Below are 72,089 nucleotides of genomic sequence, written 5' to 3' on the forward strand. Positions count from 1 at the left end.
ACTAAAAGTTCTATTATTGTGTATGTTGCCACCAACGTTCAGTGTTAGTGTCTCACTATGTTTTGCAGATGTAACGGAGGGATGTTTTAATATAACACTCTTACTAGTCTCTCGTGTATGATACTAAATTACATGATCTAAGCACAGCTTGAGTACCCTCTTGTAATTTTATGGTTGAATTGGTCTGTAGATTCGGAAGCTTGCCGTTACTCTATATACATTGGCACTGAATTTCTTGATATTAACTTTATTATTGTGTCCTCAGTGGCTGACCAAAGTCTCTGGTCCCTTAAGCGGGCCTGTCTGCTTTGAGGACCTTAAGATTCAACGAAAAAAAAAATAAAATGAGGTATCCAGAGTATCATGTCATGTTGGTTTGATATGTGTTGGTGTTCCCATATGATTTACTGTATTTAATCGGTTTCTGTTTATTCCTACTTGTCATATGTAAAATGTTTCTTTTCCGTCATGACTGTATTGTGAAAACCACTTCTTTACCTCAATAAAAACTTTAAAATATATAAAAAAAAACAAAAAAAAAAAAAACAGGCCCCAGAACTGACCCCTGAGGAACACCACTAGTAACAGCCCCCTCTGCTGAATGAACTCCATTTACTAAGACACTTTGTTTTCTGTCCTTAAGCCAGCATTCCACCCAGTTCACAATTTTTGAATCTAGACCAAGGAGATATAGTTTGTGAATAAGTTTATTGTGTGGGACGCATTAGTATTGTATTACAAGTGGTAATGAGACTTCCTTGTTTACATGAAAAGTATATGTTTGTGTGTATGTATATATATATATATATATATATATATATATATATATATATATATATATATATATATATATATATATATATATATATATATATATATATTAGGGCTGCATGATTAATTGCATGAAGCAATTTCAAATTGCGGGAGTATGCGATTTTTGATATAAAAAAAATCCTTTAGATGTGTCTGTACTGCTTTGATTTGTATGTGATTTTCTTGCAAACCAACTCCATCTAGAGCAGAGCCCATGCAGATAGATATAATGAAAATGATTATCATAATAGATCTGGACATCAATATAATGATTATCCAAATGAAGATTACCAGTATAACAAATATATGTATAATAATCAACAAACAAATGCATATCAACCATATAGGCAGACTGACCATAGAGACAATAGATATACAGAGAGAGATAATGATATCTGGCATCTCGACACCAGGAACAGGTTTTTGCCCCTAGAATCACATATAAGGGATCTCAGTAATGAAGAAAGCTCTTTTTTAGCCAACAGCCCTCTTCAGGAGGGCACATCGAAAGATCTAATAGGAGCAGAAAGGAAGGCAGGCAATGGAAGAAAAAGAGTTTTCGAGGAAAGAGAGGAGGAAGAACTAGGGCAAGAACCAAAGAGACACAAATAGAAGTTGGAAAATCAGGAGTGTTTAATATTAGCAGTGTCCCTTTGAGCAAGGAAGAAATTAAAGTGTTAGATCTAGTTTTGACTTTTGCCCCTACATCAAGGCTTAATAAATTTGAAACGCATATTATTGTTAAACAATTTGTCAGAAAACTCACATTAAAGAGGTACTTTTTAAAGAATCCCATCGAACGTAATATTTATTCTACTCCCAATACTTCCGATACTGTAAGAATTTTTTAAACATATAGACTTATAACCGAAATCAAAATTTTACCCAACTCAAGACAAGGGTGGCAATCTAGAGACCTTTGAGAGGGCAGTATTGAAAGACATTAGGAAAGCGAAAAAAAATAATAAGAGAATTCAACACAATATGAATAAGGAAGAAAGAGAAACCTTAAAAAGATTGAAAAATAATGATGATTATCATAAAACCCGCAGATAAGGGTGGGGGAATTGTGGTGATGGATAGAGATAAATATGTCCAAGAAGCAAACAGGCTTCTAAGAGCAGTTAGGGCTTATAGAAAATTAGAACTTGACCCAACTAAGACCTTCACCACAAAACTAGCAAAATTACTCAATAAAGGTAAATATAACAATATCTTGAACAGCAAAGAATTTGCCTTTTTATATCCAGAGTACCCCAAAATACCCATCTTCTATTTTTTGCCCAAAATTCATAAAGATGTCAATAACCCACCCGGAAGGCCTATCATCTCCGGTGTTAATTCTATTACTTCGAACCTGTCGCAATATGTTGACAGGTTCCTCCAAAAAATATGTACAAAACCTTGATTCAAATATCAAGGACTTTACGCATGTTTTAAAAATACTGAAAGCTATTCCAATACATTAGAATATGATTTTAGCATCATGTGATGTTTCTTCTCTCTACACTACTATTGAACATAAATTTGGCATTGAGGCAGTGAGTAGTTTTTTGGATTCTGATATCCATCAACTTCAAAAAGAATTTATTCTGGATAGTATTCTGTTCATTTTAGAACATAACTACTTCTCATTTAACGGGAAATATTTTCTTCAAATGGAAGGGACTGCCATGGGGACAAGATTCGCACTGAGCTACGCAAATTTATTTATGGGACATTGGGAACAACAATTTATCCCCAGGGCTGGGCTCAGTGCGAATCTCGTCCTCTTCAAGAGATACATAGATGATATTCTCATCGTATGGCAAGGTAGAGAATTGGGACTATTAAATGTGTTCAAAGATATGCATAGTAACAACAGGGGTCTTAAATTCACTTATTAACACAGTAAGGATAAAATAAAATTTTTAGATCTAGAAATTTATAATGAAAAAGATAAATTTGAAACCAAAACTTTTTTTCAAATCAGTTGATTCTAATAATTATATCCATGGTAAAAGTTGTCATTTTAAAAAATGGATAGACAACATACCATATGGTCAATTTCTCAGAATCAGAAAAAAATGCTCCAAAAATAGTGACTTCCAAATAGACATTCTTGAAAAAAGATTTCAAGAAAGGAGCTATGATCAAACAAATATAGATAAGGCTAAAAATAGAACTGATGCAAAAGATAGAGAGTCCCTAATTGCATATAAAAAAAACAAAGATTTAGCCAATCCGAATATTATTGATGTGCCATTTATTACCCAATACAACACTGATCACCACTCTATAAGAAAAATTATTAATAAGCATTGGCATCTTATAAAATCAGACCCCATTATTGGAGATGCTGTCACTCCTTTTCCAAAAATTATCTATAAAAGGGCCAATAATTTAAAATCTAAATTGTCACTGAGTGAATTTAAAATGAAACAAGGTGAAATGAGAGATGTTGACTTAAATTGTTTAGATTTGAAAGGATTTTACCCTTGCTTCACCTGCAGAGCATGCAGATACAGTTCAAAATTAAAAAGGTTCATAGTACCAAATACAGGGAAAGAATTTATCATAAGGGATATCATCAGATGCACCCAGAAGGGAATAGTTTACATGTTACAATGCTCCTGTAATCTGATCTATTTAGACGAGACCACTAGAAGTCTCAGAGATAGAATACGAGAACATCTCTGTTGCATAGAAAAGGGTAATCTGGATAATCATTTATATAGCCACTTTAGAGAAGTTCACAGTAACAACTTAAGAGACCTTAGATATTGGGGGATATGTAAAGTACGTGCTGAGTGGAGAGGTGGCAATTATGTCCAGAAACTATTAAAAAAAGAGGCTACGCTAATCTACTATATGGATACTCTTTACCCTAATGGTCGTAACTCATATTTAGACATTTCTCCTTTTCCATAAGCCTGACAGTCAGATATACTATATAATCTGATTTATGTATAAGCCTCCTAATTGGAGGGCTGATATTTTAGAGCCAATCTGATGTTAACATCACTTACTATTTTTATTATACATAACCCCTGTAAGGCATAGATACAGATGCTTCTCTATAGACAGAAGTTAATATTTTCTCTTACACAAAAGGATCTAACTATCATATGCTAGGCACTAATTTGTGTCAAATATATATCCCATACACAGATACTAAATATCTGGAGTACATAACATCTTGTTCTCTGATTCTGTTTTTATTGTTTTTAATGTTAATGTATAATGGATTTCTCTATTAGACATTTCTCTAATGTCATATTAAGGTTTATATTCAAATGCAGAAAATCCATAATTACATATATATGTAATCATTATGCCACATAAATACCACCTTATATGCTGATTCAAGAATAGGGTAACAATCAAGAAGGTCCGTTACCAAAATAAGTGTCCTAAAGAATTAAGTCACAATGCAGAAGTATTGTTACCAAATATACCTTCTTAAAAAACAAAGGAAATGGGATTTTCACTTTCAACACACCCTCTTTGAAGGGGACCAATCAGCTAATAGCAACAAGTATATATGAATCAACCACAACAACTGGGTACCTTATCTTGAAAAAGTCTGTTGTCAGGGTGAAATGCATTGAAGCGAACCAGCTTGTTGATTTTAAAACTACTCACCACTATCAGTTTGGCCAAATTGTTTTTTACCTGTTCTCATCTGAGCACTCTTACCCGTCTACTAATAGGGCGGCTCCAGGCTATTTGGAATCACCTGCTTGCTTGTAAATCATGCAGCCCTAATATATATATATATATATATATATATATATATATATATATATATATATATATATATATATATATATATATATAATATGTATATATGTATGTAGATGTGTGTGTGTATATATATATATATATATATGTTACGGGTAAAGTCAGAAATCCGGGTCATCCTAGGATAACCCGGGTAAAGCTGACATTATCCAAGCAGCTCTGGGTAAAGCTCGAAGTAATGTCATTCAACATCTACACTTTTTTTTGCCTCTGCCTAGGGAGTTGAAGGAAGGTGCCCCGCCAATCCTCTGATATCCACCCCAAGTGAACCTTGTGGAATAGGAATCGAACCCCCCCAGGCAGTGAAGGTGTTTGAATTACAGTGCATTGTTTATATGTTTAATACAGTGACTCAATGCACTCTGAGGAGATTTATCATGTTACATCGGCCTTTACCAAGAGCCGCTTGGGTAATGTCAGCTTTGCTCAGGTAATGCTAGGATTACCCAGTTTCAAACTTTACTCGTAACATATATATATATCTATATCTATATATATATATATATACAGTATACAGTATATATATATATATATATATATATATATATATATACACACACAACAATTGCAGGAATCCAGTTCAGGTTCCCCCACAAACTAACGCCTAGATTTAGAGTTCTGCGGCCAAAGGGGTGCGTAGCTAACGCTGGCTTTTTTCTGGCCGCACCTTTTAAATACCGCTGGTATTGAGAGTTCACAGAATGGCTGCGTTAGGCTCCAAAAAAGGAGCGTAGAGCATATTTAACGCAACTTCAACTCTCGATACCAGCGGTGCTTACGGACGCGGCCAGCTTCAAAAACGTGCTCGTGCACGATTCCCCCATAGGAAACAATGGGGCTGTTTGAGCTGAAAAAAAAACCTAACACCTGCAAAAAAGCTGCGTTCAGCTCCTAACGCAGCCCCATTGTTTGCTATGGGGAAACACTTCCTACGTCTGCACCTAACACTCTAACATGTACCCCGAGTCTAAACACCCCTAACATTACACTTATTAACCCCTATTCTGCCGCCCCCGCTATCGATGACCCCTGCATATTTTTATTAACCCCTAATCTGCCGCTCCGTAAACCGCCGCTACTTACATTATCCCTATGTACCCCTAATCTGCTGCCCCTAATCTGCTGCCCCTAACACCGCCGACCCCTATATTATATTTATTAACCCCTAATCTGCCCCCCACAACGTCGCCTCCACCTGCCTACACTTATTAACCCCTAATCTGCCGAGCGGACCGCACCGCTATTATAATAAAGTTATTAACCCCTAATCTGCCTCACTCCCGCCTCAATAACCCTATAATAAATAGTATTAACCCCTAATCTGCCCTCCCTAACATCGCCGACACCTAACTTCAATTATTAACCCCTAATCTGCCGAGCGGAACGCACCGCTATTATAATAAAGTTATTAACCCCTAATCCGCCTCACTCCTGCCTCAATAACCCTATAATAAATAGTATTAACCCCTAATCTGCCCTCCCTAACATCGCCGACACCTAACTTCAATTATTAACCCCTAATCTGCCGACTGGAGCTCACCGCTATTCTAATAAATGTATTAACCCCTAAAGCTAAGTCTAACCCTAACACCCCCCTAAGTTAAATATAATTTAAATCTAACTAAATAAATTGACTCTTATTAAATAAATTATTCCTATTTAAAGCTAAATACTTACCTGTAAAATAAATCCTAATATAGCTACAATATAAATTATAATTATATTATAGCTATTTTAGGATTTATATTTATTTTACAGGTAACTTTGTATTTATTTTAACCAGGTACAATAGCTATTAAATAGTTAAGAACTATTTAATAGCTAAAATAGCTAAAATAATTACAAAATTACCTGTAAAATAAATCCTAACCTAAGTTACAATTAAACCTAACACTACACTATCAATAAATAAATTAAATAAAATACCTACAATTACCTACAATTAATCCTAACACTACACTATCAATAAATGAATTAAATACAATACCTACAAAAAACTACAATTAAATAAACTAACTAAAGTACAAAAAATAAAAAAAGAACTAAGTTACAAAAAATAAAAAAATATTTACAAACATTAGAAAAATATTACAACAATTTTAAACTAATTACACCTACTCTAAGCCCCCTAATAAAATAACAAAGCCCCCCAAAATAAAAAAAATGCCCTACCCTATTCTAAATTAAAAAAGTTCAAAGCTCTTTTACCTTACCAGCTCTGAACATGGCCCTTTGCGGGGCATGCCCCAAAGAATTCAGCTCTTTTGCCTGTAAAAAAAACACATACAATACCCCCCCCCAACATTACAACCCACCACCCACATACCCCTAATCTAACCCAAACCCCCCTTAAATAAACCTAACACTAAGCCCCTGAAGATCTTCCTACCTTATCTTCACCATACCAGGTTTACCGATCGGTCCTCGGAAGTGTTGATCCAAGCCCAAGCGGGGGGCTGAAGAGTGACGTCCATCCTCGGGCTGAAGTCTGGATCCAAGCGGTGGCTGAAGAAATCCATCATCGGGCCGAAGTCGGAAGTCCATCATTGGGATGAAGTCTTCTATCAAGCCGCATCTTCAATCTTCTTTCTTCTGGAGCGGAGCCGAGCCATCTTCTTCCAAGCCGACGCGGAACATCCTCTTCAACCGACGCCTACTAGCCGAATGACGGTTCCTTTAAATGACATCATCCAAGATGGCATCCCTCGAATTCCGATTGGCTGATAGGATTCTATCAGCCAATCGGAATTAAGGTAGGAATATTCGGAACAGCCAATAGAATGCGAGCTCAATCTGATTGGCTGATCGGATCAGCCAATCGGATTGAACTTGATTCTGATTGGCTGATTCCATCAGCCAATCAGAATATTCCTACCTTAATTCCGATTGGCTGATAGAATCTATCAGCCAATCGGAATTCGAGGGACGCCATCTTGGATGACGTCATTTAAAGGAACCGTCATTCGGCTAGTAGGCGTCGGTTGAAGAGGATGTTCCGCGTCGGCTTGGAAGAAGATGGCTCCGCTCCGCTCCAGAAGAAAGAAGATTGAAGATGCGGCTTGATAGAAGACTTCATCCCGATGATGGACTTCCGACTTCGGCCCGATGATGGATTTCTTCAGCCGCCGCTTGGATCCAGACTTCAGCCCGAGGATGGACGTCACTCTTCAGCCCCCCACTTGGGCTTGGATCAACACTTCCGAGGACCGATCGGTGAACCTGGTATGGTGAAGATAAGGTAGGAAGATCTTCAGGGGCTTAGTGTTAGGTTTATTTAAGGGGGGTTTGGGTTAGTTTAGGGGTATGTGGGTGGTGGGTTGTAATGTTGGGGGGGTATTGTATGTGTTTTTTTTACAGGCAAAAGAGCTGAATTCTTTGGGGCATGCCCCGCAAAGGGCCCTGTTCAGGGCTGGTAAGGTAAAAGAGCTTTGAACTTTTTTAATTTAGAATAGGGTAGGGCATTTTTTTATTTTGGGGGGCTTTGTTATTTTATTAGGGGGCTTAGAGTAGGTGTAATTAGTTTAAAATTGTTGTAATATTTTTCTAATGTTTGTAAATATTTTTTATTTTTTGTAACTTAGTTCTTTTTTATTTTTTGTACTTTAGTTAGTTTATTTAATTGTAGTTTTTTGTAGGTATTGTATTTAATTCATTTATTGATAGTGTAGTGTTAGGTTTAATTGTAGGTAATTGAAGGTATTTTATTTAATTTATTTATTGATAGTGTAGTGTTAGGTTTAATTGTAGATAATTGTAGATATTGTATTTAATTAATTTATTGATAGTGTAGTGTTAGGTTTAATTGTAACTTAGGTTAGGATTTATTTTACAGGTAATTTTGTAATTATTTTAACTATTTTAGCTATTAAATAGTTCTTAACTATTTAATAGCTATTGTACCTGGTTAAAATAAATACAAAGTTGCCTGTAAAATAAATATTAATCCTAAAATAGCTATAATATAATTATAATTTATATTGTAGCTATATTAGGATTTATTTTACAGGTAAGTATTTAGATTTAAATAGGAATAATTTATTTAATAAGAGTTAATTTATTTCGTTAGAATAAAATTATATTTAATTTAGGGGGGTGTTAGGGTTAGGGTTAAAATTAGCTTTAGGGGTTAAAAAATGTATTAGAGTAGCGGTGAGCTCCGATCGGCAGATTAGGGGTTAATACTTGAAGTTAGGTGTCGGCGATGTTAGGGAGGGCAGATTAGGGGTTAATACTATTTATTATAGGGTTATTGAGGATGGAGTGAGGCGGATTAGGGGTTAATAACTTTATTATAGTAGCGGTGAGATCCGCTCGGCAGATTAGGGGTTAATAAGTGTAGGCAGGTGGAAGCGACGTTGAGGGGGGCAGATTATGGGTTAATAAATATAATATAGGGGTCGGCGGTGTTAGGGGCAGCAGATTAGGGGTACATAGCTATAATGTAGCTGGCGGCGCTTTGCGGTCGGCAGATTAGGGGTTAATTATTGTAGGTAGCTGGCGGCGACGTTGTAGGGGGCAGGTTAGGGGTTAATAAATATAATATAGGGGTCGGCGGTGTTAGGGGCAGCAGATTAGGGGTACATAAGTATAACGTAGGTGGCGGTCGGCAGATTAGGGGTTAAAAAAATTTAATCGAGTGGCGGCGATGTGGGGGGACCTCGGTTTAGGGGTACATAGGTAGTTTATGGGTGTTAGTGTACTTTAGAGCACAGTAGTTAAGAGCTTTATAAACCGGCGTTAGCCCAGAAAGCTCTTAACTACTGACTTTTTTCTGCAGCTGGAGTTTTTTCGTTAGAATTCTAACGCTCACTTCAGACACGACTCTAAATACCGGAGTTAGAAAGATCCCATTGAAAAGATAGGATACGCAATTGACGTAAGGGGATCTGCGGTATGGAAAAGTTGCGGCTGGAAAGTGAGCGTTAGACCCTTTCCTGACTCACTCCAAATACCGGCGGTAGCCTAAAACCAGCGTTAGGAGCCTCTAACGCTGGTTTTGACGGCTACCGCCAAACTCTAAATCTAGGCCTAAGGTTTTCTCATCTGCAGCTAATTATGATCAATTAACCCCTATTAAATAGTGTGTGCTGAGGCTGCTAGATAGAACCTGTATGTGAAAGACAGAGGATATGGAGTTGTGCTGCTGTCTAGAAGTTCTAGACCTGGGAGCTGTGAAATCTGTTTTAGAATTTTGCAGGTGTGTGGAAAAGCCACACAACTTTAGTTATAGATACTTTATTCTGTTTAGTAAGCACCATTGTGCAAGGTTTTTGTTTTGTTCTTTTGATTAGGTTAAAACTGTATTCCTGCAAATCATCTGTGAATAAACAGGCAAAGGCTTTTCATCTAATCCAGTGTGTTTGAAGTGTTTCTCTTTTGTGTAGTTTGTGGGGCCGATTTATCATATGTTGGGAGGACATAATACGCTGAGCAGATCATGTCAGCTCAACAACATCGCTGAATACCGACAGCATACACTGTCGGCATTTAGCATTGTACAAGCAGTTCTGGTGAACTGCTTGTGCAATGCCGCCCCCTGCAGATTCGCAGCCAATCGCCCGCTAGCAGGGTGTGTCAATCAACCCAATCGTATTTTATCGGGCTGATTGCTGTTCGCCGCCTCAGAGATGGCGGACCAGTTAAGGAGTAGCGGTCTTTAAGACCGCTGCTTCTTAACTGCTGTTTCTGGCGAGCTTAAAGGCTCATGTGGAAACAGCTGCATTGGGGCCGATTGAGCACTTGGTAAATCGGCTCCTGTGTGTCAAAGCTGTTCCCAGGACAAAATACCCAAGAAGGAGAGGGGTATCTTTGTCACAATATGTATATACTGTATATATATATATATATATATATATATAATTATATATATATATATATATATATATATATATATATATATTCCAAAAGAAATGGTCGCACTCTCAGGTCTTTTTTAGTGAAAAATCGTGGTAAATTTTAATGAAACGTTTTCGGGGTATTCTTCCCCATCATCAGCATAAACATACAGTGCATCAAACAAACTTAAATAGAAGCCTATTGCTCGTTAAACATAAATCAAAAATACCTGTGTGTGAAGATTTCTCAGTGTGGTGGCGCCAAACAGTGTGTGTGTGGAACGCATGTTTGCGTTCCACTATGTGAACCGGAAGTGTTAAGTGCAATATTGTATCCGGTATCCTCATTTCTATACAAAGCTTGTAATGTTATAATATCGATACAAATTTACTGTGTTAATAAATTAAATTGCTAAAGTATGTAATAGTGTTTCAAACTCTGTGCCATTATTGACAGTGTATCTTATTCTACATATTGTTACAATTGCGTGAATTTATTTAGCCGGTGCCTTCTGCACTACTCATAGGCTCATATATATGCATGTGCATTGTTCCCTATTATCTAAATTACATCTCCCTTACTGGAGTGTTACTATAGTTCATTATGATGATCTCTGTGACAGGTTCTATAGAGTTCGCTGTCATCTTATAGTTGTCATAGGAACCATTTGTTCTGCCGGTTCTACTTGGGCGGATGGATCTATTGATTTACCTAGTTCAGATTTACCACTATTCTATGGCCAGTATGTATTACCTTCATGTCTCACTATTACCATGATTTTTTTGGACTTCAATCATTTACGTATCACTTGTACTTGTCCTGGAATGTGCTTGTTAAAGGGGCTAAAAGTATTCTCTGGCACTTAGTGTATGTAGTATATGTATATCATCTTAAGTCTCGTATATGTTTTCCTAGGCTATATTTATAGATTATGTGATTGATCCCCTCCTATAGACCTGAATACCAGTAAAGGAGAATAAAATCCTCTAACCATTTAGCATGGGTAAAAATACAAAATTATTAGTAAAAAATAAGAAATATATAGAAACAAAAAATAGAAAATAGCAACCTAACTGCTGTTGCTACATTACACACTTAGCTCTAGTAATGTATAATTGGTATTGATTTTGTTCTAAATTATATCTATCTCTCTTGTGCCTGTATACACATTACGTGTATTATATACATCTTAGCTCTCTTATTGTGTATTAGAGAAAGCTATTGTTGCTCTGTTAGTCCATATAGTTGCTCCGTGTCAAATTTCTATATAGTGATGTCCATCCTTAATTGAATCTTTGAGTTCATCATAGTTGGACAGTCCTAGTACAGTGTCCCTATTTTTTGATGTTGGCACAACCTGACCCTTGGACGTATGGGATGTCTTCCTCAATTGGATGGTTGATGTCCTCTCTGTCATGGTTATGTACCCATGGTTCCTAGACCTGTGTCTTTTCTGATGTTCCTGTCGGTTGTTCTCTGCACATTAAGATTGTCGCCTTAGACTAGTGCAGATGGATCATCTCTGTGTAGTTGCCATGGATTTAAAGGAAGCTCCGTCTTTTAAGTCTGCATGAGAACTTGTTGGCAATTGGCATTAATATACCGAGTGATGTTGCATTGGAGGCATCATTACCATGACTCCCCCAACGCCAGGTAGTGCACCCTGCGCTGTATGGTCTACCCCCCTAGAGGCCTGACCCTCAGTGCATTGTCACATAGTACTCAAGGTGTATTTGCCATGCCCCAGTATGTGTCTCAGCTTAAATGAGCGCTTTAAAATCCGGAGGTGAGTTTAACCCTCCTGGGGCTACCGTGCCCAATCTATATATCCATTCAGCTTCTCTTCTAAGCAGGGCCTTATTTCTGTCACCACCCCTATCAAGGGGGGGGATATGATCAATTAGGATATATCTGATAGTGGACACCTGGTGTCTCATGTCGGCACAGTGTCTGGCCACCGGTTGGTCCGATCCTCCTTGTTCTAATGCCAGCCGTATTGCCCGTCTGTGGTTAGCCATCCTATCGCGGAGTGTTCCGCTCGTCTTACCCACATAGAACCGGGCACATGGACAGAATAAAAGGTAAACTACAAATGTTGTAGTGCAGGATATTGAGTGCTTGATCTTGAATACTTTATTCGTGTGAGGATGGTGAAAGTTCTTAGTTGTTATGAGACCATTACATGTTGTGCACCCTAGGCACCTGTATGAACCTTTGATGTTAGTGTGGGCAGTATCCATGTAGCTTGATTTAGGGTCTGTGCGTACCAAGCTGTCCTTAAGGTTAGTTCCCCTCCGGTATGCTACCATTGGTGTCAGGTTGTGCGTGAAGGTCAATTTAGGGTCAGACTGCACTATTGGCCAGTGTTCTCTTAGTATGTTACCAGCTTGTGTGGTGTTAGGTGAAAACGTTGTTGCCATTATCAATTTGTTCAGCTTCTCTGTCAGATTCCCCTTATGTATCAGGCTGTCCTGTGTGTGTGGAAGGACTTGTTTTAGGGTACTGTCAAGCATCTGTTGCTTGTATCCCCGCTGTAAGAATTTGTCTCGCATGAGCTGTAGCTGTGAGACCCCTGTGGCTCTGTTTGAATTATTCCGCACTACTCTTGTCATCTGTGATTTGACTATCCCTTTTAATAGGGCTGGGGGGTGACAGCTTGTTGCACTTAAAATGGAATTTTTATCAGTAGGCTTGCTGTAGAGTGTGGTACCTAAGGAATTACCATCTATGTAGATAGTGAGGTCTAGGAATTGTATCTCTTTATGGTGGTGCGTGATCTTGAATCTCACTGGTGTAGGGGTATTGTTCCATTTCATAAACCACTCTGACAGCGCCTGTTGTCCGCCACGCCACACCATGAACACATCATCGATGTATCTTGCGTAGTACACAACCTGCGATGTGTCAGTGCTCCATAGGAATTGGTTTTCAAATTGAGACATATATATATTGGCATACGATGGGGCCATGTTAGACCCCATCGCAGTGCCTGTAAGTTGCAAATAAAAAGATGTCTCAAAGCGAAAGTAGTTCCTAGTGAGACAGTATTCCATTAGTGTCAAAAAATAGTCAATGGGGGGTCCCTCATACAGTGTACTGTCTATGAGGTGATGTTTGGTAGCCATGAGTCCTGTGTCGTGAGGGATGATAGTGTAGAGACTGTTGACATCCAGGGTGACCAGGATGTCTCCAGTCTCCACATGCACATCCCTCATCTTCCTAATAAGGTCATTAGTGTCTGAAATGAATGATCTGACAGTCTTGACAATGGGTTGGAGGAAAATATCTATTACTTGTGCCACTGGCTGTGTGAGTGATTGTACTGCAGAGACTATGGGTCGCCCTGGTGGGTGGTGTAGGGTTTTGTGTATCTTTGGGGTGGTGTATAATATTGGGATTCTTGGATGTGTTGTAGTGCAGTATTCAAAGAGTTGTTCCGTTAGGTATCCTTGTTCAAATCCTACTTTAAGGATACCATCCAGTTCTTTCTTGTATTTGACCGTAGGGTCACCTGGTAACTTGCTATAAGTGTTGTTGTCAGTCAATTGCTTAAGTATGTCTTCTTTGTAATCCTCATAGTCCATCAGGACTATTGCCCCACCTTTATCCGCAGGGCGAATGACCAGAGCATGGTCATTTTGTAAGGTTTTAATAGCTGCTCTTTCAGTGTTTGTGAGGTTGTGTCTCCATTTGTTGGACTTATTATGTGTTTCCATATCTTGTGCCACTAGCCTCATAAATGTCTTAGTGCTGGCACTACTGTTTGTTGGCTCGAATGTACTGGGTTTTTTGCACTTATGGACAGGATTAGTAAGTTCTGGTGTTATTGGAGCGTGCTGAAAATATTCTTTAATTTTCATTGTGCGATTCAATTTATACAAGTCCAATTTAAGGTCCATTTCATTAGTTTTATGACTTGGTATAAACGATAGACCTTTATTGAGCATGGAGCTCTCTGCTGCTGTAAGAGCATGCCTACTAAGATTGATCACTATATCCTCCGTCTGTTGCGGCGTGTGGGTCTGTGTCTGTCCCCTTGCCCTCCTGATGTGTGGTCTAGAGTGCCTCCCCCTCCTCTGCGTGACCTCGTGGTAACCCCTAAAAAATGATGATCAGGGGTGGATTGTCCCCTATGTATATATGGGGGATGGTATGGGGGTTGCGTCTGATATGTATTTGGTGATGTGGGTGTGTGTCTAGTGATGCTAGTGTCTGTTTCTGATGAATCAGCACCACTGGTGTCAACTGTTGTAAATTGTACTCTCCTAGGTCGAAAAGGTCTCCTAGGTCTACCCTCTGATGTACCAGTTAGCCACTTGTAGACTCTACCATTAGTGTAGTCTGCTTTCACAGATTCAAGTTTCCTGTTTTTAAATACTGCTAATTCAGTTTTATATTTATCAACCTGTTGCTGTAATTTGGTGAGCCAGTTTTCCTGCTGATCTGCTGCAAGTGTTTCATTATGTATTTGTTCAAATGCTACTATCTCGTTTTTGACCTTGTTAAGTATTGTAGTGACCTCCTCTATTACTAGTAAGATAAGATCTAGGGAGCACTTATTTAATATGTGGCACCACTTCTTTCTAAATTCAGGATTGTCACGACCTATTGTAGGGATATTTTTTACCCTGAAACCCCTAGGGATATGGTTTAACCTGTGATATTCTGAAAGATAGCTACCGTGTAATGTTAGGTCTGTTTCTCGCTTTTTGAGTTTCAATAAGTTATGGTATATATTAACAGGGGTCTCACCAGCCGTCGCTCTGCTGATAGGGGCGAACAGGATTCTTGGCGCATCGTCTGGGGTGTATGTGACTGTGCCAATCTGGGCCCCACGGGCTTGTGCTCCTACATCAGGATCTTGTTCCATGGTAGTTGTCCCAATGGGAGGGAGGGTCAAAGACGTAAGAGGAACTGGTTCCATAACTGCGCTTGCTGTAAGTTGTAGAAATGTTCAGCGTGGATCCCAATGTATTGTAATGTAAGCACTGGAGAAATTCAATACCAAATCCAAAACTATAGTTCACTGAGTGAAAAAATCAGGCTGAGGGGGTACACTTGTATAGAAATATCAAAACCCATCAGTTGTACAGTGTTACCCTCCAATGGTCATCTGCCCGGGTGCCAACATGCAATCAATATTCCAAAAGAAATGGTCGCACTCTCAGGTCTTTTTTAGTGAAAAATCGTGGTAAATTTTAATGAAACGTTTTCGGGGTATTCTTCCCCATCATCAGCATAAACATACAGTGCATCAAACAAACTTAAATAGAAGCCTATTGCTCGTTAAACATAAATCAAAAATACCTGTGTGTGAAGATTTCTCAGTGTGGTGGCGCCAAACAGTGTGTGTGTGGAACGCATGTTTGCGTTCCACTATGTGAACCGGAAGTGTTAAGTGCAATATTGTATCCGGTATCCTCATTTCTATACAAAGCTTGTAATGTTATAATATCGATACAAATTTACTGTGTTAATAAATTAAATTGCTAAAGTATGTAATAGTGTTTCAAACTCTGTGCCATTATTGACAGTGTATCTTATTCTACATATTGTTACAATTGCGTGAATTTATTTAGCCGGTGCCTTCTGCACTACTCATAGGCTCATATATATGCATGTGCATTGTTCCCTATTATCTAAATTACATCTCCCTTACTGGAGTGTTACTATAGTTCATTATGATGATCTCTGTGACAGGTTCTATAGAGTTCGCTGTCATCTTATAGTTGTCATAGGAACCATTTGTTCTGCCGGTTCTACTTGGGCGGATGGATCTATTGATTTACCTAGTTCAGATTTACCACTATTCTATGGCCAGTATGTATTACCTTCATGTCTCACTATTACCATGATTTTTTTGGACTTCAATCATTTACGTATCACTTGTACTTGTCCTGGAATGTGCTTGTTAAAGGGGCTAAAAGTATTCTCTGGCACTTAGTGTATGTAGTATATGTATATCATCTTAAGTCTCGTATATGTTTTCCTAGGCTATATTTATAGATTATGTGATTGATCCCCTCCTATAGACCTGAATACCAGTAAAGGAGAATAAAATCCTCTAACCATTTAGCATGGGTAAAAATACAAAATTATTAGTAAAAAATAAGAAATATATAGAAACAAAAAATAGAAAATAGCAACCTAACTGCTGTTGCTACATTACACACTTAGCTCTAGTAATGTATAATTGGTATTGATTTTGTTCTAAATTATATCTATCTATCTCTCTTGTGCCTGTATACACATTACGTGTATTATATACATCTTAGCTCTCTTATTGTGTATTAGAGAAAGCTATTGTTGCTCTGTTAGTCCATATAGTTGCTCCGTGTCAAATTTCTATATAGTGATGTCCATCCTTAATTGAATCTTTGAGTTCATCATAGTTGGACAGTCCTAGTACAGTGTCCCTATTTTTTGATGTTGGCACAACCTGACCCTTGGACGTATGGGATGTCTTCCTCAATTGGATGGTTGATGTCCTCACTGTCATGGTTATGTACCCATGGTTCCTAGACCTGTGTCTTTTCTGATGTTCCTGTCGGTTGTTCTCTGCACATTAAGATTGTCGCCTTAGACTAGTGCAGATGGATCATCTCTGTGTAGTTGCCATGGATTTAAAGGAAGCTCCGTCTTTTAAGTCTGCATGAGAACTTGTTGGCAATTGGCATTAATATACCGAGTGATGTTGCATTGGAGGCATCATTACCATGACTCCCCCAACGCTAGGTAGTGCACCCTGCGCTGTATGGTCTACCCCCCTAGAGGCCTGACCCTCAGTGCATTGTCACATAGTACTCAAGGTGTATTTGCCATGCCCCAGTATGTGTCTCAGCTTAAATGAGCGCTTTAAAATCCGGAGGTGAGTTTAACCCTCCTGGGGCTACCGTGCCCAATCTATATATCCATTCAGCTTCTCTTCTAAGCAGGGCCTTATTTCTGTCACCACCCCTATCAAGGGGGGGGATATGATCAATTAGGATATATCTGATAGTGGACACCTGGTGTCTCATGTCGGCACAGTGTCTGGCCACCGGTTGGTCCGATCCTCCTTGTTCTAATGCCAGCATATACGAGACTTAAGATGATATACATATACTACATACACTAAGTGCCAGAGAATACTTTTAGCCCCTTTAACAAGCACATTCCAGGACAAGTACAAGTGATACGTAAATGATTGAAGTCCAAAAAAATCATGGTAATAGTGAGACATGAAGGTAATACATACTGGCCATAGAATAGTGGTAAATCTGAACTAGGTAAATCAATAGATCCATCCGCCCAAGTAGAACCGGCAGAACAAATGGTTCCTATGACAACTATAAGATGACAGCGAACTCTATAGAACCTGTCACAGAGATCATCATAATGAACTATAGTAACACTCCAGTAAGGGAGATGTAATTTAGATAATAGGGAACAATGCACATGCATATATATGAGCCTATGAGTAGTGCAGAAGGCACCGGCTAAATAAATTCACGCAATTGTAACAATATGTAGAATAAGATACACTGTCAATAATGGCACAGAGTTTGAAACACTATTACATACTTTAGCAATTTAATTTATTAACACAGTAAATTTGTATCGATATTATAACATTACAAGCTTTGTATAGAAATGAGGATACCGGATACAATATTGCACTTAACACTTCCGGTTCACATAGTGGAACGCAAACATGCGTTCCACACACACACTGTTTGGCGCCACCACACTGAGAAATCTTCACACACAGGTATTTTTGATTTATGTTTAACGAGCAATAGGCTTCTATTTAAGTTTGTTTGATGCACTGTATGTTTATGCTGATGATGGGGAAGAATACCCCGAAAACGTTTCATTAAAATTTACCACGATTTTTCACTAAAAAAGACCTGAGAGTGCGACCATTTCTTTTGGAATATTGATTGCATGTTGGCACCCGGGCAGATGACCATTGGAGGGTAACACTGTACAACTGATGGGTTTTTATATATATATATATATATATTAGAAGAAAAGAAGTGTGTAGAGTCTAAAATAAAGAAAATTGTCAGATCACATTTAATGCTGCCCTAATCTATCTATCCAAGCTGGAGAGTCCCCCACACCTCCAGCTAAAATAAGAAATAAATTATATGAAGACAAGAGAAAAGATAGATAATGAAGGGCGCACTAAAATGGCACTACAAAATGCAACTAGAGTATCTGTTAAGAGACCCCTTGGTATACGAATGTTTATCCAAATGAGTTTAAAAATAGATGGTATAAATCAGACTGCAGAAGCGCATTCTATGAAGTAGAAAATGTTCGATAGTTGTGTATTCCTAATGCGTATACATATAGAGCACACACAATATATAGGAGCAAGAAACGACTAAGTAGTGTCTAATCATAAGTTGTTAATACAAAAATTTCACACCTAAAGCTGTTTGGAGCATCAAAATAGGCTAACTTGCATAAAAAAACATACAGTTGTGCAATGGAATCAGAACACAGATTATTAATGTCAGTATATCATGCCTAAAAATCTTTAAAGCATTAAAAACTGGCAAACTTGTAAATAAAACATACAGTTGTACAGAGTACATATCCAAATAAACAGATATTCCCGAATTATGATGTTGCGATCTTTTTCTAGTTGTTTTATAAAATCTTTCTTAGACAGATTGTCTTTCTTGATTTTATAGTCTTTACAGAGATTATCTAGGTCTTCCTGGACCAGTTAAGGTATGACATGTTTGTATTAACAACTTATGATTAGACACTACTTAGTCCTTTCTTGCTCCTATATATTGTGTGTGCTCTATATGTATACACATTAGGAATACACAACTATAGAACATTTTCTACTTCATAGAATACGCTTCTGCAGTCTGATTTATACCATCTATTTTTAAACTCATTTGGATAAACATTCGTATACCAAGGGGTCTCTTAACAGATACTCTATCTTTTCTCTTGTCTTCATATATATATATATATATATATATATATATATATATATATATATATATATATATATATACACAGTATGTATGTATATATATATATATACAACCCCAATTCTTTGTCACAATATATACAGGTATATATACAACCCCAATTCCATAAAAGTTGGGACAGTATGGAAAATGCAAGAAAACAAACAAAAAGTGTCATTAGAAAATTCATATTAAGTTTTGTGACCACATATGATACTTCCCATAACCAGTTGAGGTCTTCTATAAGACAGTGTTATGAATTGGTCAAATAGGACAGGTACTTACCATTCTAATATGTTGATCCACCGAGAATGGCATTTCGTCGGGCACGCAACTTAAGAGTTATTTTGGTTGAGACTGACCCTGCAAGATATTACCAGAAAACCACCTGGCTGAAGTTCTCAAAGAAGGTTTGCTCAATGTGGTGATTGCATAACCTGTAATAGTATTAGGTTAGGGGATCTTCTTTCCAACATCCACACCGAAATAAACGTTTTAAGATTCACCTAGGCTTACATGCATCAGCATTCATGTTATCTACATCCTCATGTGCCAGTGATCCCTGGTTTACGTCGGAAAGATGGTGACATCCTTTAGAGAAAGGATGGGAAACCACAGATATGCTATCAGGGAAGCCATTAAAAACGGTAACTCTGAACAGTCTGTGGCACGCCATTTCTCTGAACACAAGCATAATGTATCCAGCTTGAGAACTATGCTGATAGATTATGTACCCCCCATGCCAAGAGGAGGTAACAGAACACAGAGGTTGCAACAAATGGAAACCAGGTGGATTTATACACTGGACACAGTAACACCAAGGTGGTTGAATACAGTGCTGGACTTTAGCCCCTTCTATCATTGATTTATGGATTCATCTATGATCGCGGAGTGGGACATAAGTAGTCTCGAAGAAACATTATTGGGTCAGTGAATATGTATGCCACCAAATGAGCATGGACATAGAAACCAGTGAACAGCACATTAGATTAGTTACCTCTGTCTTCTTACCATACTCCATAATGTACATGATACATGAAGTGTTTATACAATTGGATCGTACACCACATATATATTTTTATTGCACACTGAATGAATGTTTTTATAATGATATCTTTGCAATGTTGTTTACTGTTAGGATGTTATTTGACTGCATACATGTTACGTGCCTTGATGACCGCATTTTGTGCGATCGGTACGAGGTGCGTGACATTGCTTAAAGGACAGTATACACCAATTTTTGTATAACTGCATGTAATAGACACTACTATAAAGAATAAGATGCATAGATACTGATTTAAAAAATCCAGTATAAAACTGTTTAAAAACTTACTTAGAAGCTCTCAGTTTAGCTCTGTTGAAAAGGTAGCTGGAAAGCCCACACAAGTGGGAAATAAGACACCCCCCCCCCCTTCTTTTGCATATGAAAAGACCCTTTACACAAACAGAAGCAAGCTGGAGTAGGTATCTGTCGGTATTCTCCTAAAACTTTGGGACTTGGTTAGGAGTCTGAAAATCAGAGCAATGTTATTTAAAAATAAGCAAAACTATACATTAAAAAAAAACAAAAAAAACTTTAAGGGCTTAAGGGATTAAAAGTTCTAGTTGGGCTTCCCAGTGTAGTTACCAAACATTTAACCATAAATAAACACAGAAACAGGTATGGAGGAAAAGACCATGACAGGTTTATTAAAAAAAAACCTGATAACACTGTAACCGATTTAACTATGGATGGCGGCAGGATGAGTCCTTAAATTTCCTAGTTAGACAAGAGGTCAAGGCCCCCATTGGAAGGTGGGACGGAGCCCCATGCTCCACCCCATCTGGAAAACAGGGTTTGTAGGGAGTTCCCTTGGCTCACCTAATAGGAGGGACACCCAAAGCAGCCACTTGGAATTGTAGGCCCCTCTTTTCGGCCCGGCCATCGCTCCACCACATTTACTCAGCCTACGGATGTATCAAAGGGGCCCATGACTTCCCGCCACCAGAGTGTGATGATACTCTCTTAACCTGTACAGGGACCCCAATTCCGCTGACCACACAAACCAGCTATCACTGGGAAGAGAAAATATTACAAACATGGGCTTACAAAGGCTAGCTCGAATAAACCTACCCCTGCCATGCTAACCTAAAACCCTGAATGGAGCCGTACATAACCCATTGCTGCCATCATTACATCAAAAACACAAGGAGGTGGGTGGGACAAACAGGAATCTTCAGCCGGCAGGTGACAGGAAAAAACATAATTTATGTAAGAACTTACCTGATAAATTCATTTCTTTCATATTGGCAAGAGTCCATGAGCTAATGACGTATGGGATATACATTCCTACCAGGAGGGGCAAAGTTTCCCAAACCTCAAAATGCCTATAAATACACCCCCCACCACACCCACAATTCAGTTTAACGAATAGCCAAGAAGTGGGGTGATAAGAAAGGAGCGAACGCATCAACAAGGAATTGGAATAATTGTGCTTTATACAAAAAAATTATAACCATCATATAAAGGGTGGGCCTCATGGACTCTTGCCAATATGAAAGAAATTAATTTATCAGGTAAGTTCTTGCATAAATTATGTTTTCTTTCATGTAATTGGCAAGAGTCCATGAGCTAGTGACGTATGGGATAGCAAATACCCAAGATGTGGAACTCCACGCAAGAGTCACTAGAGAGGGAGGGATAAAAATAAAGACAGCCAATTCCGCTGAAAAATTAATCCACACCCCAAATCAAAAGTTTTAATCTTTATAATGAAAAAAACTGAAATTATAAGCAGAAGAATCAAACTGAAAACAGCTGCCTGAAGTACTATTCTACCAAAAACTGCTTCTGAAGAAGAGAAAACATCAAAATGCTAGAATTTAGTAAAAGTATGCAAAGAAGACCAAGTCGTTGCTTTGCAAATCTGATCAACAAAAGTTTTATTCTTAAAAGTCCAGGAAGTAGAAACTGACCTAGTAGAATGAGCCCTAATCCTCTGAGACAGGGATTAACCCGACTCCAAATAAACATGATGAAACAAAAGCTTTAACCAAGAAGCCAAAGAAATGGCAGAAGCCTTCTGACCTTTCCTAAAACCAGAAAAGATAACAAATAGACTAGAAGTCTTTCTGAAATCTTATTAGCTTCAACATAATATTTCAAAGCTCTTACCACATCCAAAGAATGTAAGGAACTTTCCAAAGAATTCTTAGGATTAGGACACAAGGAAGGGACAATAATTCCTCTACTAATGTTGTTAGAATTCACAACTTTAGGTAAAAATTAAAATGAAGACAGCAAAACCGCCTTATCCTGATGAAAAATCAGAAAAGGAGACTCACAAGAAAGAGCAGATAATTCAGAAACTCTTCTAGCAGAAGAGATGGCCAAAAGGAACAATACTTTCCATGAAAGTAATTTAATGTCCAAAGAATGCATTGGCTCAAACGGAAGAGCCTGTAAAGCTCTCAGAACCAAATTAATACTCCAAGGAGGAGAAATTGGCTTAATGACAGGCTTGATATGAACCAAAGCCTGATAAAACAATGAATATCAGGAAGATTAGCAATTTTTCTGTGAAACAACACAGAAAGAGCAGAGATTTGTCCTTTCAAGGAACTTGCAGACAAAACCTTATCCAAACCATCCTGAAGAAACTGTAAAATCCTAGGAATTCTAAAAGAATGCCAAGAGAATTTATGAGAAGAGCATCATGAGATGTAAGTCTTCCAAACTCGATAATAAATCTTTCTAGACACAGATTTACGAGCCTGCAACATAGTAATAATCACTGAGTCAGAGAAACCTCTATGACTAAGCACTAAGCGTTTAATTTCCATACCATCAAATTTAATAATTTGAGTTCCTAACGGAAAAAACAAACCTTAAGATATAAGGTCTGGCCTTAATGGAAGTGACCAAGGTTGGCAACTGGACATCCGAACAAGAACCATATACCAAAACCTAAGCGGCCATGCTGGAGTACCAGCAGCACAAACAATTGCTCCATGATGATTTTGAAAATCACTCTTAAAAGAAGAACCAGAGGCGGAAAAATATAGGCAGGTTGATAACTCCAAGGAAGTGTCAATGCATACACTGCTTCCGCCTGAGGATCCCCGGACCTGGATAGGTACCTGGGAAGTTTCTTGTTTAGATGAGATGCCATCAGATCTATTTCTGGAAGCCCCCATATCTGAACAATTCAGAAAAACACATCTGGGTGAAGAGACCATTCTCCCGGATGTAAAGCTTGATTAACAGAGATAATCCGCTTCCCAATTGTCTATACCTGGGATATAGACCACAGAAATTAGACAGGAGCTGGATTTAGCCCAAGCAAGTATCCAAGATACTTCTTTCACAGCCTAAGGACCGAGAGTCCGACCCTGATGATTGACATACGCCACAGTTGTGACATTGTCTGTCTGAAAACCAATAAACGTCTCTCTCTTCAAAAAGAAGCCAAAACTGAAGAACTCTGAGAAACGCATTCAAAATATTGAATAGTAATCTCGCCTCTGGAGATTTCCAAACCCCTTGTGCTGACAGAGATCCCCAGACAACCTCTCAACCTAAAAGACTCGCATCTGTTGTGATCATGGTCCAGGTTGGATGAACCGAAGAGACCCGTAGAACTATATGATGGTGATCTAACCACCAAGTCAAAGATAGTTGAATATTGGGATTCAAAGATATTAAAAGTGATATCCTATAATAATCCCTGCACAATTAATTCAGCATAAAAAACTGGAAAGGTTTCATATGAAAATGAGCAAAGGGAATCGAATTCAATACTGCAGCCATGAGACCTAAAACTTCCATGCATATAGCTACTGAAGGAAATAATAGAGACTGAAGGTTCCGACAAACTGAACCCAATATAATTGTCTCTTGTTTGTTAGAAACAAAGACATTGACACAATCTATCTGGAAACCTAAAAAAGGTGACCCTTGTCTGAGGAATCAAGAAGCTTTTGATAAAAAGATCCTCCAACGATATCTTTGAAGAAACAACAAAAGTTGAATCGTATGAGATTCTGCAGAACGAAAAGACTGAGCAAGTACCACAAGATCGTCCAAATAAGGAAACACTGAGAACCTTGAAAAGATTCTTAGAGCTGTCGCTAGGCCAGAAGGAAAAGCAACAAATTGGTAATGCTTGTCTAAAAAAGAGAATCTCAGAAAATGAAAATAATCTGAATGAATACAGAATATGAAGATATGCATCTATTGAATCTATTGTAAACAAATAATGCCCTTGCTGACCAAAAGGCAAAATAGACCATATAAACACCATTCTGAAAGATGGTACTCTTATATGACAATTCAAAAAGATTTTCTATCTTTGGGACAATGAATAGTTTTGAACAAAACCCCAAACCCCGTTCCTGAAATGGAACTGGTAAGAATACCCCAGATAACTCCAGGTCTGAGCAGCGCCTTGAGACCCCAACAGGTGACCAACCGCGCTTCACAAGTACCTAAAACATACAGGTCTGAAACACACTTCAGGAAAGTGTGAGCCTTTACTGGAATAGCTGGAATATGCTAGAGAGAAAAAGACTTCTCACAGGCGGTTTTACTCTGAATCCTATTCTGTACCCCAATCTAAGAAGTTTGGACCAAACTGAACCAACAAATTTTAAAAAGTCTTAATCTGCCCTTTACCAGCTAAGCTGGAATAAGAGCCGCACCTACATGCAAATTTGGGGGCTGACTTTGATCTTTTAAATGGCTTGAATTCATTCCATGTTGAAAAAAGCTTCCAATTATAAACATGTTACTTGGAGAAGAATTAGGATTCCGTTCCTTATTAAGAACAAAAACTAATATAAGCTTAAGATTTACTCTTAAAACTTAATCTTGAAGCAAAAAAACTCCCTTCCCCCAGAGTAACAGTTGAAAGAATTGAATCCAATTGTGAACCAAGTAATTGATTACCTTGGAAAAAAAGAAATATGGATTTTAGAAATCAAATTAGCATTCCAAGATTTAAGTCACAAAGTTCTTCTAGCTAAAATAGCTAAAGACATAGATTTAACCTCAATTGTGAAAATATAAAAAAAATGACGACACAAATGAAATTATTAGCATGTTGATCAACTTAACAATGCTAAACAAATCATAATCCGATACTTGTTGCACTAAAGTATCCAACCAGAAAGTTGAAGCAGTTGCAACATCAGCCAAATAAATTGCAGACCTAAGAAAAGGACCTGAAAATAAAATAGTTTTCCTTAGATAAGATACAAGTTTCCCATCTGAAGGAACTTTAAAAAGTAAATACTATTTTCTATAGGAATAGTAGTATGTTTAGCAAGAGTAGAGATAGCCCCATTAACTTTGGGGATCTTTCCCCAAAACTCTAAACTAATTGCTGGCAAAGGATACAAATTAAAAACCTTAAAGAAGGAATAAAAGAAGTCCCAGGCCTATTCCATTCCCTAGTATCAGGAACTAGAAAAAACCTCTGAAGAAACCACAGGAGGTTAATAAGCAGAATTTAAATGTTAGCTAGTCTTAAAATCAAAAGAACTAGTCTCCTCAATATCCAATATAATCAACATCTTTTCAACAAAGAACGAATGTACTCTATTTAAAAGTAAAAAAGTAGATTTGTTAGTGTCAATATCTGATGAAGTATATTCTGATTGAGATAAAACATCATCAGAGAAGGATAATTCAGTATGTTATCGGTCATTTGAAAATTCATCAACTAAATGAGAAGTTTAAAAAAGACCTATAAATTTTATTAGAAGGCGGGATGGCAGACAAAGCCTTTAGGATAGAATCAGAAAAATATTCTTATAAATTCTTAGCTATATCTTGTACATTAGATGTAAAAAGAATAGCAATAGATAATGCATTAATACTAATGGACTCTGCATGTAAAAGCTTATCATGATAACTTATTACAAACCATAGCTAAAGATAAAAATTCATAACAGAAAAATAAATGAACTTAGCTTTGGTAGGACTGATAACAGTCATCAGGAATCCAACAGTATTTTCTGATACAGGAACAGTTTTTGAGATATCTTGCAAATGTAAGAGAAAAAACAACATATAAAGCAAAATATCAATTTCCTTAAATGACAGTTTCAGGAATGGGAAAAAAATGAAAACAAAATAAGCCTCTGAAAACCAGAAGCAGAATGAAAATAAAGACTTAAATAATATCAGAAATCTGGCGCCAAGTATGACGCCCACAACTGACAAGCTATTTTTTGGCGCCAAGAACGTCTGTAACAGACACGAGCGTCATAGATGACGCAACTATGTGAAAATTCTCGGCGCCAACTAAGACGCCGGAAATGACGAAAATATGTCAACAAACGTAATTCTCGCGCCAAAAAAGTCTCGCGCCAAAAACTATGCAATAAATTATAGCATTTTGTGCACCTGCGAGCCTAACAGCCCGCAATTTAGAAAGAAAGTCAATTGAAAAATTTCAGGTAAGAAACATTTTTTTTTTAAGCATTTCCCAAAAAATGAAACTGACAGTCTGTAAGAAGGAAATATACTGATTAACCTGAATCATGGGAAATATAAGTATAAAACATATATTTAGAACTTTACATTAGTGATGTCGCGAATAGTTCGCCGGCGAATAGTTCCGCGGCGGGCGAACATATGCGATGTTCGATCCGCCCCCTATTAGTCATCATTGAGTAATACTTTGACCCTGTACCTCACAGTCAGAAGACACATTCCAGCCAATCAGCAGCAGACCCTCCCTCCCAGACCCTCCTACCTCCTGGACAGCATCCATTTTAGATTCATTTGGAAGCTGCATTCTTAGAGAGAGGAGGGACAGTGTAGCTGCTGCTGATTTAATAGGGAAATCGATAGCTAGGCTAGTGTATTCAGTGTCCACTACAGTCCTGAAGAACTCATCTGATCTCTGCTGTAAGGACAGCACCCCAAAAAGTCCTTTTTAGGGCTAGAACATCAGTCTGCTTTTTTTTTTCATGGATAATCTAATTGCAGTTGCCTGCCTGCCAGCGTGTGGGTCAGGCTCACAACGTATACTGTGCCCACTTGCCCAGTGCCACCACTCATATCTGGTGTAAACATAGTGTATATTTAAAAAAAAAACACTTTTTTGACTGTGTTAAATAATAGCAGTCAGTTTCCTTCACACGTATGCGTTTCAGTGCCTGTCTGCCAGGGCACAGTGTCACCCCAGTGCAACTCATATCTGGTGTAACAGTAGTGTAGATAAAAAAAACCACTTTTTTGACTGTGTTAAATAATAGCAGTCAGTTTCCTTCACACGTGTGCGTTTCAGTGCCTGCCTGCCTGCCAGGGCACAGAGTCACCCCAGTGCAACTTATATCTGGTGTAACAGTAGTGTAGATTTAAAAAAATGGGGAGTTTGCGGTTGTGCAAATGGACTGTTTGTGGTTGTTTGCGGTGCATTAAAGGGACAGTCTAGGCCAAAATAAACTTTCATGATTCAGATAGAGCATGTAATTTTAAACAATTTTCAATTTACTTTTATCACCAATTTTGCTTTGTTCTCTTGGTATTCTTAGTTGAAAGCTTAAACTAGGAGGTTCATATGCTAATTTCTAGACCTTGAAGCCCACCTCTTTCAGATTGCATTTTAACAGTTTTTCACCACTAGAGGGTGTTAGTTCACATATTTCATATAGATAACACTGTGCTCGTGCACGAGAAGTTATCTGGGAGCAGACACTGATTGGCTAGACTGCAAGTCTGTCAAAAGAACTGAAAAAAGGGGCAGTTTACAGAGGCTTAGATACAAGATAATCACAGAGGTTAAAAGTATATTATTATAAATGTGTTAGTTATGCAAAACTGGGAAATGGGTAATAAAGGGATTATCTATCTTTTAAAACAATAAAAAGTCTGGTGTAGACTGTCCCTTTAAATGGGGAGCTTGGTCTGTCACTGTGAAGCGGGCGTAACCCTTACACTACCTGATCGATACAACATCATACCTGATGTTTTAAAGCACGTTATTCCAAACAATTTAGGAATGTTAGGTGATTTATGCCCTTTATGGATTAAAACCAGACTCTGCATCAACTATGTAATTTTCCATGGGAGTTTTGCCATGGATCCCCCTCCGGCATGCCACAGTCCAGATGTTAGTACCCTTGAAACAACTTTTCCATCACTATTGTGGCCAGAAAGAGTCCCTGTGGGTTTTAAAATTCGCCTGCCTATTGAAGTCTATGGCGGTTCGCCCGGTCAGCCCGTTCGCGAACAGTTGCGGAAGTTTGCGTTCACCGTTCGCGACTGCAAAATTTTAGGTTCGCGACATCATTACTTTACATATAAAGTGCCAAACCATAGCTGAGAGTGTCATAAATAAAAGGAAATATACTTACCAAAAGACACTCATCTACATAAAACGAGAATCAGTAGAGGTAATGGTATATAAGAGTATATCGTCGATCTGAAAAGGGAGGTAGGAGAAGAATCTCTACGACTGAAAACAGAGAACCTATGAAATAGATCCCCGATAGGATGACCATGGCATTCAATAGGTAATACTCCCTTCACATCCCTCTGTCATTCACTGCACTCTGAGAGGAAACCGGGCTTCAGCATGCTGCAAAGCGCATATCAACGTAGAAATCTAGCACAAACTTACTTCACCACCTCCATAGGAGGAAAAGTTTGTAAAACTGAATTGTGGGTGTTTCCCTCTGTGAATCTGAACCTAAATTTTTTTTTTGTAATAGGTGTTGGTTATATATGATAAAGGGTTAAGGGATTCCTGCAGTAAAGAAAGAAGCAGGGTTTGTGCGGAGGTTCTTAGTCCTGCCGGCACTTGTGATAATCCCTCTAGACAGGTTAATAGTCCTGTGCTAGTTTAAGACAGGTATTGCAGTCCTGTCTGGTGAAGCGCGCAAGATAAAAGTTGGTATGCATTTGACGGGAGGTTCAAGTCCCCCGGGCAAGTTGGCATCGCTTTGTGTTGAAGTTGTCCATATATATTCCTATAAGTAGACTTTTAGTTACCTATCACTGGAAATGAATTGCTATTTGTTTGCTTGCTTGCTTTTATTGCTATAATTGCTGTGCTGTGATGTGCTTAGAAAATATGTAGGTTATTGCATTTATTATGTGTACAAAGGGGTTAACAGAAGCAGAGCGATATCCACTCCAGAAAGGGAGGGGGATGATAAAAACTGTCAGTGAGCACAGCTGTGTCGAGTCAGTGAAGGAAAAAAAAAGGGAAAAAAAACCTGTTACAGAAGCTCCGTTTGTAAAACTACGTGTAAAAGATTTACTGTAAAAAAAAAAAAAAGAGAAAGAGGATGTATTATCCTGTTTGAGATTTGTCTCAATCGGATGGGAAAATGGCCATTCCCTGCAGATTCGGACACTTTCAAATACATTTTAAATTTGGTGTAAAGTTAATCTTATTGTATTTTTATATGTTTTTGGTATGTTATGAAATATATGTTTTATTTAGAAGGAAAGAGACTGTTAATGTGTTTTCTGTGTCACTAAGAGTTTCATGTATGTTGAAATTGTGTAAGAATAAATGTAGGGGATGAATTTCTGGTATGAGCTCGTGTGTGTATCGCTGTAAAAATGACCTTGGTACATTTTTTTTCTTTCTGTAGGGTAATTATTTAAGCTAGTTTCTCAGCTGAGAAATCAGACGTTGTAATGAGGTATTTGAAGTTTTATTGATACAACTTTAAAGTCATCAGCATGTTCTTAAGTATGTGTGTTATTAATAGCAGTTTTTAGTTCAATGATATTTGTTGTATGCAAATATAAAAACTGTCCACCTGTTGCAGCATATCAATATATTGTTTTTGCCAGTGAACTAATTGTGAATGTGTGGATGATTGAGTGACTTTCGGTCACGTTCTGGTCAATGAAAAAAAGACAGGTTGATTCAAGTATGTTGTATTTTCAAGATTTGTGCAAGGAATTAGTGGAAAAGATAAAATAAGGTTATAGGCTGTATATCATTAAATTTATCTAAAAGTATTTGGGTCAGTTTCTGTTGCAAGTAAATTAATTCAGTAGAAGTTTTAATATACATGGGTGTTATTTATGCTGTGATGGCTCTCATTTAAATATGCAGGTCATGATACACCAGTAAAGCAGTAGAATTTGTGTGGTAAATAATACAAGTTTCCTAAATCATGGCTAGGGTATACATATGTAATTTACATGATAAATGGTTAGCCCTTATGGGGACAGTACACTGTAAAATTGTTTTTATATTAATGTATTTTCAATGACTGGTGATACAAGCTGAATAGTTTAAAATATATAGGAGAAATTGCATTTGCGAGTTTATTTGTGTATATATGAAGTAGCTAGTTTTGTGCTTTCAAAACACAGTTGATTGCAGGGGGTTGAATTTTGGATAATAAACATATTTTATTGTGTTCCTTATCTTATATTTGTCTGTAAAACCGGAGCTCAGTGCTTAGACAGAGCAATGGAAAATTGTAATTTTATTACTTAGAGGATCAGTTCACTCATGTGAAAGGAGTTCAAGAGCAGCAATAACACTGTATTAGCAGTTTGCAAAATATATTTCTTGAGACCTTTCCTTGTATATATTTTTTAAAATCTGATGTTTGGATAGCAGACATATAGATGCAATCTTGGTGTTGCGATCTGTGAGACTAGCGGAAAATGAAAAAGAAGAAGAGAAAATATTTAAAGGGATACAGGCAAACTGATATAAAATCTGAGATTTTAAAGACATATTTACAGAGAGAGACAATGAGGTTTACTGTAAGCCTAACACTAGTATATTTAACTATGTCAGCTGTTTCAGTTATAGATATCTTTTAAAAATGTTTTGGGTAAAATGTCCCTTTAACTAGCCTGCACCCCACTGTGAGTGTGTGTTTTTTTTTTTTTTTTTTATTATGCTGGCTGTGTTTGCTTATGCTATTTAATGGACAGTGGATCATTGGGAACAATTTAAAGGGGAATTTTTTTAGACAAACTGTCCTTTTAATCTATTTGTGTACATTATTATTATTCTTTTGTAGAAAGCTTATTTTTTGTTATATGCAATTGTTATATTTAGCTAGAGAGCTGCTGCAAAATGGTGAATAGAAAATTATAAAAAAAGTTAAATCAAATAATTGTGTTTTTATTAAAATTTTGGTTATGTAAAAGTATAGATTGGATTGCAGAGCTTTTCACACATTATTTGTGCCACACCTGATTTATTTAACAGTGGATTTGCATGGTGCATGCTGGCAGGGGCTATATAGAACAGTGGCTGTACCATTATTATCTGATCTTTCCCAAAATAGGGTACTTAGGTGTTTGTGTGTTCCTTTGTAAATTTATGGTTAGGGATTTTATTTGTAAATATGCAACTGGAGTTTATTAATCATCTGCAGTGATTGCCTTATTAGTATTGTGCATGGTAGAATTTGCAGAACCAGGGTATAGATGGTTGTTATGGGATTTTTATTATTTGTAGTGTTTTGCGAGTGCTGTGTTTCAGTGAATGTAAGTAGCTGTGTTGAATTTCAGGTTAATTCTGATTGTTAATGTTTGTGTCAGCTGGTAATGTTTTGTTTTGTGAAATGGACAGTTGGTTTTAAGTGTTTTCTAAGAGAATGTTGTGTTTTTATTTTTAGTGAATGCGTGTGGTAAGGTGCTGTATGAATGGAATATTGCATGTTGAGATGTATTTGATTTTGCCTGATGTTATGAATAGTATACTACCTGCATGAGTGGAGTGCATGAAGGGTCATTTAGTTTATTGTTATATTGTGTTTGCGTGCCACCTGGGATGTTTCAAGCAAACAAGGGGGAAGTGTTGATGAGTATTGCTGAGTATCTTTATGTGACTTGGGGTGATTATTTTAAGTAAGAAAGTGAACCTAAAATGTTTTTATTTTTCTATTTTGTTCTTAACACAATATTTGTATTTACAGGATGAGATCATGAAGCTGTATCCAGAGATTAAAGACACTAACGGCTAGATTTGGAGTTTTGTCGGTAACGACCCGAAAAACTAACGCCGGCTTTTTTCTGGCCGCACCATAAAAATAACTCTGGTATTGAGAGTCCACATAAAGGCTGCGTTAGGCTCCAAAAAAGGAGCATAGATCATTTTTAACGCAGCTTCAACTCTCGATACCAGAGTTGCTTACGCAAGCGGCCAGCCTCAAAAACGTGCTCGTGCACGATTCTCCCATAGAAAACAATGGGGCTGTTTGAGCTGAAAAAAAACCTAACACCTGCAAAAAAGCCGCGTTCAGCTCTTAACGCAGCCCCATTGTTTGCTATGGGGAAACACTTCCTACGTCTGCACCTAACACTCTAACATGTACCCCGAGTCTAAACACCCCTAACCTTACACTTATTAACCCCTAATCTGCCGCCCCCGCTATTGCTGACACCTGCATTTTATTTTTAACCCCTAATCTGCCGCTCAGTAAACCGCCGCTACTTACATTATCCTTATGTACCCCTAATCTGCTGCCCCTAACACCGCCGACCCCTATATTATATTTATTAACCCCTAATCTGCCGCCCACAACGTCGCCCCCACCTGCCTACACTTATTAACCCCTAATCTGCCGAGCGGACCGCACCGCTACTATAATAAAGTTATTAACCCCTAATCCGCCTCAATAACCCTATAATAAATAGTATTAACCCCTAATATGCCCTCCCTAACATCGCCGGCACCTAACTTCAAGTATTAACCCCTAATCTGCCGACCGGAGCTCACCGCTATTCTAATAAATGGATTAACCCCTAAAGCTAAGTCTAACCCTAACACTAACACCCCCCTAAATTAAATATAATTTTAATCTAACGAAATTAATTAACTCTTATTAAATAAATTATTCCTATTTAAAGCTAAATACTTACCTGTAAAATAAACCCTAATATAGCTACAATATAAATTATAATTACATTGTAGCTATTTTAGGATTAATATTTATTTTACAGGCAACTTTGTATTTATTTTAACCAGGTACAATAGCTATTAAATAGTTAAGAACTATTTAATAGCTAAAATAGTTTAAATAATTACAAAATTACCTGTAAAATAAATCCTAACCTAAGTTACAATTAAACCTAACACTACACTATCAATAAATTAATTAAATAAACTACCTACAATTACCTACAATTAACCTAACACTACACTATCAATAAATTAATTAAATACAATTCCTACAAATAAATACAATTAAATAAACTAGCTAAAGTACAAAAAATAAAAAAGAACTAAGTTACAAAAAATAAAAAAATATTTACAAACATAAGAAAAATATTACAACAATTTTAAACTAATTACACATACTCTAAGCCCCCTAATAAAACAACAAAGCCCCCCAAAATAAAAAATGCCCTACCCTATTCTAAATTAATAAAGTTAAAAGCTCTTTTACCTTACCAGCCCTGAACAGGGCCCTTTGCGGGGCATGCCCCAAGAAGTTCAGCTCTTTTGCCTGTAAAAAAAAACATACAATACCCCCCCCCAACATTACAACCCACCACCCACATACCCCTAATCTAACCCAAACCCCCCTTAAATAAACCTAACACTAAGCCCCTGAAGATCATCCTACCTTGTCTTCACCTCACCAGGTATCACCGATCCGTCCTGGCTCCAAAATCTTCATCCAACCCAAGCGGGGGTTGGCGATCCATCATCCGGTGGCTGAAGAGGTCCAGAAGAGGCTCCAAAGTCTTCATCCTATCCGGGAAGAAGAGGCGATCCGGACTGGCAACCATCTTGATCCAAGCGGCATCTTCTATCTTCATCCGATGACGACCGGCTCCATCCTGAAGACCTCCACCGCGGACCCATCTTCTTCCGGCGACATCCAACTGCAGAATGACGGTTCCTTTAAGGGACGTCATCCAAGATGGCGTCCCTCGAATTCCGATTGGCTGATAGGATTCTATCAGCCAATCGGAATTAAGGTAGGAATATTCTGATTGGCTGATGGAATCAGCCAATCAGAATCAAGTTCAATCCGATTGGCTGATCCAATCAGCCAATCAGATTGAGCTCGCATTCTATTGGCTGATCAGAACAGTTGGGGGGGGTATTGTATGTTTTTTTTTACAGGCAAAAGAGCTGAACTTCTTGGGGCATGCCCCGCAAAGGGCCCTGTTCAGGGCTGGTAAGGTAAAAGAGCTTTTAACTTTATTAATTTAGAATAGGGTAGGGCATTTTTTATTTTGGGGGGCTTTGTTGTTTTATTAGGGGGCTTAGAGTAGGTGTAATTAGTTTAAAATTGTTGTAATATTTTTCTTATGTTTGTAAATATTTTTTTATTTTTTGTAACTTAGTTCTTTTTTATTTTTTGTACTTTAGCTAGTTTATTTAATTGTAGTTATTTGTAGATATTGAATTTAATTAATGTATTGATAGTGTAGTGTTAGGTTTAATTGTAGGTAATTGTAGGTAGTTTATTTAATTAATTTATTGATAGTGTAGTGTTAGGTTTAATTGTAACTTAGGTTAGTATTTATTTTACAGGTAATTTTGTAATTATTTTAACTATTTTAGCTATTAAATAGTTCTTAACTATTTAATAGCTATTGTACCTGGTTAAAATAAATACAAAGTTACCTGTAAAATAAATATTAATCCTAAAATAGCTACAATGTAATTATAATTTATATTATAGCTATATTAGGGTTTATTTTACAGGTAAGTATTTATCTTTAAATAGGAATAATTTATTTAATAAGAGTTAATTAATTTCGTTAGATGTAAATTATATTTAACTTAGGGGGTGTTAGTGTTAGGGTTAGACTTAGCTTTAGGGGTTAATCCATTTATTAGAATAGCGGTAAGCTCCGGTCGGCAGATTAGGGGTTAATAATTGAAGTTAGGTGTCGGCGATGTTAGGGAGGGCAGATTAGGGGTTAATACTATTTATTATAGGGTTAGTGAGGCGAATTAGGGGTTAATAACTTTATTATAGTAGCGCTCAGGTCCGCTCGGCAGATTAGGGGTTAATAAGTGTAGGCAGGTGGAGGCGACGTTGTGGGGGGCAGATTAGGGGTTAATAAATATAATATAGGGGTCGGCGGTGTTAGGGGCAGCAGATTAGGGGTACATAAGGATAACTTAGGTGGCGGCGCTTTACGGTCGGCAGATTAGGGGTTAATAAGTGTAGGTAGGTGGAGGCGACGTTGTGGGGGGCAGATTAGGGGTTAATAAATATAATATAGGGGTCGGCGGTGTTAGGGGGAGCAGATTAGGGGTACATAAGGATAACGTAGGTGGCGGTCGGCAGATTAGGGGTTAAAAAAATTTATTCGAGTGTTGGCGATGTGGGGGGACCTCGGTTTAGGGGTGCATAGGTAGTTTATGGGTGTTAGTGTACTTTAGAGCACAGTAGTTAAGAGCTTTATAAACCGGCGTTAGCCCAGAAAGCTCTTAACTACTGACTTTTTTCCTGCGGCTGGAGTTTTGTCATTAGATGTCTAACGCTCACTTCAGAAACGACTCTAAATACCGGAGTTAGAAAAATCCCATTGAAAAGATAGGATACGCAATTGACGTAAGGGGATCTGCGGTATGGAAAAGTCGCAGCTGAAAAGTGAGCGTTAGACCCTATTTTGAGTGACTCCAAATACCGGCGGTAGCCTAAAACCAGCGTTAGGAGCCTCTAACGCTGGTTTTCAGGCTAACGCCAAACTCCAAATCTAGGTCTAACTGAATTATTTTTGAGTTTCTCATATTTAGGTAAAATCTGTACAGATAAAATTCCATAGTGCACTCTCCAAAAGATTGAAGATTGAATGCAAGTAAACCTTTTAAAGGGAGAAAAAATGAAGATAAAAGACCTTTTGTCAACTTGTTTTAACCACCATACTGCAGTAAAAGTGGCTGAACTATTTTTGGATCCATTCTTCGCTTTGTACCAGCTGACTGTTTCCTATGATGTGTGTCTTCAGTCTCTGTACTGTGCCTTGCCGGTTGATATTGAGGACCTGTTATGCTGTTACAGGGTCAACCAATTAAATTAGGGGAGTATTGTTTTAACTTGTTTGCTTATATTTTTTGTTTTGTATGATCTTGTATTTGTGTTATTTTTTGTTGATCATATTAGTTATAAGAAGTCATATAGTTTTGTCTGCAGAAAAGTATGCCTTATTTGTATTAGTGCACATTGGAGTTTATGTACTTAAACAAAATAACTCTCTAGACAAGTAAAACTCTAAACCTTGCAGTATTGTAACCTGTTGAATGGCCCACTGAGTATAGAAAATATGTTTGGACCTTTATTGTTTAAAGAAAATGCTGCAATATATCAGAATATTTTAGACCCTCCACCCTATGGAACGCAATGAGGACATGTCTCAGCTAGAGGTTTATATCAATTATACAGAGAAATATTTGTTTAGGGAGTAGCATAATTATAGTTATATTTATGGTATATTTTCCTACCTACCATGGCTCTTATTGGAGCTATGTTATGAAAGCAAATGTATTTTGTTTCCCTTTTATTAATTGGTATGGTATCTGCAATGTGAATTTTGTAATTCCAGATGTTTGTCAATGGAAGGAATCTTCTTACCGTATAGATGTGTTTACCTTTAAGAGATTTTGTAGTTTTAAATAATGTTATGATTGTATGCTTTCCTCATACAGGAGTGTGAGAGAATTTAGGTTGCATAAAATAATTAGTAAACTAGTAGTGTTTATATCAGATGAGATTGTTGACTATTAAGATGATAGTTGGAGAATTATAAACATTACAGATAGTAGCTTTGCAGAATAAAGCAACACTAGGTTCTTTTATTTTTAGTAGTTCCAAGTGACAGTGTAAAGAAATTCATTTTAAAGAAAATATTTTTATTGACTGCTTTATTTTTCATTTTTGTTACAGGGCAGGCCTTAGCATAAGTTTTAGCATAGCCATTCAGCCTCTTGATGAAGTCTAGCAGTTTTCACTTGCTTAGTATTCATGAAGTATCATTTAAATTGTATATAGTAGCTGTGAATTATTCTCTGTAAAAGTATAATCAATGTATTTAGTTTGTATTATATATCCACAATGTTTTCTTGGTTTTAAATGACATAGGATGAGTTAAGCTAAAGGAATTGTGATGCTTACAAATGGTGAAAGAAGTTTTATTTGGACATAATTGTGTTGGGGTGTGTACTCATCTTGTGCTGTTTTGTTTCCTTTTTAGACTCCTTCTGACTCGAGTGTCTGCTTGCTATGGGGATCCACTGGCTACCTTGTCTACCCCATGAACGAACCATCAGACTTTCAGCATCTACCTGCAGAAGAACACTGGATAAGCACCCCTACTGCAAATTAACTGTATTGAAGCAAAGTGTCTGAGGAAGGTGGAGTGCTCTAAGAGGACAAAGACTGTTCTTAAAGTGATCAGAGGCCACCTAGAGACATTTGTGCTGTTTCCATGTCATGTTTTACTGTGGAGAATGTACTGAGCAAGGAACTGTTGGACATATGGGGGGGTGCTAGCAATGCAGGTGGAGAAATAAAAGATGCAGCGTTGTTTGGGGGTAGATAGGGGGCTGGTTGGGTCTTTGTGCAGGTAGACCAGTAGTTTGAGGATGATGGAAGGTAGACGGAGAGTATTGGAGGGTCCGCACCTATGTGCAGTGACAAATTGTGCCCTATTGGACTATAAAATTATACCATTACATGTGAATACGTTTCTCTATAGTATTTTCACATAGTGTCATGTTACCGTATTATCAGGCTTATACTGTTGTTAACGGCTTTCCTAATTTTCTGCGCTTTTCTATTTTTATGTTATTCTGTTAGAATAAAAGGGTGATATGTTAGGAATTATTGTTAGCGTGACCAGCGCCATCTTGTTCTTGGCTGCCATTTTGTCTTTGGCATCCATCTTGTCTCAATAACCTTTATTATAGTGGTTTATTATGTAGTGAGAAATATACTGATGTTAGGGAGACTTGCATAGCTAGAATAGCCCTGAGAATGACCCTGACTATGTGCTTGGATGCACTGTTATCTCTACAAGATGTCAAACGGCCTTGATTTGTGCTGGGCTATGAGGCTCAGATTTACTGTTATCTGAAGCTATGTATTTCTGTAGAAATGACTCCCTAACACTGCTTTTCTTTTGCTTATATTTTTAATGAGCTTCTTTGTCTTGCAGAAATACTATGTAAGATGATGTAGTTATGAATACGTCACTTGTTAACCCTATATTCTGTAACTGTCGTCTATAAGATGTGCCTCTCAACTTTCAATAAACAGAATAGCTTTTAGAATCATTGCTGCGTGATCTGAAATCTGTTCTCCTGGATATCCTGATCAAATGGTATACTCATTTCCTGTGGGTACAGTGTGCCCGATGCCCAGTCCTGAACTGACACTCCCCCCCCTCGGAAAACAACACCTAACATAGCCCATGCTGCGCTTTTACACTACCATAAGGGATTAAAAGTTCTAGTTTGGCTTCCCAGTGTAGTTACCAAACATTTTAACCATAAATAAACACACAAACAGGTATGGAGGAAAAGACCATGGCAGGTCTCGTTTATTCAAAACATGATAACACTGTAACCGACTTAACTATGGATGGCGGCAAGATGAGTCCTAAAATTTCCTGAAGTTAGACAAGAGGTCAAGGCCCCCATCGGAAGGTGCGACGGAGCTCCATGCTCCGCCCACACCTGGAAAACAGGGTTTATAGGGAGTTCCCTTGGCTCACCTAATAGGAGGGACACCCAAAGCAGCCGCTTGGAAGTGTAGGTCCCTCTTTTTGGCCCAGCCATCACTCCACCTCATTTACTCAGCCTACGGATGTAGCAAAGGTGTCCATGACCTCCCGCCACAAGAGCCGGACTCGACTCTTGCTGCCAACCAAGCCAATACAAGAAGCGCCCACCTTAAAGGCGTGTAGCTAAAGCGACCTTCAAGTCATTCAAGAATATATTGAGGCCCACATCATTCAAATGAACTCCGTCAAGCCTGAATAAACCTTTCTTGTTGGCCGTGATATCATCATGCCGAATGATAAACCCCTGCGACTCAGCCATGAACCTACCCACCATCCTGTTCAGTTTCTTACAAACTCTGTAAGCGGCCCTGGAAGACCCCATGTAATGCCATTGCAGTTGCGCTACCATGTTCGACCATCCAAGGACCACTCCAGGGCACAGGGTCCTAAGCAACGCTAAGTCTGACATGATGATTTTAATCAACTCAAGGTCTGGGACTGCCCCCAAATCACTGCGCCCTAGAAGGGGAAAAAACCCACACCTCTGATCCACCAATTGGTTGCTAGCTCGCAATGGACTAACATTTAACTTAAACCTGTTGGACTTCCACCTCCCCAACTTATAGATACTCACTGATGGCAAACCCACCGATGCTGCAGAAGTCGCAGCCCCTATACGAAAGGAATGAGGCGCTATCCTGCCCGGATCTAAGCCCGCATGCACCGCTACTTTCTTCAAAACTTCTCCAAACTGAAATTTTTAAAGTGTCGATCCATCTGCATGGAATAAAAACTGACTGGAGCCCGTAGGCCGGCAAGCCACATACACACTCACCCAATGAAGTGGACAACACTCTTTCACTGGCTGAGCACACAGGGACAACCATGCTCCTTTTGCCTGCTGATCACACTTGGACCGAGGGACAAACAAAATGGCCACACTGTCACACACCTTCACATGCTCATAAAGCACACCTTGCCCCAGTAGAAGGAGCCACCAACTCCCAAATCCTCAAAGCCCTATAAAATGCCAATGAGAAAGAGGCCCTAAACAATTTCACTTCAAACTACGAAAAACAAACACGAGGCAACATGCCCAACATAACCCTTAAATGTTCAAATGTAATTGGCTCCCTACTGTCAAGCCTGCGCACCTCTGTGCGACCCCAGCCCTTTAAAATTTGCTGCACTATAAAGGACCGAGTAGGGTTCAGATATTCACAAAGCTTACTAAAGAAACCCACAGCAGCAATCCAGCTCTGCACTGCTCCTTGTCGCATTTCTCTTACCTGCATACAGGTCAGCCAATCCTGCAACAGTACCTGAGATCCAGACGAGACTTCCCCACCTTGAGAGATACAGAAAGATTGCCACTGACGCCAGTGCTTCTTGCAAGTGGACCAAGTCTCAGGCGGCAAGGACGCCTTCACCATCTGCAAAAGGGGCTCCCAAGTCCGCCAACTGCCAAAGGAAAGTGGGACAAGTCAGTCCAACCCTATCTGCTTGTGGCATAACATTCCTAAACAACCCCCAATTAAAGTGAGATAGAGCATCTGCAACTACATTCTCCACCCCCGGTACATGCCTGGCCCTGAACTGAATGTTATGATCGAGACAGCGTAGGACCAAAAATTTCAAATACCTCACCACCACTGGGAAGGGGCAGACAGGTTGTTTATGGCATGCACCACACTCAAATTGTCGAACCAGAACACGACAATCACTCAATGTGTCCACCCACAGCTCCACAGCCACTACAATAGGTAAAAGCTCCAAGAGCGTTAAGTTACGAGTCAGACCCAATGTACTCCATTCCTCAGACTAGGAACCCTCACACCACTTACTTCCAAAATAAGCTCCAAACCCTACTGTGCCAGCTGCATCTGTAAATTGCTCGAGTTCCATGCTCGATACCATTCCATCATGCCAGATCCTAACACCATTAAAGTGAAGTAAAAACCGTTCCCACACTGCCAAGTCCTCCGCCATATCCCTATTGATCCTGATTCGGTCCCTAGGATTCATTTTTCCGTTCAGAGCAGCCTCAAGGCACCTATTGAACACACGAACCATCGGTATGACCCTGCATGCAATATTGAGCAGGCCCAACAGTGACTGAAGTTCCCTTAGTAACATTGACGTTGTGGAAACAGCCGTTCTAACCACCACCAGCAACTTATCCACCTTATCTATGGGCAACCTACATAGCTGATCCACCGTGTCTACTTCAATCCCCAAGAATGTCAAAGCCGTACAAGGCCTTCTCTTGTTTTCAGCCAGGGGCACCCTGAACTTCCACATAAGAAGCCTCATGACTTTCATCAGCCGTGCACACTCCCCTGATCCCGGTGGCCCCACCAGCAGGAAATCGTCTAGGTAGTGAGCCACTCCATCACTTTCTGCTTCCGACATTACCGCCCAATGCAAGAATGAGCTGAATGCCTCCAAAAATGCACATGAGACAGCACACCCCATGGGTAAGCACCTGTCCATAAAGAAAACCACCAACCTTGCAACCCATCAACCAAAAGGATGAAGGATGCAACGGCAACAGCCGGAAAGCAGATTCTATGTCCAATGTAGCCAACAATGCTCCACGCCCCCTCATCTGAACAATACCTACTGTCGCATCAAACGATTGATAGTGCACAGAACTAAGCATGGGGTCAAAGGCATCATTGACCAAACCCCCTTTCGGGTATGACAAATGCTAGATCAAACGGTACTTACCCTGTTCCTTTTTAGGGACGACCCCTAATGGAGATACCACTAAATCCAAGAATGGAGCGACTCGAAACGGCCCCACCATCCTACCCAAACTTACCTCCTTCTCCAGCTTCTCTCTCACAACATGAGGAAATTGATAAGCCAACTTCAGGTTTCTGTGAGTAGTGGACCCCACAACCTGATGACTTACCGGAATTACAAACCCCTCCCATTCCCCAGATAACAACAAGCTGGCAGCCTGACAATCCGGGTAAAGCTGCAGCCACGGCTCAAGCACGTGCACCCTCAGAGGTGTGTGCGCCTTTATCTGGTGCTGAGCTTTTAACTCCACCTCCAGATCCAGGGGTATCCTTCCTCTTGGACCCGCACTCACATCCAGGGTGCCCCCGCCACAATATCTGTAGATGTGCCGAAAGGAGCAGTTAACGCCCCTGTCACACTGCCAATCCTGAAACTTCCAGCACTCCCTCGACCTGCGCTTCTGCTTCGGCGTTGTCCTCCCCACCACATTCTTGCCTGCAGACGTAGGCGACGGAGACCTCTCGTGACCCAGATGCAACCACAGGTGCATGTCGGTCATCCCAAACATCAAGGAACGGTTACCTGACATCTTCCTCCTGCACTCTGCATCATAGTTTCTCCATGCAGCATCCCCGGACCTACCACGAATGCAGACGATAGTGTCATTGTACTTCAGCATCGCATGTGCCTGCGTCGGGTTCTTATCCAAGTAACAAGAGACCAGCACCCGGAAACATTTCTCCCATTCCTCAAAGGTTTCCAGCCTCTTCACCTTCTTTGGTCCAGTGCCATCCTCACTCCTCTCCTTCGCCCGGACTGCATTCTCCTGAATCTTCTTCACCACCTTACCTTTCAAGTGTCTGTACAGTGAATGAATAATACATGGGTACGTATCGCCTTGAGCAGCAACCCTGCGATCCGTCCCGTCCACTTGACTCGTAGAAGGGAGGGACACAAAAGAGGAACCAGTGTTCCCAACCCCTAGCCCCCTATTTGACAAAGAAGACACTGCAGCTGCTATTTTTTTCACCATACGGAACATTCACTTTTAACCCTTCCCCACCAAGCCCAGGGCCCCCTCACCCAGACTCAGAAGAAGAATAATCTACAACAGTACGTGCATGCGAATAAATTTGCAACTCACCACCACTAGTCGCTGCTCCAGTGGCCGCCCTGCTGGTATATGGCCTCTCGGATTCTTTAGCCATGTCTCCGCTGCCTCCTAGGCCTGCCTCCTGACCTGGTGGCCGCTGCTCGCCCACCAATGGCATCCCTCCTGTCGCTGCACCTGTAGACAAGGAGCCTCCTGTAGCTGCAGTGACTTTGGCCAAAACCTCCTGCAAAAGAGAATAAACATTGGGAGTACCTTTATCCAACATGTGGCCACCGACCTGTGTAGCATCCACCCTAGCTGCAGATCCCTGAGAAGCAACCAGCCTAGCCAGCCTGCCCCGACCAGAATGAGTAATAGCAGACCTTAGGAAAGTAAGCCCAGCCTGCAAACTATGCTCATCTACCATTCTGTTGTCAAGAAATGGAACAACATCCCTTTCACACTTATTTGTCGCACTCCCTGAGTTAGTGCATGTGCCACTCACATCCAGACCAGTGGTACACTCCATAGAACTGACAAATCCCCCCAAAATTAGAGCCCCCATAATGAGACCCGCTATCTGTTCTGGAGAGCCCTCACTTATTCACCCTGACACTCCCACAGTTAGTACGGCCTTATTCTGGCCTCCAGAGCCCCTTCCAGCATCCCTTATAACCATGCTATGCACACTTATCCTCCTTTTCACCTGGCCCCTGCCATGAGTAGCGGCTACACTTTGCGCAGCTCCCCACACAGATCTACTGCCACTCCTACCTGACAACCATCCACCATGTGCACCTCTACCCAACGACCCGCCCGCCCTATCGGTGCGACCCCCGCCGAGGCCACCCGCGGATCGAGGTACTCTCTTACCTAGCATCTCTGCCCTGCGATCGATGCCTCCATCTTGTTCCCCACTTGTACCAGAAGTGACATCAGTACGTGCGCTGGAAGTGATGTCCGCACGCGCATCACTTCCGGTTGCGCCCACGCAACCTGCGCCATCTTGGAGGACTCCAGCCAACCCAGACCCAGCACCTGACACAAGTAAGGCCTACCCCCGGATTAACCGCTGTTGATTAGGCAGCCGCAGGTGACATTGCGGATGCCAGAGTCCTGAGAAGAGCCGCCACTGCTGCTGCGGGAGGCATCTGTAACAACGCTGACGCAACCACCCCGGCCTCCACCAGGCCCAGCGGTAAACTGGGACACATTGCGGGCCAAACAGGGGACAGAGGGGAGGTGGTAATTGCAGAGCCCAGAACCTTAACCCTTAAGCCTGTTCCTAGCACATACTGAGCTTTACAATACCATTATAAATAGATCATCTACAAAACATTTATGCAAAGAAAAAATGAGTGTATAATGGTAGTGGAAGGCATATTTGTGCATGTAGCGTCTTAAGGGTTATGCTGCCTGACTGAAATGTGAAGCTGTGCAGTGTGTGAGTTTGCAACAATTGTTGCAATATGTGGGGTGTTATAAAAGTGCATGGATGCTGGAACACTTCCTCTTTCTTGTCTGCAACTGCTGGAGAAAGGTTTTTTCTGTTTTGATTGCAAGATGGTGCGGCCTAGGCGTCAGTCGGTTCCTCCAAAGCGGATGAGGGAGTCTTCGCCAGTGGCACGGCGAGTATCTGTGAGGGGGAGAGGTGGCAGTTTAGGTAGTGAGGTAGTAGGCCCTAGCCCTTCTCAAGGGGTAGGCCTCACCCCTTCCCGGGATTCTGGGGGGCCCTCTGGGGTGTCTTCCTCCCCTTCCCTTTTCCCTGGGTCCCAGGGGGAGGATTTGGAGTTGGTTTCAGGGGGTGGCGTAAGCGATGGGGGGGTGGAAGTGTCTCCGGTTGGCTCAATCGGCCTCCCGGAGGTGTTTAGGGCCGAGCAGCTTGCGTCGGGCGGGGGGCCTAGCTCGGGTCCTTTGGCGGTTTCGGGGCGGGCAGGCCCCGAGCGGGGGCGTGTGGCTCAGGGCCGTGGGCCAATAGGCGGGCCGTGTGTTGGGCCAGCAGGGTCGCTAGTTGCCCGGGAACGTGAGGGCCTTGATTTGCAGGGGGAGCGGGTGGGCCTAAATTTGAGCGCTGGGCCTTCGGGCCTACACCGCGTGGTTGCACCTGGTGGCCTAGTGGGTCCCTCCCCAACCCCGGTGGCTTTAGGCGGCGTGGATCGCGGCCCGCATGGTGCCCCCTCTGTCGGTGGTGGTATCGGTGGGTCTGCCTCCTTGGGACGGGTACTTACCTAACTTACCTGTCCCTGAGGCGGCACGGGCGGCGGTCGTGGCCTTAATCCAGGCCCTTTCGGCGGGAGCGGGCCCGGGCGTCGCGGCGGGTGTGGAGCAGTCCGGCATCGTCTCCGGGGGTCCGGCGGGTGTCCCGGCGGTCGGCAGTGTGGTTCAGGCCAGAGCGGCGGGCGGTGCTTCGTCCCTCGGCGGAGTCCTCCGGTCGGTGGTAGGCGCGGGTGACGTCACTTTCGGGAGTCGCGCTGGTGACGTCACTTCCGGGCGCCGCGCGTGTGACGTCATTTCCGGTTTTGGCCGCGGCGGAGTGCAGGCGACGGATGGCGGTGCGAGAGGTGAGTCGGGAGCATGGGGATCCGGGAGGGGCAGCACCGGACAGGCTGCGGCGGTGAGCAGTCTCGAGGGGACAGGCACTTGGCAGATGGGGGCAATGGTGGGGGCGCATGGTGGACATATGGGTGCTGGCAATGGTGGGTCTGAGCATCAGGCTGGGGCTTCCGTGGGCCTTGGTGTGTGTGGTAATATGGGACATGTTGGTGCGGGGCACTGGGGCGGGGAGGGCCGGGCAGCTATGGCAGTGCCGGGTTTGAGTGGAAGTGGGGGACTGGAGTTTGGCCCTGCTGGGGGCAGTAATCAGATGGTTGGCAGGCTGCAAGTTGGGCATGAGCCTCTAGGGAGAGGACAGCAGGATGTGATGGGGGACATTTTTAGGTTGGCATCAATTTTGGCCCAAGGGGCGCACGGGGGTCCCTCCGGGGTGGGAGGGCATCAGCATACAGTGCCGGTCAGGGCTGGGGGGTTGGACCCTGGTCATGTTAGAGTTGGACGCAGGGGGTGGGCGGGTGGTCATGGGGCAGCGGTTGGAAACTCAGGGGCGGGTGGAGCGGTGCAGTTGGGAGTTGGGGTCATGGTGGGTGGTCAGCAAGGTAGTTCTGTAGCGGGAGGGGGTGGTGCCCATTCCTTGATCCCTGGTGCTCCCGATTCTGTTTTGTCTCCCCAGGTGAGCGGGGCCGCTGTGGTGGCAGTTGGACCTGATGCTAGGCGAGAAGTGACTCAGAGGACCGGACCAAGCCAGGAGGCTCTTCCCTCGGCGGCGACAGGAGCAGGTGAGATTGCATTGTGTGGGGTGCTGGGGGAGGGCGCGGGAGGGTCATCTAGTGACACTGGCTCCGAGAGTGACGACTCCTTAGGGCCAGTGTCCAAACCTCAAAAACGGGTATTGAAGTATCTGCGTAGGTTGGTAGCCGGGCAGCAGAGGCAGGAATTGAGGCTAGCTCCGGGTGGGGGAGTGCAGATGGGGGACTCAGTGAGCGTTGGTCAGCAGGTAGGGTCAGGGGCTGTCAGCTTGGCGGTGGCAGACAGGAAAGTGGCGCTGCAAGGGGATGCTTACCCCTGCAATGTGCATTCATTGCATTCTCACCTTAAAGCTAAGACGATCAAAAAAATTAGAGATGGCAAATATGTGCACATTTTCGATTTGTCGCTGGAGGCCCATAAGGCCAAGGAGCGGAGCGAGGACGGCTCCGGTCCAAAAAAGGTCAAGAGACCGGAGACAATGGACGAGTGGCGCACGTGCTTTAGGGTTTTGGCTTCTTGCCTGGTAGAGGCGAAGCCGGAGCTGCGTGTTGACGTGTTAAAATATATGGAAACTATTGAGTTTGTCCATAAGACGTATAAGGAGGGGGTGTGGCGGTCTTATGACGCGGATTATAGACGTAAGATGCTGGGGAACCCTTTGCTGACCTTTGGCACCACGGATGTGCATTTATGGCAGCGCTTGGGTTCGGAGCGCTCCCCCTGCCCCCCTTCAGGTGCAAGGGCCGGGGGGAGTAAGCAGATGGGAGGAGTCAAGAGAAAAGGGCGAGAGTGTTGGAAGTTTAATGACCGGAAGTGTGACCGAGGAGCGAGCTGCTCCTTTCGACACTCCTGCATATACTGCGGAGCTGGTCACCCAGGGACCGAATGTGCTAGACGAAAAGAGACGGGGGGCCGCGGAGCCGGCAGGGGGGCTGCTGGGGCGAAGGGCACCAACGCCGTTGAGGGTGGCCGCCCTTGAGCAATGGCTCAGGGCATACCCGGACAGGAGGGCGGGGGAGCTTCTCCTGGCCGGGCTGCGCGAGGGTTTCCTCATTCCGGTGGTAGGTCCGGTGATTGGGGCGCGTCAGAAGCGGAACCTCAAGTCAGCGTATGACTACCCTGACGTAGTGAGGGATAAACTGGGCAAAGAACTGAGTTTAGGTCGGATGGTGGGCCCCTTTCAGGAGCCGCCCATTGAGGGTTTGGTGGTCTCCCCATTGGGGGGTTTTCCGAAGAAGGAAGCGGGGAAATTCCGGTTGATTCAGCATCTATCATACCCGAAAGGTAATTCGGTCAATGATGCAATCAACCCGGAGGTTAGCTCAGTTTTTTATCAGTCGTTTGACCAAGCAATGGTTTTGGTGCAACAGGCTGGTGTTGGGGCACTCTTGGCGAAGCTCGATATTGAGTCGGCCTTCCGCTTGTTGCCTATTCACCCAGCATCCTTTCGGTTGATGGGATGCTGGTTCGAAGGTGCTTACTATGTAGATCGTTGTCTCCCGATGGGTTGCTCGGTCTCATGCGCATTTTTCGAGATGTTCAGCACATTCCTGCACTGGGCTGTGTTTTCGGAAGCGCGGGGTGGGCTTATAGCCCATTACCTGGACGATTTTCTGCTAATCGGCAGAGCTGGATCGTCTGAGTGCGCGCGGCTCATGTCAGTGATGAGAGCCCTATTTGCGCGTTTTGGGGTCCCATTGGCGGAGGACAAGACCCAGGGGCCATGCACTTGCCTGACGTTTCTGGGTATCGAGATCGATACTGTAGAAAGGCAGTGCAGGTTGCCAAAGGATAAGGTGGTTCGAATGCTGGCCGCGGTTTCTTCGGCTGCGGCGGCTGACCGGCTCTCGATAAAAGAGTTGCAGTGTTTACTGGGTTTGCTCAATTTCGCGTGCAAAGTTATCCCGATGGGCAGAGTATTCAACAGGAGGTTGGAGGGCCCTCTAAAAGGGGATAGCGGAAGCCGCAAGTCGTGTCCGGTGTCTCCAGATATGAAGGAGGATTTGAGAATCTGGGAGTTGTTCCTGCAGGATTTCAATGGGGTCTTGTTATGGAGGCAAGTGAGGACATCTAGTCAGGCTCTGCATCTGTTCACGGACGCGGCGGGAGCAAAGGGTTATGGGGCTTACTTCAACGGCGCCTGGAGTGTTGGGGAGTGGCCTGGGGCCTGGGTTGAGAGGGGATGGACCAGGAACCTTACACTCCTGGAGTTGTTCCCTATTGTCGTAGCCATTGAGTTATGGGGGCGGCAATTAGCAAACCAGAATGTAATATTCTGGTGCGACAATCTGAGCGTCGTGTTTGCTATCAACAATCTTTCAGCCTCTTCCCCTATTGTGGTGCGTTACCTTCGTTGGGTGGTGCTGCGGTGCTTGCAGCACAACATTGACTTTACGGCGCGGCATGTGCCTGGGGTTGATAACGTATTGGCAGACGCGTTGTCGCGAGGCCAATGGGACGCATTCAGGAAGTTGGCACCAAGGGCAGCAAAGGTTGGTACTCCTTGTCCTTCCTTTCTTTGGCAGGTGGCGGAAGGGGGGACGTGCTGACTTCGATGGTTCAGGCGTCACTGGCACCTGCTACCTGGAAGGCCTACGGCAAGTACTGGGCGTAATGGGAAGTCTTCCTCAAGGGTAAGGGCGTCCCGGTGGAATCCGGATTGCCAGCTTTGTTGCTTGAGTGGATGGTGTGTTTGAAGGAAGGTGGCTGTAGGAAAGGATCCATGCAGGGAAGGCTAGCTGCTTTATCCTTCTTTGCCAAATGGAGGGGTATCCAGGATGGGACGAATGCTTTCCTGGTTAGGCAGGTAATGAAAGGTTGGGGTAGGATAGAGGCTAAGTCAGCGGATCGGCGAGAGCCCATTACAATTCAGCGGCTGGGGGCGTTATTGGCAGCGCTGCCAGAAGTGTGCGCGGATGAGGATGAGGTTGCTTTGTTTAGGGCGGCGTTTGCGGTTGCTTTCTTCGGGGCTTTGAGAGTAGGCGAGATAGTCAGTCCAACCAGGTCGGCGGTAGGTTGCGGTGTCCAAGCGCAGCATGTCAGGTTTGACATGCAGGCGCTATTGTTGTTCATCCCCAGATCTAAGACAGATCAAGAAAGGAAAGGTGTATGGTTATCCATACAGCAGCAGGACTCTGTGGAGTGTTGCCCCGTCCAGCTCGCTTCTGAATTTTCGGTTAGGAGGCCAGGGAGTTCAGGGCAGTTTTTTATTCACGCGGATGGGTCCAATTTGTCCAGATTCCAGTTTCGCAGGGTGTTGGAGGAAGCGGCTAAGAGGGTCGGCTTGGACCCGGGGCTCATCGCTCCCCACTCCTTTCACATTGGAGCGGCCACCAGCGCAGCTGCGGCTGGGGCATCGGAGCGAGAGATTAAGAAATTGGGAAGGTGGAGTTCCAAGCGGTATAGGTCATACATTAGACCCCTTCAGAGTAAAGTGTAGATAGTTGGAAAAGGGGGGGGTATGGACAAGTGGACGGGGACTTAGTAATGTGGTTTTTTGTTGATTTTAGGTGTAAGAGCCCCTCCTTGTAGAGCGTGGATAGTTGGCCACTCGTACGTTCACGTTCACTGGGCGGCCATTCACGCTTTGAAGCGCCCGGGCGGCCAGCGGCTGGGATTTCGTCCAGATGCGGTTTCAATTAGATGGCTGGGAAAAAGGGGAATGTTGTGGAGTGATTTGCCGGGTCTCCTGAAGGAGGCCTTCCTTCGTTGGGGGCGGCCTTCATTGATAGTGCTGCATCTTGGGGGAAATGATGTGGGGAGTTTGCCTGTGTTGGAGTTGGTGAACATCATTCAATCGGATGTACGTTGGTTGAAAGTGCATTTCCCGGGAGTGCGAGTGGCCTGGTCAAATGTGATTGCGCGCTTGCAGTGGCGGCATGTGAGAGTGCACCGTTCAGCCTACCGTATTCGGAAGAAGTTGAACAGGGATGTGGGGAGGTTGATCGTGGAGGAAGGTGGTTTTGTAATCAGGCACGATAACATCTTGGGGGACTGCAAGCGGCTGTACAGGCCGGACGGGGTTCATTTAACAGAGGAGGGCTTAGAGCTATTTTTGTCTAATCTAGCTGGCGCATTGAGGCGGCATGTCAGTTAGCTATCCCTAGGTGTGGCGGCAAGAGCTCCATTATGGGAGTCAGGTGGTATCTCTTGTGGCGGGGTCCCGGCCGAATAATTTTTATGGTTTCCGCGAGGGTGTGGTCGAGCTAATGGGAGGGGCATGATGTTGCAAGTCGCAGCTTGTAACGCCTCTCCCCGCGGGCCTGCTGACCTAGAAACCCCTTGTGGATGATGCCAGCCTCTGAAGGGCAATGCTCGGCAGGAGCATTGCAACAACCAATCCGGGCCGGTGACCTCACTACGCTGGTTGTATATATATATACTAAATTATGGTTAGGCTTAGAATATAGTTTAGCCTCAGATGCCGCCACCCATATACATATAAGCCTTAAGCTTCTCAAGTTAATAAGTTTAGAGTTTGCCTGGTTCTGTTTAATAAACGCGACCTTGCTTCACGGTCTTATACCTCCAAATATGTGTCTGTGTCTTTATTGGGTAAGATGGGAATGAAGTCATGGCGATTTGACCCTTATGGTAGTGGAAGGCATATTTGTGCATGTAGCGTCTTAAGGGTTATGCTGCCTGACTGAAATGTGAAGCTGTGCAGTGTGTGAGTTTGCAACAATTGTTGCAATATGTGGGGTGGGGACTCTTACCTGTTATAAAAGTGCATGGATGCTGGAACACTTCCTCTTTCTTGTCTGCAACTGCTGGAGAAAGGTTTTTTCCCCACCCATCCCTCCCTTGTTGTTAACATGTTTGATATTTTGTTGCAGGAAGGGGGGCGGCACTGAGGGAACAGCTGCCATTAGGGTGGTTTTGTTAGGACTTTGGCAGGGGCATGCCTACTCAGGCTAGCTGATCTTAAGTCCAAAGTGGTAATTTTTAGCTCCACATCATGGGCGTATGTTGTGCGTCTTACGTCTAAATGATGACCTTTATGGGTACGGAGCAATTTGCTAGCATAAGAGTAGAAACCATCGGCTGGCGTGGCGGGGTCCCGGCCAAATAATTTTTATGGTTTCCGCGAGGGTGTGGTCGAGCTAATGGGAGGGGCATGATGTTGCAAGTCGCAGCTTGTAACGCCTCTCCCCGCGGGCCTGCTGACCTAGAAACCCCTTGTGGATGATGCCAGCCTCTGAAGGGCAATGCTCGGCAGGAGCATTGCAACAACCAATCCGGGCCGGTGACCTCACTACGCTGGTTGTATATATATATATATATATACTAAATTATGGTTAGGCTTAGAATATAGTTTAGCCTCAGATGCCGCCACCCATATACATATAAGCCTTAAGCTTCTCAAGTTAATAAGTTTAGAGTTTGCCTGGTTCTGTTTAATAAACGTGACCTTGCTTCACGGTCTTATACCTCCAAATATGTGTCTGTGTCTTTATTGGGTAAGATGGGAATGAAGTCATGGCGATTTGACCCTTATGCGCCTTTAAGTATAAAGCTTTTGTTTTTTGTTTTGTATTTTGTTTTGACAGCTGTCAAAACCCTATCCACCTCTTTTTTCCATTCACTGACGAATCAGGTTAAAAAGCACACTAATGATGTCAGTAGTATAGGACAGCGGTAGCCGCACATGGAACAGTAGTGGGATTAATAAACCTGTGTCTGCTTACTTGTTTGATTGCTCTCACTATTTATTGGGGGGAAAGGATGTAGGGGTAATAACTGTTTCTTTCTGGAGAGCATATGTGTGTGCATATATATATATATATATTTATATATATATATATATATATGTGTGTGTATTTTTGTGGCAACCGTTTTATGCTTAAGTTTCCTTGAAATAATATAGCACAGAACTAAATGAAGAACTCCACTACTTGAGCAGATTTTTTTGCGCCTAAAAATCTATTATGTGATGGAGTTAAATTTAACACACCTATGTTATCCCACATGCTGATGTTACAATGCACTAAACTATCGCTCCAGGGATAAAAAATAACTTTGGACCTATAATTTGAACTAAAAAATGGAAGCTGTATGCATTAAATTCGAGTAATGTTAATTCACAACAGCTTTAACTTTTTGCACTCCACTTTTAATCTAGACCTATATAGGAGCATAAATGCGTGGGTCACTGGCTATATGGGAGCTTAATGCCATTTAAATTCTTAAACATGATGGAATATATCTGGTTTACTGATGCACAGCAATCTTTCTAATCCCACTGTAGTGTTATCTACAATAATATAATTTTTCTACTGACTTCTTTTCCAGAGTTATGAGTCATCTAAGGTTTTTTTTTTACTACTTTTTGAAGTTTTATAGTTCTATGTGAGTAATATATTTAGATGCCCACTATCATTTAGATCTAAGTCTCTCAGTAGTTTTTATTTTTTTCTAAATGTTTATATATTTGATCACCCACTTACTGTGTGCTCATCTTCAGGTCTTCAGTATCTATTTAAACAAAATACAGAATTAACCCTGTGGCCGTGCAAGTTATCAACTCATAGAGATAAAGTTATTTGATATTTCCTGTTAGTATCAGTTTACATTTAGCCACCAATCCAGGGCTGGACTGGGAAATCAGACCGGCCAGGGAAATTTGTATAGACCGGCCCAGCCCATCCCCCTCGAGCTCAACCACGCCCCCTTCAGCTCAGCCAACTATGCTCTCGCTGGCTTGAAATTCCCCTAGGACAGGAAGAGCGAAAAATGCAAGTGTGTAGCTGACCTCACCTCAACTGAACTGTGCAGGAAGCTGCCAAACCCCACCCCCCACCCCCCCCACAACAGCTTAATTTGACCCAGTATAACTTTATTACATCACCCTATATTATCCCAGTGCTACAACACAATCAAGCAACGGAAGCGCAGTAAATTAGACTTGTATTAGAGTCATAGCCAATAACCAGAGCACCACACTCTCAGCAGCCAAGAACTCTGCCCCATGCAGTCTTATCAGGATTCTGTTTAGCTCAATTTCACCAGTACAGGTATCCCGTTTACACTTTAGTCAGTGACATTTTCAAGCATATCCCTGTTTCCACTTTTCATTCGCCCATGCTGTAATATCTCTTCAATTTGGTTCTCTTGTAACTTTTATCCGTTACTTTTTGTAGTTGGTTTCTCACCTGTTTCCTTGCCTGTGTCAGCCCTTGCATTAGCTGCTGCAACTTCTTCTTGTAGTTTCTAGCCGCCTACATGTTCTCTTTTACCTCAAAAAGCAGATCTTCCACCTCTGTACCCTCCATACTTCTTGCCGACTCCTAATAGGGCTGCCATACCTCAGAGATGTCACATGACATCTGCAGCCATTCACAGCTACCCATGACGTAACAGTAGCTTTTAAGGTGGAATCAGGAATTATTTTTTAAACACTGATCTCCACTGCAGCTGAGCAGCCTCTGCTGGCCGGAAGCCCACCGGAATTTTTCCCGGTATCCCGGCGGCACAATCTGGCCCTGCCAATCAGCAAGCGCTACCCAGGTGCAATTGTCCAGCTCGTAAGCTTACATTCTTGCTTTTCAAATAAAGATACCAAGCGAATGAAGAATAATTGATAATAGGAGTAAATTAGAAAGCTGCTTAAAATTGCATGCTCTATCGGAATCATTAAAGAAAAAAAAATTGGGTTCCATATCACTTTAATATATATTTAAAAGGACAGTCTACACTAAAATTGTTATTGTTTAAAAAGATAATCAGGGTGCTGTCAGAAGAATCTTAGATACAAGGTAATCACAGAGGTAAAAAGTATATTAATATAACTGTGTCGGGGAATGAGTAATAAAGGGATTATCTATCTTTTAAAACAATAACAATTATATTGTAGACTGTCCATTTAATATAATTTTCACAGGAAACAAAAAAAAAAAACTGATAAAAAAGAAAATAAAGCACAAATCTGTAATTCTTGTACCCAGCCTGCAGTATTCATTCTCCCCCTAAACTTTTAAAATCTTCCCTAGTGATGCTAAACTCTGAAGTCCCCTAATTTAGGTCATTATTGTATCTTTTAAATGTATTTGTTTATTCATTTACTGGAATATAATACTTTTTGACCCCATGCACTACCTATGTAAGACTACACTTTCATTATAAACTTAACAATTGTGACAATCCGTTACTGATTTTTCATTGGGCTTATAGTTCCCATTCTACATTCTCCATGGTTGTGGCTACCTGAACACGTAAAATGTCTTTTAGTGATCCCAAACTCCTAAGTTGCTCTGTCAGTTCTACAAGGTAATTTGAAGATTGTCCTTACTCCAATACTTAATAAATAATAGACCTTTGCCAGACTTACTGAAATTAAGTCTTTAAATAACTCTGTCAATATCTTAATTACAGTATATCTTAATATAAAATGATAAAATACTGCAATCCTTGCATCTCACAAGGTTCTTATTCCCCTTTATAAGATTGTGTACATTTCCGGAGACTGTATTTCCAGGGGGATATAAATGAACTAGAAAGCATTCAAATGAGGGTTATTATATTAGTACATAGTCTGAAACATATCACTTATAAGGAAATACATCATTATATTACAATGTACAATACATAGGAGAGACAGGATAAAGATCATATGACCTAAACTTTAAGTTTCATGGGATAGGCATTCAATAAAGGAATTTAAGAATGCCTACAGCTATCCTGAGAATTACACCCCAGAATAAAATATGAGATGCCTGACCCAAAAATGTTGCTTGTACATTGACAGTAAGTACTGTGGGATTCTCTACCACATTCCATCCCTTTTAGTTTAAAAAAATGTAAATGTTCCTTGAACATTGTTTATTGTAAATGCAATGCATAGTGAATGACATTAACTTCTATAATCTGTATCACACATATATGTCAACTGATTACGTTGCTTATACTTGACTCATAGCTTCCATCTACAGTAACAGGACCACCACCCACATCTGCTATAATATTGATGCTTTTCTATTCTTATAAGCCTCAGGTATTTTCTAATTCACTAAATTGATTACAAAAAATCTGGTTCTTCATAAATGAGTAAAAAGCAATATCAATATAAAATAAATACAGACTATATATGATTGGGGATTGTGCACAAAGTGAAAGGGTAGCTAAGAAGAATACATTTCTGTTGCCAGACATGTTTAAATGGTATTGCTTCTCTTAGGTTCACATTTTGCTATCTCATTTTGTTTGATTGCAAGTTAGACTTTTTAAAAAAAATGTTATTTTAATGTTATAATAAATTATACACAAGATAAAAAAGAAAAGAAAACAAGACATATTGCACTAAATACATATTCAGTAAACAATACATATAATAATATGTCACAAAGAAAAAAAAATTAAACTTTCATAAATTATCATGGATATACTGGTAAACTTTTTATATATCGCTAGTGATGTCGCGAACCTAAAATTTTGCGTTCGCAAACGGCGAACGCGAACTTCCACAAAAGTTTGCGAACCGGCGAACCGGGGGAACCGCCATAGACTTCAATAGGCAGTCGAATTTTAAAACCCACAAGGACTCTTTCTGGCCACAAAAGTGATGGAAAAGTTGTTTCAAGGGGACTAACACCTGGACTGTGGCATGCGGAGGGGGATCCATGGCAAACTCCCATGGAAAATTACATAGTTGATACAGAGTCTGGTTTTAATCCATAAAGGGCATAAATCACCTAACATTCCTAAATTGTTTGGAATAACGTGCTTTAAAACATCAGGTATGATGTTGTATCGTTCAGGTAGTGTAAGGTTTTATTTTTTTTTAAATGTACACTACTGTTTTAGCAGATATGACTTGCACTGGTGTCACACTGTGCCCTGGCAGGACCTCAAACGCAAAATGTACACTACTGTTACACCAGATATGAGTGGTGGCACTGGGCAAGTGGGCACAGTATACGCTGTGAGCCTGAGCTGGCAGGCAGGCTGCAATTATATTACACAGGGAAAAAAAAAAAAAAGCAGACTGATGTTCTAGCCCTAAAAAGGGCCTTTTGGGGTGCTGTCCTTACAGCAGAGATCAGATGAGTCCTTCAGGACTGTAGTGGACACTGAATACAATAGCCTAGCTATCGATTTCCCTATTAAATCAGCAGCAGCTACACTGTCCCTCCTCTCACTAAGAATGCAGGCTCCGAATGAATCTAAAATGGATGCTGTCCAGGAGGTGGGAGGGTCTGGAAGGGAGTGTCTGCTGCTGATTGGCTGGAATGTGTCTTGTGACTGTGAGCTACAGGGTCAAAGTTTACTCAATGATGATGAATAGGGGGCGGATCGAACATCGCATATGTTCGCTGTCCGCTGCGAACATGCTATGTTCGCTGCGAACTATTCGCGGCAGAACTGTTCGCGACATCACTATATATCGCTTGATTTTTTTTAGTTACTCCTAAATAACTCTCACATCTGTGCCCAGAGTTGATCCTGGGACGTCTGGTCTCTGGCCAGTTGACTTCCCTCCTGAGTCACTGGAGGACTCAGGTTCTGTTATTGAATTGCTTATTTACTGCCTGCTCTGGCTGGCTCTCTGACTCCAGCTGCAGGCAGTTACTCAATCAACACCCTGTATGAGCTGCTTCCTTCTTTGTGTTTGCCTATGTATAGGACTGTATTCCTGGATGTCCTACTTCCATTCCAGTTTCTGCTGTTCTCTATGTACGACCCCTGCCTGTTCCCTGGACTCAGCCTTTGGATTCTGATTTGTTTTGTTGTTACCCACAAGATTCTGACCACTAGCCGGGAAAGTGTTTACCCTTTCGGATCCTGATCTTGCACTGCATTTAGCCTTCACGGTATTGACCTTTGGCCTGAACTAACCTTGTTTTTGCCTTGTCCTTTGGATTTGTCACGTCCTGGGTCTAACCCTCTGTGTTGGGGCAGTATGTTTCACTTCCCAACCTCAGGGTCCTTTCCTGTACTGACTTTACTATTCATGTGACAGTGACAATTTTAGATATTTCTTGATTCTTTAGCTCCTAACTATTCTTATGTACCTAACCTAGGCACCCTTCAAAACAATGTTTTATAAGCAAATGAGACATGTTCAACCATTTCTCATGTACAAATTACATGCTGCATGCCAGTATTTCCTCAAAAATTACATTCGGGCCAAGAACTGTACTATTCCTGTAGCTTTAGCTTAAACGGACAGTCACACAGACCAGGATAGTTACAGAAGGATTAATCCTCTCAATCATTTTACAACGTGAGGTATAGCAAGCTCTGGAAAACTATAACACAGTAATTCTGACCTTCATCCAACAGTCAAGGTTGATTTGTAGTGGGATACATTTAGCTCCATTGTATTACAAAGTTGTGTTAGGTAATGCCAAGCAAAGTCAGATGCTTCTAATTGACTTACATGTTAACATTTTCCCTTCATTGACACTGCATTTATATACATAAAGATCTCACACCTGTTGCCAATTTCTAGTTGTAATCTTTGATTTTCTTTTTATAGCTAAGCAGCTTACATTGAAAACCTCACATCACATTGCATTGACAGTTCATAACAGTGATTTATTACAAGTTCATGTTGGATGCACTGAAGCCTATGTTGTGTCTGGCTTGGCTGATGGGCTGAAATATTGGTCCAACACTTTATAAAATCTGATTCTGCATTCATTCATCTACCACAATCTAACTGAATATTCATTGCATTAATGTAAATGTAAGAGCAAGTTAAGTGCTGCTATTTCGTGTTCCTAATTGACAACAGCATATATTAAATAAAGTCTGTATTAAATTAATATCTCACAATTCTTTGTTTTAAAAATTGCGTAATTCAAAAAGATTTTTATCCACCCCTCCTAACATCCACGAGTTTCTATTCTTCATTATGAGTTGAACATCATCTAACTTGTAATCAATGACCTCTCAGAGCATAGAATGTTCCACTGTGAAGGATACTGAGATCACAAAAACACCTTCAAAACGTTACAGACAACTTAGAATGTTTTATAGAGAATGTTTTTTTTATTTTAAAACATGCAAAATAGAAAACGTGAAACAGTTCAAAAGAAGTAAATAAAAACTTAAAACAAGACAACCTCACCAGCTTTGAAATGCTAAGACATGATCTTGAGACAGGATACTTAGCAGAAGGAATGAATGAATTCTGCATTCTGGGCTTAAGTGTAGGTGAAAAATATCTATAGAATGCCTACAGCCAGCTCCTCCATCCAGGCACATTTTGTTCTATACTGCAAAAGTACTTTAAACTAAAAAAACAGACAATATTTGGCAAGTGTGTTAGCAGTTGTTTCTCCATATTGCTAGCATTTTATTTGCAAAATAAAATGTATTGGACACCTCACAAGTCACAAACATCTATGAATCTAAAACAGCATAACTTTCTTAGACTCCATACTTCTTTGAATTGTGTCTGGGGGCCCAATGAACTCGACAGTAGTACAAGCTCTCTTAAAAAAAAATTAGAAATGCAAATTTAAATTTGAGAACTGTTTATCTCAGATTCTAAGAAGATGGAGTCCACTAGGGGAGTTAAGGGACCCTGCGGCTAAGGAGGGGGTCAAGGTGGGCCAGCACTCGGCTGAGGGGCAGACACATGAACCTGGGCAGTATGCAGCAACTGCTCAGGATTAGAAGGCATAACACTAGAGGGTGAGGGTGCAGGTCAGGGGTCACAGGATGCTGTTTAGCGATGGGTGCAGGAGATTGCACAGAGGGTATTTCCTGGGAGATAAACTCAGAGATACTTATCTCCTCTTGCTCTTCTTGTATCACTGCAGGTTGGCGTAAGGAGGGTTCCGTCCTGAAGCACTTTGGTGGAAAAATGGAGCCATGTACACAGTCCATGACAACCAGAAGGTTAGAACTGGATGGTGTGAACAGATTCGCAGCTGTCCCACGTAAAGAAGAGGCACAAAGCCTGGTGCAGAGCCTTTTTATCAGGTAGGATGACGCTCTCACCTGACAGCAACATTGTTGCTGTCCTAAACCCTTCTCCTTACATTTTCCGTCTCCCTGCAGGCCTTAACCCTTAAAGTGAAAGTCAATCCTAGCATTTTTGTAACGCTAGGATTGACAATTGAAACAAACATCTCAAATTAAACTATAATACTAAAACACAGCAACGTGTTTCTCAGTATAACACTGTTTCATCAGGCTGAGTGTTATACTGAGAAACGCGTCGTTGTGTTTTAGTTTTGATAATAAATAATATTTTTTAATCAAAACTGATTTTTATACACATTTTTCAGCAATTAGTATTTATTTAAATACTGCCAATTTCATCCAATCAACTACTGAGAAATATCCATTTTATGTTCCTGATACGGCGAAAGAGTTAGCCAGACTACTCTAGAATATCTGGCCTGCGAGTATAGCACTTCACCAAATGTGAGTGCAAAAGATTTGGTATCTTTTTTATACTTTATATGTATCATACATATTGTGCTATGGATGCTCTTTTCTGATTTATCTCAAGGAAGAAGATAAAATATTATCCTATCTATACCTGCTGTTGGTACAGGAAGAGAGATAGCCAGTTTACACTCGATAGTGCTTCCTTAAATGTGAGTGCATATTATTCACCTTTATATATTCCACCATAGTGATGTCGCGAATAGTTCGCCAGCGAATAGTTCCCGGTGAACAGAGCATGTTCGCGTTCGCCGCGGCGGGCGAACATATGCGATGTTCGATCCGCCCCCTATTCGTCATCATTGAGTAAAACTTTGACCCTGTACCTCACAGTCAGAAGACACATTACAGCCAATCAGCAGCAGACCCTCCCTACCAGACCCTCTTACCTACTGGACAGCATCCATTTTAGATTCATTTGGAAGCTGCATTCTTAGAGAGAGGAGGGAGAGTGTAGCTGCTGCTGATTTAATAGGGAAATTGATAGCTAGGCTAGTGTATTCAGTGTCCACTACAGTCCTGAAGGACTCATCTGATCTCTGCTGTAAAGAAAGCACCCCAAAAAGGCCTTTTTTAGGGCTAGAACATCAGTCTGCTTTTTTTTTTTTTTCCTGTGTAATCTAATTGCAGTTGCCTGCCTGCCAGCGTGTATGTCAGGCTCACAGCGTATACTGTGCCCACTTGCCCAGTGCCATCACTCATATCTGGTGTAACAGTAGTGTACATTTAAAAAAACAAACACTTTTTTGACTGTGAAATAATAACAGACAGCTGCCAGTACCCAAGATGGCCGCCAATAAGGCAGATGGGGAGGGTTAGAGAGCTGTTTTGGGGGGGATCAGGGAGGTTGGGGGCTAAGGGGGGATGCTACACTACAGCATATGTAAATATGCTAAAAAAAATAAAAAATAAATAAAAACCTTTTATTTTAGTACTGGCAGACTTTCTGCCAGTACTTAAGATGGCAGGGACAATTGTGGGGTGGGGGAGGGAAGGGAGCTGTTTGGGAGGGATCAGGGGGTCTGATGCGTCAAGTGGGAGGCTGATCTCTACACTAAAGCTAAAATTAACCCTGCAAGCTCCCTACAAACTACCTAATTAACCCCTTCACTGCTAGCCATAATACACGTGTGATGCGCAGCAGCATTTAGCGTCCTTCTAATTACCAGAAAGCAACACCAAAGTCATATATGTCTGCTATTTCTGAACAAAGGGGATCCCAGAGAAGCATTTACAACCATTTGTGCCATAATTGCACAAGCTGTTTGTAAATAATTTCAGTGAGAAACCTAAAACTGCGAAAAAATGTAAGTTTTTTTTAAATTTGATCGCATTTGGCGGTGAAATGGTGGCATGAAATATACCAAAATGGGCCTAGATCAATACTTTGGGTTGTCTACTACACTACACTTAAGCTAAAATTAACTCTACAAGCTCCCTACATGCTCCCTAATTAACCCCTTCACTGCTGGGCATAAAAAACGTGTGGTGCGCAGTGGCATTTAGCAGCCTTCTAATTACCAAAAAGCAACGCCAAAGCCATATAAGTCTGCTATTTCTGAACAAAGGGGATCCCAGAGAAGCATTTACAACCATTTATGCCATAATTGCATAAGTTGTTTGTAAATAATTTCTGTGAGAAACCTAAAGTTTGTGAAAAAGTGAACAATTTTTTTTTATTTGATCGCATTTGGCGGTGAAATGGTGGCATGAAATATACCAAAATGGGCCTAGATCAATACTTTGGGTTGTCTACTACACTACACTTAAGCTAAAATTAACTCTACAAGCTCCCTACATGCTCCCTAATTAACCCCTTCACTGCTGGGCATAAAACACGTGTGGTGCTCAGTGGCATTTAGCAGCCTTCTAATTACCAAAAAGCAACGCCAAAGCCATATAAGTCTGCTATAATGGCATGTCTGGCACACAGTGTTGGGGCAAGGGTACATCTGACCACTGATACCTGGTCTGCAAAGCATGGTCAGGGCAGGTATATCACCTACACTGCGCACTGTGAAGCGGGCGTAACCCTTACACTACCTGATCGATACAACATCATACCTGATGTTTTAAAGCACGTTATTCCAAACAATTTAGGAATGTTAGGTGATTTATGCCCTTTATGGATTAGAACCAGACTCTGCATCAACTATGTAATTTTCCATGGGAGTTTTGCCATGGATCCCCCTCCGGCATGCCACAGTCCAGGTGTTAGTCCCCTTGAAACAACTTTTCCATCGCTATTGTGGCCAGAAAGAGTCCCTGTGGGTTTTAAAATTCGCCTGCCTATTGAAGTCTATGGGGGTTCGCCCGGTCCGCCCGTTCGCAAACTTTTGGGGAAGTTCGGGTCCGCCGTTCGCGAACCCAAATTTTTAGGTTCGCGACATCACTAAAATATTTGGAACATACTATGCTATGGGCGCCTTCTCTTCTGTTTATTTATAGGTGTATCATCATAGTAAGAGGACATCACTCCTGAAGAGCTGCCTGCATCTTTTCCTTAACACTATTTGGGATATCACAACTACTTCTTTCCCAACCAAAAGGACTATAAGGGACTTTTTAAACATTCTTTGACAAATATCATATTTTTACAGATTTTACGTTTATTTTAATATTGTTAACATTGTTTATTTTTATTGTTTTATATTTTATTTTATATATATATATTTTATCTTTTTGTATCTGTTATAAATTATTGTCAGATACAATAATATCTATACAATACTTAGCGCACCTAATAACTCTCCCTTTAAGTGGTAGTGTTTTTGTATAAACTATAATACGATTCAGCAAATTGGGACCTCTCAATAAGTAGTAACATCATATTTTTAAAATTTTAAATATATATTAGCAATTATGCACTATACTGCATAATTAGCATACAAAATAAATGTTTTATTAGCATTTAAAATTGTATTTATTTGTTTATTTATTTTTACAAAATTTGATGGGTTTTGCTATTTATGAAGACTGAAAGCATCTACCCCTTGAGTATATCTCCTTTCAAGTGGCATGTTATGAGCAGGTATAAATGAGGACCCACATTGATCTAAGCCAGGAGTGCTCAACCTTGGTGCTCCAGAGGTTTTGGAACTACATTTCCCATGATGCTCAGATACTGTGATGAGCATTTTCGGAAATGTTGTTCCAAAACTTCTGGCGCAATTCAAACAAAATAAAACCCAAAATACATATAGAACATATGGGTCAGGGGTTTATGAAACCCTGGCTAAGATATAACCAGGTCAATCATTACATCAACACTCATAAAGAAAGATCGCAATTAGTAAGACCTTTCACCAGTGTGTAGCACTGAACTCCCACTGAACTCCCACTGAACTCCCACTGAACTCATCTCTCATTTATATAAGACATTGTTTGCTGCTACATCTCCTAAAACCCATAGGTTTGTTAAGGCCTGGGAACAGGAATTAGGAGAACAATATACCCCAAAAGAATGGACTACTATTTTTCGTAACACCGCTCACTCGGCTCACTCTACACAAGTATTTCAAACTAATTATAAAATCATTCTCAGATGGTATCTTACACCACAGAGACTTAAACATATGTTTCCAGGGGCATCTGACAAGTGTTGGAGATGTAACTCAGATATTGGGAATATGGGCCATATATGGTGGTCATGTCACAAAATCTGGAAGATGATGTTGAGAGAAATAAATACTTACCTCTCACTGTCACTACAAACCTGTTTATTTAACGTACTTAATGATATAAAGTGTGTAATAAAGAAAAATCCAGGGCAAATATTATTTAATGCAGTTAAACAAATTATATCATCCAACTGGAAATCAACTGAACCCCCCACATTAACCTCTTGGAGGGAAAGGGTTCAATCCACTATACTACTAGAAAGATATTATTTCTTCAAAACAAATTGCTTGCAATTATATAATGATCTTGTATTTTATTGGGATACATAGAAGGGCCATCAATGATCTTGTTTCATTGACTAAATGTAACTAACTCTCTTGTTCCACTCCTCATATCATGTCATCTTTACAACCCAGGGATTTTGAATCATACACTGAACTGACTCATGACATGTACGTTTCAACATACTGACATTATTAACTATCAGTTATTAATAGTTATTAATTAAAGTTATTGGTTTTTAAACTGTTTGATATAAAGTTATTATAAAATTATCTATTAATTTTATTGTTTTTGCAACCTCCACTTACCTACTCCAAATGTCCAAGAAGAAAGCCCTTTCAATCAACAATGCATCCTTGTTTGGAACTACGCTAGGCTTTAGCAACTTATTAAGGTATATATTCACTTGTATCCCACATTACAAGGAACCTTTTCATTTATATGGACCTCCTTATGTACCTTAAGGACATGCAGAACGATAAACAGCTGGGAGATTCAAATTTGGATTAAAGACTTTTTAGGAGACACACTCCTGTACATAGACTCATTGTTTACCTTGGGAATGTAACCAAGCGGAGGTTTGTGGTTATATTCTAATACTTGCTTGTAACTATTTGATTTTTGAATAATAATCAATTAAAAAAAATTATTAAAACCTCTGGAGCACCAAGGTTGAGCACCCTTGAGTAAGCAATCAATCTGTTAAATGTAATAAGGGGCCTCTGTAGCTTAATATATGTCACTGGCCTTTCCACTTCACTATGTCCTATTTTATTATAGGTCACTGATATGCTAAAAATGTGACTGATGAGTGAGCTATCATGAATCAACAATTGATAGCCTTCTAATTGCCAAAAAACAATGACAAAGCCATGCATGTCTGAAATTTCTAAACAAAAGGATCCCAGAGAAGCTTTTACAACCATTTGTCTTATGGCTGCAGTAGTTGTGTGTAAACAATTTCAGTGAAAAACCTAAAGTTTTCGAAAACGTTAACGATTTTTTTTATATGATTGTGCATTATGCCAACTACAGTTTCAAATTTAAAGTTTCCTTTTCATAGACTTGGTTTAAAAGGATTTTTTGTTTTAAGTTTCATTTTAAGACTAAATGGCCCAGGTTTCAATCCTAGATATGTTTTAAATGAACTTTAAACCCTAAATACATGCTAGATAGAATGGTGCATGCAAACAAAAGATTAGTGTGAGATTAACTTGTGGATGTATTTTTTAAAGTTTTATTAGTGATTTAAATATTGACAGAACAGTGGGGGCTGCCATGTTTAACTTAGTTTACTTTCTCTGCTGTGGCCAATTAGGGACAGTTATAAATAGGTCACTAGAGTGTGCAGCCAATGGCTGTGTGGAATATAACAGTGTTCTGCACTTCCATTTCTAACAAAAACTTAAAAGCTCACAATGTCAGAATGGACTTACAGGAAAAGGGGACAAACTAAATAATGAAAATATATTGCAGAGTTTTATTTATTTATACAATTGATCATTTGATATTAAAATCTCAAAGGGCTAGATTACAAGTGGAGTGCTATTGTTAGCGCTAGGTTCTTTTGTTCAGCACCTGGGTATCGTTTGTTGATTGGTGGCTAAATGTAGCCACCAATCAGCAAGTGTTTCCCAGGATGCTAAACTAAAAATAGGCTGGCTTGTAAGCTTACATTCCTGCTTTTTCAAATTAAGATACCAATAGAACGAAGAAAAATTGATAATAGGAGTAAATTAGAAAGTTGCTTAAAGTTATTAGGCAGTAACACCCGCCCGGCGCCTAAACGATATACGTACCAGTGTTATCAATGCTGGGGACAAAAGGTCATAAACATCTCATGACTGCAACCAGTCATAAGGAGGTGGAATTGTTTAGAGATATCCATGTAGTGCACTTAAAGGGATTGATAAGGGAAATATTTTGTCGCTGGACTTTTTTGTATATTAGAAGAAAGCATAGGATATGGTATTTAATGTTTTTGCATATGTAAGTAGAAAAGTAGCTCTATCAGAACCATGAATGTTAAAGGGACAGTCAACACCAGAATTTTTGTTGTTTAAAATGAAAGATAATCCCTTTATTACCCATTCCCCAGTTTTGCATAACCAACACAGTTATAATAATACACATTTTACCTCTGTAATTATCTTGTATCTAAGCTTCTGCTGACTGCCTCCTTATTTTGACAGACATGCAGTTTAGCCAATCAGTGCTCACTCCTAGGTCACTTTACGTGCATGATTTCAATGCTATCTATATGAAACATGTAAACTAATGCCCTCTAGTGGTCAAAATGTATTCAGATTAGAGGCAGTCTTCAAGGTCTAAGAAATTAGCATATGAACCTCCTAGTTTTAGCTTTCAACTAAGAATACCAAGAGAACAAAGCAAAATTGGTGATAAAAGTTAATTGGGAAGTTGTTTAAAATTGCATGCCCTATTTAAAACATGAAAGTTTTTTTTGGACTTGACTGTCCCTTTAAGTGACTTTCATGTCTTTTTAAGGGTGAGTTGGAAACAATTAATGTCTATAGCCAAATTAAGATCATTCTATGAAAGGGACGAAAAAGAACCATTGAAAGCACATGCACCTTTTATTTTCATTGCAGAGCCTACTTGAAATAAAGAGGATGCTCCTATGTGCACCTTTCATTTTCACTATGAAGAGAGCATGGCTGCAGAGGAGGCTGCACAGTGCTGTCTGTTGCCCTGATCGGTATCCTAGCAATAGGTGTGCACTAGTTTACATATATATTAAATATATATTATGTGTGCTGCTGAATGCAAGTCACTTCAGCCTGCCCAGGAACTCGGTGCTCACGCTCAACTACCTTCCCTCAGTAAGTGGTTCAGGGGCAGCAGCACACACACTACACAGCAGCTATAGTAAGTAACAGAAGGAATGAGTCTCACTGATACACTCACTTAAACAGTACTGTAGGATGATTTGAATGTAAAATTGATTGTAACATAGTACAACCAAAGGATCTTTAAAAAATAGATAACTTGTCATAGTTGTCTCCTTGATTACACTGACATTTTTATTTGATATCCAACTAAAGTGAGCAGTAAATTGGTAAACAGTTTTAGAGATGGCAATGGAGTATGAATGAATAAATTAGCTGGCGGCTGCAGTATGGATTTTGCTGCTCAGGGTTTTGTAATTTCATTTGTTATTATTATTTCATAATCTGACCATTTGAGAAAGAGAGAGATGGTGCTTATTAACCCCTTCCGCTACCAGGAATTTCAGAGAAATACTTGCCCAAAATACTGGAGACTTTTTAACATTTTTGCCATCCCTCCATTTAAACAGAAATAGAGCCTTGTTATTTTCTATCCATCAAAACTATATATATTTTTTTAAGTAGACAGCACAAGGTATTGATCTAGGCCATTTTGATATATTTCATGCCACCATTTCAACTGCAAATGTGATCATATAAAAAAAATGTTGTAAAAGCTTCTCAGGGATCCTTTTTGTTCAGAAATAGCAGAGATGCATGGCTTGTTGGTAATCAAAAGGCCACTAATTGCAATTACGCATCACAATTTTGAAATTCCCGGCATTAAAGGGAAGTTAGCTGGTAAAATTCATAAAAATTTAAAAAAATTATTAAACATACTGTAAAATATTCTAAATAATCCATACTAGGGGGCCGGTTTATCAATGTCTGGTGGAACATGATCCGCTGTAGCGGATCATGTCCGCTAGACATTGCTGAATGCCGACAGCATAAGCTGTCTGCATTTAACCTTGCACAAGAATTTCTGGTGAACTGCTTGTGCAATACCGCCCCCTGCAGATTCACCGCTAGCAGGGGGTGTCAATTAACCCGATCGTACACGATCGGGCAGATTGCTGTCCGCAGCCTCAGAGGAGGCGTATGAGTTAAGGAGCAGCGGTCTTAAGACTGCTGCTTCTTAAATTCTGTTTCCTGCAAGCCTAAAGGCTCGGGCGGAAAAAGATGCATTGGGGCCGATTGACTGTTTGAAAAATCGGCCCCAATATATCTATATTTTTTCAGTATGTTTAATATTTTTATTATTATTATTTTTTAAATATTTAATATTTCAGTAACGCACCTTAAAGTTAAAGATATTCTATGGATTATTTAGAATATTTTATAGTTACTTTAATAATTTTTAATAATATTAATTAATATTTTTATTAATTATGTTTAATATTTTATATGTAATATTTCAGGAACACACCTTAACAGTTTCATGTGTGCTAACCCAACCACGTAAAGATCTAAATCGCGAAACGTGATGCGAAAAACGCATATTTTACATTCCTATGTTCTTCACAATCACCTAGATTACGAGTTTTGTGTTATGTGTCAAATAGCAACGTTGTGGCCCATAACGCATCATTTTCCCTAATGCAGCCATTACAAGTCTTGTCTGTATAGGCGTACCGCAAGCCTTTTAGCCTGTACTGCACCGTCAGTCCCGCACTCCTAAAAATGACATTTTTTCATGGGACTTCCATAGCACCGGTATTACGAGTTTTGTGGTGAGGCTAAAAGCGAGCGTTACAGCCTAAAACGACAAGATCTGTACCGCCATCTAAAGTCAGTAGTTATGAGTGTTACGCTACAAAGCTGTCAAAATGATAGTATGGGATACAGCACCTTTTTTCTTTTCTTTCCTGTGGCAAGGAGCAGGACTAGCCAGGTCCCAATGTATAATTGCAAATAAGTAGATTTCCAGCCCCCAGGGAAAATTTAAAGACCTTTATTTCTTTTTCACAGTGTCCATGAAACAAACGACAACGTTTCAAACCACACACTGGTTCTTAATCATGATTAAGAACCAGTGTGTGGTTTGAAACGTTGTCGTTTGTTTCATGGACCCTGTGAAAACGAAATAAAGGTCTTTTAATTTTCCCTGGAGGCTGGAAATCTACTTATTTGCAACATTACAAAGCTGTAACATAAAACTCATAACTAACATGTTAAAAAGTACACTAACACCCATAAACTACCTATTAACCCCTAAACCAAGGCCCTCCCGCATCGCAAACCCCAAATCTGGCGCTCCTGATATCGCTGCCACTTAAAAAAAAATTAACCATGAATTGGATAATTCATGAATCATCCAAAAGAATTAGAGCTGCTTAAATCCTATTGGCTGATTTGAACAGCCAATAGGATTTTAGCAACCCTAATTCCAATTGGCTGATTCAAGTTTTCAGCCAATAGATTCTGAATGCAAGGGACGACATCTTGAATCCCGTCCCTTGCATTGAAGATTCAGTGTACGGCGGCGACCATATGAAGAGGATGCTCTGCACCGGATGTCTTCAGGATGGACCCACTCCATGCCTCCGGGATCAAGATAGAAGATTGAGCAGGCCGTCTGGATGAAGACTTCTCACCGCCTGGATTAGGACTTCAACTCCGGGATGAAGATCGTTCAAGCGGGACTTTTTTAAGGATTTATTGGATGGGTTTTATTTTTTAGTTTAGGGTCTAGTCAATAAAAGAGCTAAATGCCCTTTTAAGGGCAATGCCCATGCAAATGCCCTTTTCAGGGCAATGGGTATCTTAGGTTTTTTTAGAATTAGGTTTTTTATTTTGGGGGGTTGGTTGGATGGTGGGTTTTACTGTTGGGGGGGTCTTTGTGTTTTTTTTACAGGTAAAAGAGCTGATATCTTTGGGGCAATGCCCCACAAAAGGCCCTTTTAAGGGCCATTGGTAATGTATTGTAGTCTAGGTTTTTTTTTTTTTTTGGGTGGGCTTTCTTATTTTGATAGGCTGTTAGATTAGGTGTAATTCTTTTTTATTTTTGATAATTTTTTTGTGTAATGTATATTTTTAGGGGGTGTTTCTGTTTTAGCAAAAGAGCTGTTTAACTTAGGACAAAGCCCTCCAAAAGACCCTTTTAAGGGCCCTTGAAAGTTTGGGGGGTGGGGGTTTGTATAGTGTTAGGGGGTGTTTGTATTTCTTTTGGAGCAAAAGAGCTGTTAACTCAGAGCAATGCCCTACAAAAGGCCCTTTTAAGCCCCCACCACCACCACCACCACAACCACCAAAAGGCCCTTTGAAAGGCCCTTGGTAGTTTATTCTAGATTAGGGTTGTTTTATTTTGGTGTGTTTTTTTTAAAGGGTATTAGAATAGGAATAATCTTTATTTTTTTAATAATTTCGTTTGTTTGTTTTTTTTATGGTAGGTTTTTTTATTTTTTGTAATGTTAGGTTTTAGTATAAGGCAGGTTAGGTTTTATTTCACAGGTAAGGTTGTATTTATTTTAACTAGATAGGCCTAGATTTAGAGTTTTGCGGCCAAAGGGGTGCGTTAGCTACGCGTGCTTTTTTCTGGCCGCACCTTTTAAATACCGCTGGTATTTAGAGTTCACAGAATGGCTGTGTTAGGCTCCAAAAAAGGAGCGTAGAGCATATTTACTGCAACTTCAACTCTCGATACCAGAGGTGCTTACGGACGCGGCCAGCTTCAAAAATGTGCTCGTGCACGATTCCCCCATAGAAAACAATGGGCTGTTTGAGCTGAAAAAAAACTAACACCTGCAAAAAAGCTGCGTTCAGCTCCTAACGCAGCCCCATTGTTTGCTATGGGGAAACACTTCCTACGTCTGCACCTAACACTCTAACATGTACCCCGAGTCTAAACACCCCTAACCTTACACTTATTAACCCCTATTCTGCCGCCCCCGCTATCGCTGACACCTGCATATTATTATTAACCCCTAATCTGCCGCTCCGTAAACCGCCGCTACTTACATTATCCCTATGTACCCCTAATCTGCTGCCCCTAACACTGCCGACCCCTATATTATATTTATTAACCCCTAATCTGCCCCCCACAACGTCGCCTCCACCTGCCTACACTTATTAACCCCTAATCTGCCGAGCGGACCGCACCGCTATTATAATAAAGTTATTAACCCCTAATCCGCCTCACTCCCACCTCAATAACCCTATAATAAATAGTATTAACCCCTAATCTGCCCTCCCTAACATCGCCGACACCTAACTTCAAACATTAACCCCTAATCTGCCGACTGGAGCTCACCGCTATTCTAATAAATGTATTAATCCCTAAAGCTAATTCTAACCCTGACACTAACACCCCCCTAAATTAAATATAATTTAAATCTAACCAAATAAATTAACTCTTATTAAATAAATTATTCCTATTTAAAGCTAAATACTTACCTGTAAAATAAATCCTAATATAGCTACAATATAAATTATAATTATATTATAGCTATTTTAGGATTTATATTTATTTTACAGGTAACTTTGTATTTATTTTAACCAGGTACAATAGCTATTAAATAGTTAAGAACTATTTAATAGCTAAAATAGTTAAAATAATTACAAAATTACCTGTAAAATAAATCCTAACCTAAGTTACAATTAAACCTAACACTACACTATCAATAAATTAATTAAATAAAATACCTACAATTATCTACAATTAAACCTAACACTACACTATCAATAAATTATTTAAATAAAATATCTACAAATAAATACAATGAAATAAACTAACTAAAGTACAAAAAATAAAAAAGAACTAAGTTACAAAAAATAACATTTTTTTTACAAACATTAGAAAAATATTACAACAATTTTAAACTAATTACACCTACTCTAAGCCCCCTAATAAAATAACAAAGCCCCCCAAAATAAAAAAATGCCCTACACTATTCTAAATTACAATAGTTCAAAGCTCTTTTAACTTACCAGCCCTGAACAGGGCCCTTTGCGGGGCATGCCCCAAAGAATTCAGCTCTTTTGCCTGTAAAAAAAACACATACAATACCCCCCCCCAACATTACAACCCACCACCCACATACCCCTAATCTAACCCAAACCCCCCTTAACCCCTTAACGACCGAGGACGTGCAGGGTACGTCCTCAAAAAAAAGGCAGTTAACGCCTGAGGACGTACCCTGCACGTCCTCGGTGTGGAAAGCAGCTGGAAGCGATCCTGCTCGCTTCCAGCTGCTTTCCGGTTATTGCAGTGATGCCTCGATATGGAGGCATCCTGCAATAACCTTTCTAAGCCATCCGGTGCAGAGAGAGCCACTCTGTGGCCCTCTCTGCACCGGAGATCGGTGGCTTACAGTGCGTTGGTGGGTGGGAGCCGAACCGGGAGGCGGGTGGTGGCCATCGATGGCCCTCGTGATGTGGAGGGGGGCGGGATCGTGGGCCGGTATGCCAGGGCCGCGCACTGACGCGCGCACGTGCACGGGAGGGTGGGGGCGGGCGCGTGCACGGGGAGGGAGTGGGTGGGAACCGCTACACACAGAAAAAAAAGTTCAGGAAAATAAAAAAAAATGTAAAAAAAATGTTAGAAAAAAGCAATCATTTAGGTGGTGGGGGTTGGTCTGTGGGGAGGAGGAAGCTACACTACAGAAAAACCGGGGAAAAAATAAAAAAACAACATATTTCCTTGCAAACTGGGTACTGGCAGACAGCTGCCAGTACCCAAGATGGCCCCCAATAAGGCAGAGGGGAGGGTTAGAGAGCGGTTTTGGGGGGGATCAGGGAGGTTGGGGGCTAAGGGGGGGATCCTACACAGTAGC

This window comes from Bombina bombina, chromosome 3, assembly GCF_027579735.1.
Source record: "Bombina bombina isolate aBomBom1 chromosome 3, aBomBom1.pri, whole genome shotgun sequence".
In the NCBI taxonomy this organism is placed as follows: Eukaryota; Metazoa; Chordata; class Amphibia; order Anura; family Bombinatoridae; genus Bombina; species Bombina bombina.